The 62,537-nt window shown below is 31.6% G+C and overlaps 1 protein-coding gene across 1 annotated transcript; it reads left to right on the plus strand.

Moving 5' to 3' along the window:
- The first annotated feature begins 2,829 nt into the window (after nucleotides 1-2,829).
- LOC127735283 (uncharacterized) lies at nucleotides 2,830-37,897 on the plus strand. Its single transcript, XM_052245409.1, has 10 exons — nucleotides 2,830-2,968; nucleotides 13,560-13,676; nucleotides 14,807-14,924; nucleotides 16,815-16,862; nucleotides 18,208-19,200; nucleotides 20,637-21,042; nucleotides 24,729-25,513; nucleotides 26,746-26,844; nucleotides 29,405-29,494; nucleotides 33,136-37,897. Exons 3-10 carry the CDS (start codon nucleotides 14,852-14,854, stop codon nucleotides 33,303-33,305), a joined length of 2,664 nt encoding a protein of 887 aa, XP_052101369.1. The 5' UTR covers nucleotides 2,830-2,968; nucleotides 13,560-13,676; nucleotides 14,807-14,851; the 3' UTR covers nucleotides 33,306-37,897.
- Nucleotides 37,898-62,537: the final 24,640 nt, after the last annotated feature.

Raw genomic sequence — 62,537 nt, forward strand, 5'->3', positions numbered from 1 at the left:
GGGAGCTGGAGCGCCAGGACAGATTCACATAATTTCGCCAACTGGCAATCCGAGTCAATTAAGATCGGATCGAGTCAAACAGGTTTCGTACCCACCGTGGCAACCTCAGTATTGACAAGCTAGTGATCACTCTAGATATTGGCCACCAAGCCCCCCCCCCCTCCCCCCTCCCCCCCCCCCCCCATTGATTTAAGATACCACATATTGAAACCTGAAGACCAAAATGTGAGCATACAATGCAGGGGCGGATCCAGGATTTTGGAAAGAGGGGGCGAAGCATGTAAAGATCGCCGAGCGGAGCGAGGCGAGAAATTTTTTGGACCTTTCTTTGGCTAAAAAACATAAAATAAGTGTAAAATGCACTTTTTTAACGGTTCCTGACGTGGGGCATGTATATTTTATAGTTAAAGTGTAAGGGTTGGACATTTTTGATGCCGTATTCTCCCCATTAATGGATGGATCCAAAGCTATGTACTAATATATTTGATGTGGGACTTGTCAGTAAAAAATTGACATGGAAAATTCTCGTTTGCTGTATGTTTAGTTAGCATAACCTCACGGATTTTTTGTTGTAAACAAGATATACGCCGGGCTATTCAATGAAATTTACAATTCGACCGACACGAGTTAAGAAAGACAAACAAGCAATTTTTATCCAAATGATTGGTTGAAATGTTTCACCCAACAAGGGAAGTGAGGGGTTCCAAATCAACCAAAGGCTACGAATGAGTCTGAAATGACAACGAATTTATGAATTACGGTCGACAAAAGGCCACACCCCGCAGGCAGGTTGCAGTCGGGCCTTGAAAAAAGTATTCATTTTATCAGTTCGACGAAACAGTCATTCCGGTCAGATATGGGATTTACATGCAAACCCCCGGCCCCAAATAAATTACGTCCGTTTTTTTATTCATTATGTTCATTTAATGCTAAATAATTCTGTTGGAAATTTTTGTTTCTAATAGCAAAATAGTGGACAAGATCATTGTTTTCAATCCAGATACGGCCAGAATTTTTGTTTAAGGCAAAAATCAGGGTCAGAATTTTTTCTCTCAAATATCTCAGACTGCCCTCTCAAATCAAATGGTCCGTACCTTAGACTTTAAATCTATTTAGAGCTTATTGACTGGGGATCATTATTCAGCTATGTTATTAATAGGCTGGGGCGTGTGGGGTTAAACATGTTTTCGTAGGTAAATAATATTGCTGTGGATCTTTTTTTTCATGAGAGTGTGATAGAGTATTACTTTCTGTTTGGTGGAGTTGTGAAATAGAAGTCAATAAATACGTTCTTGCTCAATCCTTTGTCGCTTTGAAGATGTCATGCTTGTCATCCTCAGCCTAAGCAATGTGTTACTGTAATTTGAATTTCAAAATGACTGAGTGACGTTTTTTCGACGCACTGGTCAACTCCACCGTAGCGAATCACATGATTTTGACATAATCAATAATATATTACAGTAAATACGAGCGAAACATATCTTTATAAGTAAAGAATTGTCGCATAAAAATTAAATACGCGGGAAATGGCAAAGTTCACGAAGTCTAGTCTGATTAATCATTTTACATAAAAAAAAGGGCAAGCAAAGGGGGGGGGGGGGGGGGGGGCGTACGCCCTCTACGCCCCCCTCTGGATTCGCCACTGCAATGGAACTGTTATTAAAATTACGAATCTGAAAGTTTTCACGTTTGGTGGTGTTGACTTTTTTGTTACTCTTCAACTAATATCCCTTGACTCATCTAAGTCCTTGTAGATTACCCGAAGATCTGAGAACTTACAGATTGTTGATATCTGTTCGATAACCTTAATATCATACTTATATTCAATCCATCTTTAAATTAAGCTCTATATGGAGAGAAAAAAATTAAGCGTATATTAACAGTAACGCACCTTGTATATCTTTACTGCATATATATGCTGAATATATTACATATTGTGTAGGTCTCAGTCTGGAAACTTATTCGTTCCGAGACCTCATTCAAAATGTATGGAGTAAACTCTCCATCATGCAGGGTACATAGTAAACATGGTAAATGAACTCTGTATCAACTAGTCTAAAAACTTTGGAATAATATATGGATGCATTTTAAAATACGTAAAAATTGATCTAAAGAAGAAATCAAAAAGTAATTGAAAGATTTAACAGATGTTGTATGCGTTGTATAAAAACATGCAATTTTTATATTAAAACTGTTTATATCTTTGATTGGGGCCGTTCGAAAGATAAACCGTATTGTTGATAACCGTTCTACCCTCTTACCGTTACCTACTTACTTATCAACACAGCATATAGTGATCGTTTTGTCCGTTCGCTCGTCCTGGTATCCTAATCTAATAAACCAGCGACTGAATTTTAATAAATCTTTCGTAGAATCTATTTTGGATACTTGAGTCGGAACCATGATAGCAATGTGCACCTCCTATTTCTGGTATATATGAACATATCATATTTCATTTTAATGGGAAATTGTGTTATAAAATCATAGTGTAATGTTTTTTTTGTGTGTGTGAATTTCACTGATGTTGCCCATTAAGGACCCTTAACTTTGTTTGAACAATACATATTCTTAGTATTATTCTTATTGTACACCCGACCGTCTTTCTATGGACCTAAATTTATAAGGGAGCAAAATCCATAAATTGTCATTGACAAAATTAAAAAAAAAATGATGGATCAAATGAAAAGCTCTGCTTGAATCTGGGACATAATATATTGACTGTTAGTATAATAGTCCCAGCTCAAGTTGAATCGTTACCAAGATTTATTTTTCGGAAAATGATAGACTGTCCGTTGTTGTTCTCGATTTTATACTTTGCGGAAGTCCCCGAAATAGCAAAAATAGTCACAGGAGTTTTGAGGAACAACCAAAACATTTCATTACACAAAATAATGGATTTGTACCACTAAAACAACTGTTTCTGAACGGAAGATCGACGTGAAAGTACTGTTTGATAGTCAAACTCAAGGTAAAAAAGACTGGCAAGTTAGAAAATCTGATACATCATTGAAACTTTTACTGTAGTTTATAATTTTTAGAACTTTCTTTTTGTCATGCGAATCCGTCTTAAACAAAAATGACGTTGGGTCATCTTCTAGCCAATTTGTTGTTAATAAAACGGTAATTCTATCAGTTTTACAAAATGTGGTTGGAATTGGCAAGACTCATTTAATCTGATTATCATAGTTTTGCACTATAAATTTAAATGACAGCTTTCAACAGGTTTGGGAAGATGCTCATAAAAGAGTACTATCCTAAATTATGGGTATTATACCAAAAATCGGGTATCAATTTACTAAATAAAAAGATTAATTTTGTATTTCATCATAATGGCTGTCATGGCACAAACATATATAAACATGATAAATAGCCACATTTTCCTCTTTAAGACCATAGTTCAAATGAGAACTGAATACAAAGATAATGGCCTTCAAAATCCTACTTTTTGAAGGCTTGTAACCTTTCTCCAGATGGTAGTTATGTCATGGTGTCTTTGGGTAAAAAGTGATATCTAGTCGCCCTGGTGTTCACAATAGTCGCTTGCAGTAGTTTTCATCATCGGCAATTTCCCATTTTTACCAAGTCAATGAAACAGCATATTTTTCATTTAAAAGTAAAGAAATTCAAATACATGAACGATTTATTTCTTTAGAAAAGATGTGAAAGAATTGACTTTACAGATTGATCGTATTTTCTTTCACTTCCGGAACTTGTTATTCGAGATCGTACATCAAAACATTCTGATTTTCGGCAAAATAAGTTTGTTACTTCAAAGTGATCAAAATTGCCATTAGTTGATGTTTGATCCATTTATTGCATTAAAAGCGTCATATTCCTTTCCGAATCGCTTGTCAAAAATTGTTTATTATCAGCCAGTCAAGGTCGTTAAAAACCCCCATAAGAAGAAATTTTCGTAATTTTTCTTCATCCGCCATTGAAATATTTGTACGAACCACGGATCGTAGGCAGGATTCATCGGAAGTGGAGTAGCTATGACCGTAATCCGTATTCTTAATATAACAGGGCTCACGCTACCAGGCCACTGGGACGAAGAAGTCCCTTTCACGTCAGTCATTTCGCTTTGCCTGACCCTCAAAAGCAAAAACAAGTTGTTTCTCGCTTTCAGTCGCTTTCGTCATCGGCAATATTCAATTTTTACCAAGTCGATGAAACAGCAATTTTTCATTTTAAAGTAAAGAAATTCAAGGCATAAATGATTTATTTTCTTCAGAAAAGAGGTGAAAGCATTGATTTTAAAGTTGGTGGCATGTTATTTCATAAAAACAATTGCTTATCACTTCCGGTACTTGTTAGTGACAGTTACTCTGAAAGCGTACATCAAATCATTCTAACTTTCGGCAAAATAAGTTGTTACTTCATTAGAACTTGATGAAATTTGCCTAAAGTAAATTTGTTATCCATGTAGTGCATTAAAAACGTCATATTCCTTTCCAAATAGCGTGTCAAACATCTTTAATTTTGGAAATTTTTCTTCGTCCGCCATTTAAATTATTGGGCATATTATGCCATACAACTATGAATCGGAGTCAGGATTTCATCGGAAACGGACAGGCTATGACCGAAATCTGGATTCTTATGATAATGACTAGGGACGCATGAATGTCACTGCTGACAGACAAAAATTGATCCCAAAAGGAAAAATTACGCATTCCGCATGCATTAACATACTTTTGGTTAGATCTTCTTGATTAATGTATATATTTCCATGTATATGCATTGTTTCAATTTATAAGTTAAAGTTGCTCAACCCTGGGACTATTACACTAATATAATTATATTATGTCCAAGCTTAACTGTTAAATTTATATATCTTTTTAATGAGAAATACTTTGTATCATGAACATGATAACAGAGTAGGTTTTTAATTGAATTTTAATTGATATACAGTAGACTCCACTTAATTGCATACCGCTTAATAGCATAACTAGGTTAATTGAATAGTTTTCTCCTGCACAAAACCATTTCCCATTCATCTAATGTTAAATTGTCCGGTTATATGCATAGCTCTACAAGTGGCATTTCGGTTTATTGCATAGAAAATAATCGCCATCTAGATATGCTTAGTTAAAACTAACGAGATTTTTGACTGGAAACGGCAATTTGGTGAGTATATTTTTCTTGAATGCATTATTATTTCATATTTACTTTTGTGTTATTTAAATAAAGTTTTAAAACAGTTTCTTTCGTGTTGATATGATAAAATTAAACAACTTTAAATTTGAACAATTACTTTAATTGTATACCCAGGTACAAATTGAACAATATAAAAAAAAATAAGAAACATATGACCCTTAATGTATTATAGTAAAAACCACACATTGTAGCACCGCGAGCGAACAAGCACTTCTCTTTCAAATCTCACCACTTCTCCCTCTCAATTTCAAAAAGAGAAGTCACTTCTCCCTATGATTCTAAAGTAGTGTGAGCCTTGTATAATAACTACAGACACCTGAATTGAACAGCTGACACGAGAATAATGATCCCAAAAGTGAAAATTACGGATTCCACACGCAATTTGGTTAGATCTCCTTGCTAAATGTATATATTTCCATGTAAATGCATTGTTTCAATTTATTGATTAAAGTTGCTTAACTTTGTTAAATTTATATATTTTTTTAATAAGAAACAATGAATTTCATTAACATGATAAATAGAATAGTTTTTTAATTGCATTTTGATTGATATATGATACTTTCTTTTCCTTTTTGTCGAGCCTTCGACTTTTGTCGAAAAAGCGAGACATAGCGATCCTACATTCCGTCGGCGTCGGCGGCGTCCACAAATATTCACTCTGTGGTTAAAGTTTTTGAAATTTTAATAACTTTCTTAAACTATCCTGGATTTATACCAAACTTGGAAAGAAGCTTGTTTATGATCATAAGATTATATTCAAAAGTAAATTTTGTAAAAAAAAAATTCCATTTTTTCCGTATTTTACTTATAAGTGGACTTAGTTTTTCTGCCAGTTAACATTACATTCACTCTGTGGTTAAAGTTTTTAAAATTTTAATAACTTTCTTCAACTATCCTGGATTTCTACCAAACTTGGAAAGAAGCTTGTTTATGATCGTAAGATAGTATCCAGATGTAAATTTTGTAAAAAAAAAATTCATTTTTCCGTATTTTACTTATAAATGGACTTAGTTTTTCTGCCAGGAAAAATTACATTCACTCTGTGGTTAAAGTTTTTGAAATTTTAATAACTTTCTTAAACTATCCTGGATTTATACCAAACTTGGAAAGAAGCTTGTTTATGATCATAAGATAGTATCCAGAAGTAAATTTTGTTAAAAAAAAATTCCATTTTTCCGTACTTTACTTATAAATGGACTTAGTTTTTCTGCCAGGAAACATTACATTCACTCTGTGGTTAAAGTTTTTAAAATTTTAATAACTTTCTTAAACTATCCTGGATTTCTACCACACTTGGACAGAAGCTTGTTTATGATCAAAAGCTAGTATCTAGAAGGAAATTTTGATAAAATTTTGTTCCATTTTTTCCGTATTTTACTTATAAATGGACTTAGTTTTTCTTCCAGTCAACATTACATACATTCTGCAGTTTAAGTTTTTAAAACATTTATTAGATTCATAAATTATCCTGGATTTTTACCAAACTTGGACAGAAGCTACTTACAATCAAAACATAGTATAGAGGGGAATATTTTTATTAATTTTTTTCCTCATTTTTGTTGAGCCTGCGATTAACACCAAAAGTAGGCGAGACACTGGGTTCCGCGGAACCCTTACGAATTTTTGATATAAAAAAACTTCTTTTTAGTGCCTTCTTTTTAGTGCTAGCTATATAGTTTGTAGATTCTGATAAGAGGACTAATATAATTGTGCAACTATAAATGACTATTTAAGACATAAACTGAAACAACTGTTACTTTAATTGACTCAAGTATGAATTGAACACCTATAAAAAAAAAGATACAGATGAACCTTTATATTATAGTAAAAACCAAACATTGTAGCGCCGCAAGGGAATGAACACTCTTTCAAATCTCACCACTTCTCCCAGTGTTCTCCTTTTTTCACTAAGGTAAGGTGGGTGTTTTGAAAAAACCACTTGCAACCGGGTTGCGGGTATTTTGTTTTTTTTAAACATTTGCAACCAGGTTTTTTTTTTACTGTGGGTGGGGGTCACAAAAAGAAGGATTAGTATTGTATTCATATTTAATGGAATTGAACAAAAATAAACAGATGTAGTCACATAAACTGTCAAATAGTCTTCTATGATTTGATTTTTTTCAATAATTTATTCCTTTTTTCCCTTAGCATCTCGGATAGCAGATGGCTTTTGCAGGACTCCCTCCTCCTGCGAATGCATGGCCTATTGATCTGAGTTTCTGTTCTGTTCTGCTTTAGTGCTGTATTTTTGGCACACAGAACAGTAATATCCTTCCTCTGTGACGATTAGCCATTTAAAGTCCTGTTCATATTTATCTTCGCTTGCGTGCCTTTTCCGTTGTTTTGATGTTTTTTTTCAATTTCAACAATTTCAATACAACTATCCATTTTAGTTGACTTATTTGGCCTAGAATTTTCCTTATCACCATTGTCATCTGCCTTTCTCTTCCCCCGATTAATAAAAGAAAACAATGAAATTTGATGATCAGCCATTTTTATATTGGTATGACGTTGGCGTCGTCGTCCAAAGACATTTGGTTTTCGCACTATAACTTTAGTATAAGTTAATAGAAATCTATGAAATTTAAACACAAGGTTTATGACCACAAAAGGAAGGCTGGGATTGATTTTGGGAGTTTTGGTCCCAACAGTTTAAGAATAAGGGGCCAAAAAAGGACCAAATAAGCATTTTTCTTGGTTTTCGCACAATAACTCTAGTATAAGTATTAAAATAGAAATCTATGAAATTTTAACACAAGGTTTATGACCACAAAAGGAAGGTTGGGATTGATTTTGGGAGTTTTGGTCCCAACAGTTTAGGAATTAGGGGCTAAAAAAGGGCCCAAATAAGCATTTTTCTTGGTTTTTGCACAATTACTTTAGTATAAGTAAATAGAAATCTATGAAATTTAAACACAAGGTTTATGACCACAAAAGGAAGGTTGGGATTGATTTTGGGAGTTTTGGTCCCAACAGTTTAGGAATTAGGGGCCAAAAGGGTCCAAAATTAAACTTTGTTTGATTTCATCAAAAATTGAACTATTGGGGTTCTTGATATGCCGAATCTAACCGTGTATTTAGATTCTTAATTTTTGGTCCCGTTTTCAAATTGGTCTACATTAAGGTCCAAAGGGTCCAAAAGTAAACTTAGTTTGATTTTAACAAAAATTGAATTCTTGGGGTTCTTTGATATGCTGAATCTAAACATGTACTTAGTTTTTTTATTATGGGCCCAGTTTTCAAGTTGGTCCAAATCAGGGTCCAAAATTAAACTTTGTTTGATTTCAACAAAAATTGAATATATGGGGTTCTTCGATATGCTGAATCTAACCATGTATTTAGATTTTTGATATTTGGGCCCGGTTATCAAATTGGTCCACATTGAGGTTTAAAGGGTTCAAAATTGAACTTTATTCAATTTCATCAAAAATTGAATTCTTGGGGTTCTTTGATATGCTGAATCTAACCATGTATTTAGATTTTGGATATTGGAATACCACAAAGGGATGGTAAGAATTGTCTTTGGGAGTTATGGCTCAAACCGTTAAGGAATAAGGTGCAAAAAAGGGGGGAAAAGGGTTTCCAGGTTAATGGACAATTAAGTACAAAACATAATTTAAAAGGCAGTGTAAAGTTGGTAATTGAAATTATGTATATTGGAAATTGCCAAAAACTTTATTATTAATAAATTCCATTGGAAATTTGCCAATAACTTTAGTTTAATGAACTTCATTGGAAATTTGCCAATATAAAATGTTGCTGATGAAGCTTTTTTGTTTATCTCACCTAAACTGCTTTTAAATTATGTATATTGGAAATTTGCCAAAACTTTTATTATTAATAAATTCCATTGGAAATTTGCCAATAACTTTAGTTTAATGAACTTCATTGGAAATTTGCCAATATAAAATGTTGCTGATGAAGCTTTTTTGTTTATCTCACCTAGGAAGGTTGGGGTTGTTTTTGGGGGTGATGGTCCCAACCGTTTAGGAATTAGGGGCCAAAAAGGGGCCCTAAACAAGCATTTTTCTAGTTTCAGGACAATAACTTGTGTATAAGTATTTTGATTGCTCTGAAATTGTACCACAAGGTTCAATACCACAAGTAGAAGGTTGGGATTCATTTTGGGGGTAATTGCCCAAACTGTTCAGGAATTAGGGGCCAAAAAGGGGCCAAAACAAACATTTTTCTAGTTTTCAGACAATAACTTGTGTTTAAGTGTATGGATGTCTCTTAAATTGTACCACATTTTACAAAAAGAAAATTTCTTCAAATATTATTTTGTTTGGAAGGGGGGGTAACAAAAAACTTTTTTGGGGGGGGTCGGGGGTCAATTTTTTTCCTCCAGATTTAAGAAATTATCAATTTTCCACAAAAAAAATTGGGGGTCGCAATTTATTTTGCTAATTCTTTGTATATAGTCTGAAAACAGATTTACTAAGTATTGCACAACAGAACAGTGTATTGCACAACAGCAAGAAAATCTTCAATTGAATATAAATTCAAATCATATAACCAATTTCAAGTTCTTTGACTACATTTATTCTGTGTCAGAAACCTATAATGTGTCAAATAATTAATTACAATCCAAATTCAGACCTGTATCAAGCTTGAATATTGTGTCCATTTTTGCCCAGCTGTTCAGGGTTGGACCTCTGCGGTTGTATCCAGCTGCGCTCGGCGAAGCACTTTATTGTCAATGAAAACAAATCAGCGAGGCGCGATTAGTATTTAAAATTATTATGGTGCGGAACCAAAAAAAATTCGGAATTTGAAAAAAAGCCAACCACCACCTTAAATGGAAAGGTGGTAGGCTTTCAAAAGAAGGTGGTTGGCACACCCGGCTTAAATGCCGAATGGAAAACTCTGTCTCCCTACCAGTTTCAAAAAGAAATGCTTTAGTTTGGGGCCAAAAAAGGCTCTTACCGGGCCTACTCCTTTGCATGTTTCATGGGTTCTCTCCCTTTATTTTAAAACAAAATATGATTTCAACAAGTCAATTTATGATAAGCAAAAAATATTTGACCTGTAAACAAAATATTGTAATTTCAATTAATTACCAATTTTCAATGTTAAGTTTTCTGGTTAATATAAAATAAGGAGATGTGGTATGATTGCCAATGAGACAACTATCCACCAAAATTCAAATGAAGTGGATGTAAGCAATTATAGGCAACTGTACAACCTTCAACCAATAACCAAAAAAAATTCGGAATTTGAAAAAAAGCCAACCACCACCTTAAATGGAAAGGTGGTCGGCTTTCAAAAGAAGGTGGTTGGCACACCCGGCTTAAATGCCGAATGGAAAACTCTGTCTCCCTACCAGTTTCAAAAAGAAATGCTTTAGTTTGGGGCCAAAAAAGGCTCTTACCGGGCCTACTCCTTTGCATGTTTCATGGGTTCTCTCCCTTTATTTTAAAACAAAATATGATTTCAACAAGTCAATTTATGATAAGCAAAAAGTATTTGACCTGTAAACAAAATATAGTAATTTCAATTAATTACCAATTTTCAATGTTAAGTTTTCTGGTTAATATAAAATAAGGAGATGTGGTATGATTGCCAATGAGACAACTATCCACCAAAATTCAAATGAAGTGGATGTAAGCAATTATAGGCAACTGTACAACCTTCAACAATGAGAAAAACCCATACCGTATACTATATTCAAAATTACTACCTATCACCTCTAGCATGACAATTCCAATAAAATTTGTATACAACTTGTTAGACTGATTTTTCATAATATCATTGAAGTGGAATTAAAGTCTTATAGGATTGTAAGTATGCTTTATTTTATCACCTTGCACTTTCACGACTTGACTGTGGTTTTCTACAGCAGTTTGTTCAAATTTCTTAACAGTTGAACAGTTTGGTTTAAAAAAAAACAAATTGCAATTTGGTCAGAATTTTGAATAAGTTGTAATAGGTGGAGAGCAACACTAACAGTCAAGTCACAGTAAAAGGAGATGTGGGGTAAACAATCAATCGACAAAAAATCAAAACGGTCTATCGATAGTAAAAAAGCAAGTCTCCATTTCAATGTTGTCGTTCTATTGATTTTTTTTTTACCTTATCTAGTTTACTCACCTTTTTACACTCAAATTTTGTTAATGGACACATGTCCCAATTAATTTTCATAGATGGGCAAGTGTAAGGTAAAAATAAATATTGAACTGTAACATAAAAGTGCAAGCCGCATCGTATCTCTGCAGATAATTGCTTTAAACTATGAAAACTAAACTGAGTAGAATTCACTGTAGATTCAGACTTTGACAGAAAATGAAAAAATATATAATATAAAATATGAAAATAACACGTTATTAATTTCATGCGTTCAAAGCGCTTTTCTGGATTTACCTTCATCAGGAATGCTCAAAGCCGAATATTTTAAAGCCAAGGATGTATAAGAACTGAAACAGTTACAGAGCTTACATGTACATGACCTAAAAGTACCTAAAAAATGATACCATTTGATTAAAAAGTATATTTCGTCACTTTGTCTTTTATCTCCAATTACAAGTCATTGAAGAAAAAATTACAAGGCTCATGTGCTTTTAATCAATTCTTATAATTTATTTGGGTTGAAATATTTTTTTCTTCAAAATTTATGTGCAGGCTCGTGCATTTTGACGTAAACGTAGCTACGCACATGATATGCATTAGCAGAAATGAAAATAAGTTACATTTTCAGTATATTTAGTATTGAAAATTCAAGTGCATAAATAATTAAAATATAATTTGTAAATATTTTGATTTGGTTACTCCCTTCTCCACCTCCCCCTTTTACTTCTTTCCTAAGAAAAACTTATACTTCCTTATTCCTTGTCCTGTTAAAAGGTCCCTTCTTATATCAGGGCAGTTGAAATCTCCTGTTAAGATGATGTTTGTAATGTTCTATCTTCAAAGATTTCAAATGACTTTTTGAGGTCCTCCAGATGTTTCTGTTCATAATATGGCATGTAAAATGATCCTGGGGAGTTACCTAGTCTTTGTTTGTTTTTCATCTTTACTTTTACCCATTCTTTTTCACCATCAGCAATGAAAGATGTTCGTTCCACTTCTATGACTTAAGTGAGCCATTTTTCAACCAGTTAAAAGACTCTACCTTCAAGTGTTTCTCTGCCATTTCTAAATATGTTATAATTTCATGAATTTGGTTGTACATTTGACTTGTAGAACTTTAACAATAAATTGTTTAGTAAGTAGACACAACAGTTAACATAGATATAAGAAGACGTGGTATGAGTGCCAATGAGACAACTCTCCATCCAAGTCACAATTTGTAAAAGTAAACCATTATAGGTCAAAGTACAGCCTTCAACACGGAGCCTTGGCTCATACCGAACAGCAAGCTATAAAGGGCCCCAAAAATGACAAGTATGAAACCATTCAAACAGGAAAACCAACGGTCTAATCTATCTGAAAAACAAGAAACGAGAAACACTTATGAACCACACTAACAAACGACAACCACAGAACATCAGGTTCCTGTCTTAGGACAGGTGCAAACAAATGCAGAGTGTTTAAACCTTTTAAGAGCCTTTCTTCACCCTACCTGAAACAATAGTGTTACATCACAACATAGAAAGACAAACTATAAAATATCAATTGAAATGGCTTAACTCAATCAAAAGACATATTAACAAAAACAAGTGAACATACACTGAACGAATAAATTTGATCTATGACACAATGTAAATACAAAATTAATAAAACAAGGGGGTTAGATATAAAACAATATCAGAAAGACAACCATAACCTTGGACAAAATGCCGCCAAATAAAATAACGTACACAGGTAAATTAAAATAATTTTGTAGTAAGGTATACATGGAGTACGGAAATAATTTATACAAAATAAATAATTTTGTTGTTCCTAGTACGAGAACAAAAGTGAAAATTTATCGTCATACTTAACACTTATCAAAGGTGGTATATATTCAAAATAGTGATACTAGATATAACACTGAATAAGTAAACATTAAATAACAAAAATACATTACAAACATGGCTACTAATTTGAAATTTTTATAATTTTGGTTATTTCATGACCTATTTTTCTGGTTTAAATTATTATTCTTTCAATATAACCCTAAACTTATGAAAATTCACATGCATTTCATCTATTACATCAGTTTCAAGATTTCAGTATCATGAGTATTGTTACTTCTATTAATATGAAATCATGGAGATTTAAATGTATCTTAAGCTACAAATTACAGAAAAAATAGGGACTGAATATCATTACTTCATCTTTGTTCATACTAAACATACTAAACATGCCATTCACATAGAGTTTGATAGAGTTTTTGCAAAGTTGCTAGAAAAACGGGTGATGCATTACCATGATTACAGAGTGTCCATTCTTAGTATTCTTATTATATAATTTCTTATATTTTTCAGATATTGAATATTTCACCACAGAAACTTTGAAGATAAAGATGTAGTGGAAATTTATTCTGTTATCATTTGAACCAACCCGGTGAAAAACTACAATTACTGCATTAAGGTTTAATTTTGGTAAGGTATACTACTTAGAAACAGCCTTCAATTCGAAGAGGAGCAAGTAAACTTCTAATTTTACAATACATTATGAACATGATGAATGCTAACAAATTCAACTTCAGAATTCATTTATTGTCTTGCCTGCAAATGAGTCACAGAACTGAATCAAGACTTAGGGGTGCTGATGTCCTTTGACAATGATATCTGCTGCATCATCAGTTTGTTATATTTTGTGATAAGCTTCTAGATTAAGTGGAACCACTTACATTGTAGGGCAAATCAATGATGTGGTTGTATTAGCATTGGTACATCTTATTTCCATGCAGGTTATTTGGCCCTGCCCCCTTAGTCATGGTCTATTGACTTTGAAAGTTTTGCATACATGTAGCATACATATTCAGGTGTTGTCATTTAATTTTAATTTTGCATTATACAATCAACATTACATAAGGGTGGGAAATATATCATTTTAAATGTTATTTCTCCAAGCAATTTAAAATTTTATTAGCATAGCATTAAAAATAAAAATTGTTTTTCATATTAACAAGATTACTTAAATTGCAGGGATAAAACAGTGTTTCAGCCATATACATATATATATGTAGATTGTAAGAAAATTTATTTGTAGTTGCTTTTAAACATGCAAGAAAACCTCAGAAAGTCTTACATTTCCTCCTGTTTCTAAAGATCTTTGATTGTATACTTACTAGACAGTACTGTGGATTTATTATTATTTATGAGGTACACATTTTTGTGCATTTTGTGGATATAGGTGAATAATGTGAACAACGAAATTCTTTATACATTGTTATATGCTTAAATAAACTTAACTTTCAATCGGATTCAACTTGTCAGTTACACAAAAATTTCCCATAGGCTTATATGCAGAATTTGTCAAAGTGATGAAATCAAGTATCTATGAAAATAAATCTCTTCTCAATTCAAATTCACGAAAATGTTTACTTGTCTATGAAATCACAGTACATGTATATATAATACTGATGATATTATTTTAGAGATATTAGTAGTTTAAAATGTAAAAAAGTTAACCTGCTAATTATGTTATTGTATCTGCTTTACCCTGTCATTTTCAAAAGCTTTCCAAAAATGTTCATAGTTAACACATTCTTATCTTTAACTTCCAGAGCAATAACGTTTATTATCATATTTGGATCAGAGAAACATGAATCATGGATAGTGATAGATTCACGTCACAAATATCAACTGATGCAGAAGCCTGGACAGAAAACTCACAGGAGTCAGGTTTGTATTATATTGTAAAATAGATAACCTATTGATCTTCCCTGGGCAGATGTTTGTAAAATACCATTTCTCAAATTTTCAAGCTATTTTCACATTTCTCTATCGGTGTGAGAAAAATATTTCTCGTCTCTAGAGAAAAATTTGTTATCGACAAATGATTGGTCGAAATTCAATTATGACGTCAATTTTTTGTTATTTTTCTTGAATTTCGTATTATGACGTCATTAAAAAAGGCAATCCTGCCTGCTCACGTCACATTTAAAGAACACAACTTTCTGCAAATCTTTTAAAAGGAAGGAAGAACTTTGTTTAGATATGATATCATCTAAAAAATGATTAAAGAAACAGATTCCACCACTATATCTCGAGGATTACGATATTTCTCCATTCTCAACAGTTAAATTTTAAATATTTAGAAAGATCAGCAAGCTTCACGTTTTGAATTTTAAAATTTGACTGTCTCAAGTGGAGAAATATTGTAACGCACTTGATGCAGTAGTGGAACCTATATATCACTGCCCTGTAATGTCTTATGTGTCTAACCTGGCTTAAATAACTTTGGCCCAGACTTATCACTGATGTCAAAATGTTTGAGCAGACGTTGATTAATTTGATCTGAGCATATCATGTCTTCTGGTTAGCTTGTGAAACAAAGAAAAACTATTGTTTTAATCATTAAAATTACAGAAATACGATAAGATGAACCAATTATCAGATTTTTTTCTAATATAGATATTGTAAATTATCAGCTGCTCCACTCAATATGAAGCTTTCAAGTGTGTTTACTGTCAGAACACACTCACCAAAAAAAAGTGATGCATATATATTGTGAGACAGTTTTTATTTTACAATATTAATTTACATAAACATAATAAAACCTGATAATCAGTACAGGTTACAGGTATAACACATCTATATCAGTGTAATATGCTTATATATACAAATGTACTCTCTTTAAAGAGCATGAATTAGATGTTGAACCTCCTTGTGTTGCGAACTCAGTTGTGTTGAAAACTTGGATAAGTAGAGGCAATTTGTCTGTCTGCGTAAAAATTCCTGTTTGTTCCATGTATTTCTAACTCTGATGAGTTGAACTGGGATGAAAAATCGTTATCTTAGTTAAAAAGTAAACATGAATTAACCCAAATAAGTCCAAGTTTCAAAGTGCAAGAAAATTTGAAAGGAAAAGAGAACAATTTAAGTTCCAAGTACTGATTGAAATCGTATGTTTTTATTGTAATTGGAAATGTGTTTCCTTAATAAATGCTAATATAAAAAGAAGATGTGGTATGATTGCCTCAGACAACTCTCCACAAGAGACCAAATGACACGGAAATTAACAACTGTAGGTCACCGTACGGCCTTCAACAATGAGCAAAGCCGATACCACATAGTCCGCTATAAAAAAGACCCGAAATGACAAATGTAAAACAATTCAAATGAGAAAACTAATGGCCTAATTTATGTGCAAAGTAAAGATAAAAAAAACAAATATGTTACACAGCAACAAACGACATGATTGCAGGATATATATATATATAAAGGGGGGGGGGTAAATTTTTTTTTTTTTTGGGGGGGGGTCAATATGCAACAGCATAGTGTATTGCACAAAAGCAAAAAAAAGGGGGTAATTTTTTTTTGGGGGGGGGGGGGTCAATTTGCAACAGCATAGTGTATTGCACAAAAGCAAAAAATTGAATATAAATTCAAATCATATAACCAATTCTAAGTTCCTCGACTACAGTTATTCTGTGTCAGAAACCTATTATGTGTCAAATATTTAATTACAATCCAAATTCAAACCTGTATCAAGCACGAATATTGTATCCTTTTTTGCCCCAACTGTTCATGGTTGTGGCTGCGAAGCATTTTATTTTCTTACTGTTTCAGATCAAAGATCAAGAAGAAATGATCCTAGTGGAGCTATACCAAGAACAAGTAATGATATTTTTTCAAATTTATATAACATTTAAGAAGAAGAATGTCTTTCCTGCTAATATGAAGATCCTCTTTTTGACTAATGAAATCTTACAATTTTCTGTGCTGGAATCTTACAGTGATGAATGCTTTTCATGTTTACAAATTCATTAATAGATAAAAACAGCCCCAAATATGATTTTCCTGAAATCTGAAGATTAAAAAAGACTGTTTTAATCAATTTTCCTAAACATAAAAACCATCCAGTTTAGAGAGCATGTAGGCCCTTATATACGGTTGCCTTCAAATAACAGGTATATGTCTAGAATTGTCTCACAATTATATGTGTGGATTTTTTATCAATAAAAAAGAGTAGCCATTGTAGAGATGTCATGCTGTCATGATGGATCTTGAAAACTGTTAATTTTATACACATTTCTTCATTTCGATCCCTACTCAGAAGTTATATTTTGAAAGAAAAATGTTTTTTACCCAATTAGCAGAAAAACTTAGATTATTCTACTGTATTAAACTTTTGATGACCATAGGAATAGTTGTAAACAATCCAAAATATGCCAACTCAGACTTTGTTTAACAACTATAATGAAAAGTCTCATTTTAACTGGATATCAGCTTGATAGCTACCTTTAACTTTTATATTTTTATACCATTGCTAGCAGTAGCATGTGTGAAATAGTAGTGAGATTGTTCATACTTCAGTAGTTGAGAGGAAGATTGCCAATTTTTAACAACTATAATCTTGTCATTTCTAAACCAGTTTTGATTCTGTTATTTTTCTTAGACTTAATGAAGAAAGTAAAATTACCTTTTCCTTATTGTATAACTTTTTTTTAATTGATATGACAATTTTTTAATTGAAATATGAAATTAAGCACTTAAACATAATAAAAAATAATAATAAAAGGACAGTATTTCCATTAGTATTATGATAAAACATTTTTTTGAATCTTTTGATATGAATAGAAATTTCTTTAAATTATCCAGTGCATAAAGACATTTAAATCATCTACTGTAAATTCAGAAATTCTTGTGTGCATTTATTTTTGCGATTTTAAAGACTCAACAAAAATACAAGATTAACTATAGTGATTTCAGTAAATTCTGCATACCAAAATGCAATAATGCTATCAAAATTTAAAATGTGAAAATTTATTTTTGCGATACCTTTTCTGTTGCAATTTTTTGCAATAAGAAAAACATCCCTAACATTTTTGAATTAACAGTATAAGGACAATAACCGAACAGAAGAAGGTATTTATAGCTAGCTAAATAATCCCTACCAACTACACTAGATGTATTGTGATTTCTTTTCTACTTTACATTGAATTATTCTGTTTGTAATTAGGTGCTGTTAGACAGCCTTCGTCATCTGTACCCTCCTCTGAACAGTTTTACACTGGTAGACAAGAGAGACCAGACAGTTTCAGCAAACCTCCTCCCGACAGTACTAGTTCATCCTCTCTACCTAAATTATCAAGAGAAGAATTTATTCAGCAACATTATGAAAAACTTCCAAAGGACCTTAAAGTAGGATATTATGATGTTATGGTCTTATATAGTGAAGCAGATTATCATAAAGCTGAAGAGTTTCGAGCTCATTTAGAAAAGGACATTTTCCCAAATGAACCAGGTAAAATAAAAGCTGTGTTATATGATGGACCAGAATTGGAAGGCTTATCTGCTTCGAAGCTACAGCATTTAGACCACGGGTTTCAGCGTTGTACATTTACATTTGTTTACTTAACAAAACAGTTTGTAGAATGTGACTGGTGCAGTTTGTCAAGTGAGACATGTTTAATGGAAGCAATTTATAATAAGGAAAAAAAGTGGTGTGTTGTTCCTGTGTATACTGTGCAAAGAAACAAAGCCGATTTTCGAGTTCCAATGGGTCTCAATTCCTTGAAAGGAATTAACTTTTACAATGCTGATGAATTTTACTGTAAAGGTGTAAGACGCTTAATAGGTGACAAAATATACAAGCGGGTAGAAAATGATAAAAAGCACCAAGAAGAATGCTATAACTACTTAGTAAGAAAAGTTCAAGAGGACATGGAATATGATCTAAAGTTGTCAGCCAAACATGAATATGAACAGCGTATGATGGAAATGAAACGTATAGAGTCTGAGAGAGAATTGAAAGAATATTACCGATCACAGTCCATGAAGGAACAAAGTGAAAGAAATGTTGTATATGCATCAGGTGGTGGCTATCCTAAAACTGCAGGAAGTATGATGCACCCTCCATCATTTCCTGAAAAGTATAGATTTAAAGCTCCAACAGAAGGCGATGACATGTCAAGTTTGAAATCACAGTCAGAAAAACAAAAAATAGGTGAAGGTAAGATGATTCCTTGAACTTTTTATGTCTTTTAATTTTTATTCTATCATTTAATCTACTACTCTTGCTTAACAGCATAAAGTATACCAAACAAAGGCAAAAATTGTTCCAAATAAAAGTGTACTATGATCTTAATGTTCCTTGAAATATCCTATGCACACACTAAATAATTGGAAGGCTAATTAATATTGAAGAATACTAATTAAGCAATGAAAATACATATACTGTTAATACAATGATAATTACAGACTTCTGTCTTTTTTTACCATTTCTCACCATCTTCAGTGCTTTGTATTTGAAAACTTCATGATTTTAGGGTCATTTTGGTCAGGGCTGGGAGGCACTTAAATCAGTTAATTGTGGGTGGTTTCATTTTACATAGAATTTTGTAAGAGTTGTAAGGGAAATGAAAATTTTATATTATGGTAGGTTATAATTAGGGTTCGAAAAAAGTGCCTCCTATGTCCCCCATGTTTTTAATTCTGGAAAAGTCCTTAGAGACTTAAGCTGCTTATATATTAGTTACTGCTGCTTTAATACTGTTCAAATTTGAAAAAAAAAGTTACCTTTGAACATTATAACATAAATTACTTCAGATAAGTTGTGTGTTTTCATTTATCCCCTATAAAAGCAATGAAAAGTTTTGCAAAATCACATGTGAATCAATCTTATTATTGGAATTATTGGAAAGCATGATAGCAATGCTATTTGAAAATTTAGGACACATACAATCATGACAATGTAATGTTTATTTTTCAACAACTAAACTGATTTGACTGTTTAAAAAGCAAAATTTATTGACACAAAACTGGTACATTACATTGTTTACATTCTGTTACTTAGGTCATTGCCAGCTCTTGTTGAATTGCAGGTACAAAATTAATGTGTGGTAGATGAAACTGGAAAAAAAATATTAATCCACCATTGCTTTCTAGAAAGGTTCTCACAAGGATATTTTTAAGATGAGATTTGGGACTTTTTTGCAGAGATGAATCCTAGCTGATTCTAAAATGTTCAAAGAACATTAACTCAAATTGTTTTGATATGAGTTCTCTAAGTTGGTCTAAAGTTTTACTTAAAGAGAATAATTATAATAAAAACAGAATTTTAAATACAGGATTATTCAGAAGATTCAGAATAATAGTACATGTACATAATCATGATAAAAGACAAATGATTGTCTATTATTTTAACTTATAAAAAAATGCACTTACATACATCAAGCACATGTTTGTAAATAGAAATGAAAGGATATTTGCTTTTTCCCTGGTTAGATTTGTTCATCTATCAATTTGAAGATTTGTTTATGCTGAGGATCTCTACATGAATTAAGTAAGATAAAAAATGCATGATTTTGAATTAAGAAAAAAAAAACCTCTTCCAAGCTTGTGGCAGTGTACTTGTAATTTTGAAAAAAGTTGTGATTTTCTTTTCAGAACTGAACCTGAAACCAGATATTCATAGCAGCCAATCTACAGATTACCAACAAAAGTATGGACCTTCAGAATCTGGGCCTTCCTCTAGAAAAAGTGGACCAACTTCAATGGATGCTGGGGATCTCACAGGAGACTATCAGTCTGCCCCACCACAACCCCATGCTCAATCAAGACCTGGTCATTTGCCAAAATCTGAAGTAAATTGTTCTCCAAGTAATCAACCGTCTGGAATTCATATACATTATCATCAATATTACAATCCTGCAAAACAAGAACAAGAACAGTCCGCCAAAACTTACAATATAACTGCTGACAATGTAATAATTGGAGACAAGGCAAAAATACTTGTTGGTGGACAACAGGTTGATATGGAAGAGTTCAGAGGTGAAGCTGGCAGTAAAGATAGGTAAGTAAGTGGTCTCTGGTAGCTTTTCAGGTCTTACAAAAAGGTAATCATACTGAAATTTACATTATAATATAAAATTCTTGTGACAGTTGTGTTTTAGAGCAAAAGTCAAAATTCAGAAACTTAATGCTCAATCTACATTTAAAGTCATATGAAACTTCAAATTTAAAAAAAGTTGAAGATGGTTAATATACTTGAATGGCTATGTTTTACCATAAAACAAGTGTACACAAACTTTCTTGTAAAAGAAAATCCTTTATATTATCAAAATATTCATAAATGTACTGCTATTGAATAATTGACTTCACATATGATACACTTATTCACCAACATTTTCCCTAATGCAATGACCTTAACTACGATACCTCTCATTAGAACTTAGGCCACCTATATCAAGTCTCTATCAATTCTCTTATTTTCCACATGCTCTGTGTTGATTGTTTATCAATGTCACGATCTGGTAAACTTCGGCAACAAACTCAAAAGTTATTTAGCTTGCGATCAACAATCACTGATTGAAATATTATTTGTCGATAATACGTTATAGATTTGTAGTAAGTTTTAAAAAACATGTATATAGGACTTAGTTTAGCATATATGCATGCATTGGTTCAATAATTTTGATAACATTATAATTACAAGAAACTTGTTTCATATGACTTTAAAGTTCCAAATTTTTAAATTTCTGTGATTTGTGTTTATCCTGATTAGGGGCACTGGGGAGACCGAGTAGTCGAAGTAATTTATCTACTATATATATTACTAGCCTGTCAACACTGAGGTTGCGAACCCCACACGTGGCAGGTGCTTGCAACTCCAAATTTAATTGAATAGGACTGCCAGTTTTCCATCAGAAGGTTAGTGGTTCACTCCAGACGTTCTGGATTCATCCACCAGTAAAAACTGGCCACCGCGAAATAGCCAATAGTGCTAAAAGTAGTGTTAAGCACCAAAAATCAATCAATCCTATTCAGTGTGTACAAACAAATGTATGGTTGTATGAGGAAGAGCAAAACATTACTCGTGACGCTTTGTTGAGGACATTTATAATGAAGAATAAGTGAACTGATGGTCACCAAACTATACAGATACATTTTATGTTGCTTTGAAGGTCCTTAACAAATGTTACTACTTTAGTGCCAATTATTGTCATAAAGATTCTGACCCTTATGCACAAATTTGATCTTTTGTCTAGACCAATTTAGTGATAGCTATATGTGTGCAAATAAGTATTCCCTGTAAGAAAAATTCTAGCAGAGTTTGTTTTCATAATATTAAAACAATTCTTGAAAAGAAAAATCAAAAATATAATATCATATAAGTTTTCAGTGTAGACTTTGACCTCCTCTGGTGTATAATAATTCATATTATGCTTGAACGATATTTCCACTAATTTTGTTAGTATGATATTTGAATGTTGAAGAAAATGTTATTGGTGAAGCCTGCAATGTGACTAATTTTTTTTTATACCAAAATTGTATAGTACAGTGGACTTTAATGGTTTTTATCAATGTATAGGTATAGTAGTCCTATAGGTGTAATACCACCAAATCATAGAATTTCACATCCAGTTTCATACGAAAAAGGGTTGAAAAAATATATTCCCTTGAATTTGACAGTTGTAGGAAATTAACCCTGTATTTCATTGCAGAAAAAAATTGTGAACCATAAATATATCTTGGGTGTCTCAAAGAATCATTCTTTTTTTGTTTGGTGTTTCTATTAAATATTTTGGAAACTTGAGGAGGTGACATGGTTACTAAAGCTTGTAAACAGGAAAAAAAGTGGTGAAATTTTGATTGGTTAACTTACGGTGATGTTTATTATCTTATACTACTGTAATGAAATGTAATGTGAAATTTTTATTGTAGTACTGGACAGGATAAGACTTTACTCATGCCAAGTATTTCGTTATTCTGCACAACTTTTTTAAAAGTCCCAATTTAACAAAGACTAATAGTGGAAAACAATGGTGGTATTACTCCATAACAAATGACCTAGGGACAATATTTTCCATTTAAGACTCTTTTCTGATGTATTCTTTTCACTTTTTTTGCTATTGGTTATAATACAATTTATTTCTGCAATGTGCTGTCACAAAAAGCATAACAAATTAGAAATTAAACCATCAGCAAGAAAATGCTTAAAGAGGAATATGAATGTGAAGTCTATGTTATAGGACTAGGTTCCAAGGTTCTTTTCACAAACACTCCAACTTCCTCTGTCATTAAAAACTGACCACCACGAAATAGCACAATAGTGCTGAAAGTGGCATTAAACACCAATCAATCAATCTTTTCATTAAAATATCTTAAGATAAAAATTCATCATTGGTCTCCCTAATATATTGCAATGGTATATTATTTTTTTTGAATGAGACACAGAACTTAACTGTTGTGCACAGAAAAAAATTTATGATTTTACCTCTGAACATTTCTTATTCTTTCAAAAGAAAATTTTTGATGTGATTATATAAATCATATTTAAAACAAATTCCTTTAAACTTTTATGCAAAAAACAATTATTTTATAAATGGAAATGTGTATACGTAGAAGTTATATGCATTCCAACTGAAAGGCCCTTGCATACTGTAACTAGGTGAAATCTTTGATAGCCAGTGACACACACAATTAAGTTTAATATTTCGTAATAGCAACAACATACCTTGTATCCATATTGAAACTGTTATGAACAACATTCTTTCAAGTATTCTAATATGACATTTTTCTTTTGCTTTGAAACATTGCCATGTTCGAATTCCAATAAAACATGGGCTGCATGTGATTGATATCACAATTGAAATTGCAATGTCAGCTGAATTTTTAACAACACTAGGGATAAAAAATTGACATTTTTATTGGTGTTGCTAGGAAGTTAAATACAATCATTCTAAAAGTAGTTAAGTTTAAATGTATCTGTTCATTTTTATCGTTAAACTGTCGATTTTCTATAACATTTTTGGTTCATCATATCAAAATGGCTGCCTTTCGAACGTGTATTATAAGTCCGCTTTAAAGTACAAAAGTTCAAAATTTTCCTATTAGAATCGAAATAATTCAATCATGCCATGCTCTATGCTCATTTTAACATGGGTAGGCATTGTATTTGTCAACATTTTACACCTTGCTAACGCTTGGTATAAAGATATTGACAAATACAATGCCTTCCCATGTTAAAATGAGCATAGAGCATGGCATGATAGAATTATTTCTCAATTGTTCTTGCATTATAAAGTACGAATTTGGTTCTAAGCCGCTAAAAAAGGGTCTTAAAGAAGTTAACTATTATAGAATTTTAATTTGAAATTATCATCAAGTTGTAATAATTTTATGCAAGTGACCAATTTCACAAAAAATCTTACAAGAAAAAATTTTTGTAAATCATGAACATTTCAGTACAACTTACAACAATATTTTTTTTTAACTTAGATTTTTTGTGAAAAGGGCTTCTAATGGATAAATTTGTTCACCAGACAAGAACTTTTAGTAATAAACCTTGTTAGTGATGCAGACTCATGTGAGCCTCTAGTTGAATTGATGACTTTGAAAAACACTACAGCTGTTAACATCAGAGTTAAGGTAGCTGTTAATATTAGAATTACGATAGCTGTTAACATCAGTTATTGGTAAGGTAGATGGACACAATAATTACTTGTTTTTAAAATTTCAAAAATGCCTATATTTCAGCGTACCTAGCATGGGCAGTATGCAAAGAAGAAGAAGTGACCAAGGAATGCCTTCATCTGTCTCTGCTGATGCTGGTTTTCCAACAAATCAGAGTTCAGATACCAGTGCAGGGAGACTGCAAGGCAATTCCAATCCAACAGAACATGAAGAAGAAGAAATAACATGTGTTCATAATGTTCCTACTGTGTTAAAAGAGACAGAAGCTAAGTTGGGGTCAGCAGATTCTGGGAGTACTTGCTTAATAACCAGTGATAATGAAAGTACTAATTTGAAAGAACAAAACCAAAAACCAGAAAACAAGAAGAAAATATCAGCAAAAGAAGAAAACTTTTCATATAATATTCCACCAAAAGAAAGCAATATTAGTAAATCAAGTAATAGAATTCCAGCTTCTGGTAAATTTCCTTCATCTAGACCAATAAAACCATTCACAGCTAATCCTGCTTCTTCGCCACTTATTGCTCTAGTTCCTCCTGTAAAAAGTTCGTACCCGGTTGTTAAACAAAAACGAGAAAGTTCTGAAAATGAAAGTGATAGTGAAAGCACTGTACTCAAACAACCAGTTGCATCAGAGCAAACTGTATCTAAAGTTACTTCATCTAGAGGTAGTGAGCAGACATTAGTTAAAACACCGTTAGGAGGTTCTCCGTTAGGACAAACCTCAGGAAGTAATGTTGATCCAGATGACACTGAAGTACTTAAACCAGTCAGAAGGCCAAACGATTCTGTTTCTAGTCTTGAAACAGATGGTAGCACAGAAGAATCTGGTACTGTTCTGACAAAAGGTTTGTTGTAAATACGTTTTTATTCATAGGGTATTATTTTTTATGCATTGTGTGGACATAAGTGAACCACCATAATTAAGTTTTTTTTCACTCCTGAAATTGTCCTTCATACTACTCAAATCAAAGTTTTCATGTATATATATAAATGGCTTAGAATGTAACTTTAACAAGCTAATAAGTGTTATAAGAATAGTTGTTATATTTTATATATTCACGCAACATTTCGCTAAACAAATCAGGTAAAATCGGATGCTGTTAAGAAATTTTTGCAGCTTATTGTACATGTCCTTTAAATATATTTTTGCACCTTATTGTACATTGCATTTAATAGATCAAAACAAAAAAATTGTGTTAGTTACATAGTATTAAGTTCAAGATTTATTCCGTTGGTTTTTGATAAAACTGATTTTCATCTCTCTAATTCAGTCCATCAGGATCAAGAGTACATAGCTGATGCTTCCGAAATCTCTCTCTCTGTTTTCTAGTTTGAGTGTCCCAATTTTGGTTGACCTTTATATATAATTTGCAAATCTAACATTGTTGGGCTAAATTTTAGACGAAGTATATATAAACTATGGTGTTAGCCCTGTATAATCACAGGATATCTGATGGAGAACATCTGTCGTGAAGTTGTCACATATTTAGACGTATATATATATATTAAGGCTCTATTTTATGCTGATCAAAACATGCCTTTAATTTTTTTTATGGTTTTCTATAAACTCCTTAGTTTTAATAAGAAATTCAACCTTTCATCTAATAAACTAAAAAAAAATCTTCTGTGCACAGATATAAAAAAACTGTGCAAGTCCTTCAAAAAGTGCTTACCTCTGGACATTATGCAGCCGACAATCAATCAATCGATGAAAAACTGATCCTGGGAGTCTTGTAAAAAGGCAGTATTTTGAAAATAACAGACAATTGAGATTTTCATAGTCAATGAAATTATACTTTTGTGAATATTAAAGACATATATTATAGACAAGCGATCAATAACTGCATCAGAGCAATTTAATCAAGAGAAATTCAAGATAAGAAAAAATATGATATTCCTTATATTTATATAAGTTTTTTAAGCATTTTGCATTACCAAGGGAGATAACTCTACCTCCAAAATTATTTTCCTGTACAATATACCAGTGTAGATAAAAGACACATGTATAAGTATTACCCCTAGCTGTATGCTGTATTGAATCTCTGAAGATCTTAATTAAGATTTTATACTTGGACAGATGATTTAGAAATACAAGCTGTACAACAATCTCTTGAGATGGGATATACACAGGAGCAAGTAAGAGATGCCCTGACACTTCTGAGACAAAGAAGACCAGGTTTGTATACATGCTAATTAGATGGTTTTACAAATCATGGAAATTTATTTCAAGAGGACATGTTTTAATTCTGTCACCTGGTTTCAGCTTGTTCAAAAACATCCCCAATAACAAAATGTTATAAATTATTGATCTATATAAAATAAAGCACCAATATAAAGCAAAAAGTTGCATTAATATAAAATATAAAATAAGGCAGTGGAAAGATTGCCAATGAAACAACAATCAACCAGAGACTAAAGGACATGGATATTAGATAACTAATAGATTTTAGTAGAGATATGTTTGCAGTTTGAGCAATTGCTCCCATCTAAAAAAAGTGGTGATTTCTATTTGACTGTGTTATTAATTTTTGTCCATTGTAATTCATAAGCTTTCATTTCACCATTAATTTTTACTTTGCCCATCCAATTTATGATACTGTGGATTCATTTATTTTTTGTGGATTGAGGAAAAATTATGTTTTCATGGATATTTGATTTCCTGGTTTTGCCAAAGTCTACATACAAGCTTATAAAAATTTGCACTTCATAGAATTTTTAAATTTATGGTTTACCTGTACTCCTGAATCAAAGAATTGTGGTAAACTACTTATAATAATGAATCCACAGTAATAAGAACGTTTATAAAGTAATTAATAAAATGTTTTTTTTCTAAACTGAAATTTTGGTAGCTGCCTTCTGATAATTTGGAGATAACTATTATATTTTAAGCTTGGCCTTCGTAAATGTAGATTTTACTGTCTCAAATTGAGTTTACCTAGCGACACATAGCATTTAATGGCAAGATTAAGGACAAAACAATAAACGGAAAAAAAAAAAATATGACAGACAACAACCGATGACAAAAACTGAATAACAAGCTCAGGACTTTGGTACACTTAAAATATGGCGGGGTTAAACATGTTTATGTACACTTAACAATCTTCTTACCTTGGACAGTGGTGTACCAGCACAACATGAGAACAAAATAAGAATTACTGTAAATTCAGAAATTATTGCAAGGTTTTTATTAATGGGAATAATGCAACTTGGAGATTTCGCAATAATAAGAACTCGCATTCGAATATCTGATTCTTATATCTGTAAGCAGATTTTTAGTGAAATCTCAATAATTAACTTTCGCATTTTTGTCCATTTTTAAAAAATAGTGTTCCAGCTAGGTCGTTTTCACAGGGCGGTCCGCCCGCCCTTTCCCGAGTGCCGCTGTGTGGCTTTTTTACAGTTTGCAGGGCGCCCTTCCTTTTTTGAAGATCGATTGGTATATTATTTTGTTCGTATTGATATGATCAGCCAATTACGAAAATTTACCTGGCGACAAGTATATGACTTTGTTTACGACCCCAAGCTAATCAACGGTTACAACAGGTGTCATAATCTGTTGTTATAGGAAATCCGTTTATCGGATGGGTCATTTAATGATCATCAACATTAATTCATTCAAATAGAATCGGTCAGTCAGCATTTGTCTTTGAACTTGAAGAAATGTTCATACAACTTGGGCACAATTAGCAATGTTTACCGTAGTTTCATGGAGAAAACGTAATTGACAGAAAGTCGAAAACCATAATCAACTCGTTAAAAACATTGCTCTTATTGTTTTCCGTGAAATAAATAGCAAATTAAGACGTATTTTTCATTGACTGCCTTCATTTTTTATACGAAAATAACAAAATCGGCCGCCATATTGTTGATCGTATTTACATCTTCGACGTACTGTTTATTATTCTCCAAAGAAGGAGCACACCCACTAAAGAAAGATAACTCAATCTTATTTTTTCCTAGCATTGAGTAACCTACTAAGATATTATAAAATATGCCTTCATACTTCTGGCTTTAGAATTTATATGTTTAGGTGTTTTGAGTTATGGGAAAAGTTAAAGAGGGTCTTAGTAGCAGGGTTGGTAGGGTGCCATGGTCATCTTTTTCTGTATTTTTTATTTTCAATCCAAATTTTCACTGTTCACTATATCCTAACATTGTGCATTTACAGCTGTTTTGTGCTGTATTGTCATAAAGCACAGAAAAGGTAGAAAGGTGAAACTTGTAAAGTGTGTCAGACCATAGAAACAGAATGAAGCAGGACATTTTTCAAAAAATACTGCATATAAAGCTTAACTGTGCCAAGCAATGATTTAAAACTTGTGTGACAAGCTGCTTGATAAGTTTTCAGCCTAAAAAGTAGAAAGATAGTTTTTCTCTGGGCTAATGATGTTGTTCTTGTATATACATAACCAGTGATTCAATGAACAAACAATGTTTGAATATAATCTTTATTAAAACATGACCTTTTCATATTATAATATCACGCGTTAAATGCCCTTTTTCAGGATTGGCACCCTGCCCTTTTGAAATCCTAGCTGGAACACTGAAATAGCAATAATAAATGCACACCATTATTTCTGAATTTACTGTAGTTTGAAATGGCTTGACTCAGCTATTAATTGCTTGATGTATACATGACAGTTTTCATTTAATAGTTAGAGCAAGATTATTTTATAAGAAGCTAGAATTACAAAATGTTAGTGAGGAATTTAAGAAGTATTTATTGATAATTTCAGACCATCATCACTTTAGTATAAATGAAATACTGGATGCTTTAACAGGAAGGACAACAAGAGAAGCTGTCAAACAGAATGATAGAAGTTCAGGTTAGTAATAAATTATAAATATTTTGATATTTTAAAACATAGTTATTAAAAAGTTTTTAGACTACATTTTTGTACATGAATTATTATGTATGTGTTAAGACAATTATAACTGAAGCTTACTGTAAAGTCCATTTTCTATTCTCAAGAAGGCTCCCTTAGATCAAATATAAAAAACTTTATTGCAATTTTCTCAAATTTTGCTGTAATCTTTTTTTTGTCCCCCGCGTAAAGCGTTGTGGGGGACATGGAAAAACCGGGTGTGTGTCCGTCCGTCCGTCCGGTCTTGTTAGCGCTCTCACAGGTACAATTCTTGCCAGATTTTTATAAAACTCATACTATAGGTTAATGTCAGCAATATCTCGGACAAGTTCAATAATGGTGGCCGATTAACTTTTTATGCCCCGCCTAAGTGGTGGGGGCATTACGTTTTACCCTTGTCTGTCTGTACGTACGTACGTACGTCCCAAAATTGGTTTCCGTTCTCTAACTTGAGTTTGCCTCAACCAAATGTTATGAAACTTATACACAATGCTTATTATTACAAAACACAGATCAAGTTTGAATTTTGGTGTCGTCACTTTAACTGTTCTAGAGTTATGCCCTTTATAAATGGAAAAATTGCAAAATTTTTAGTTTCCGTTTCTCTAACTTAAGTTTGCCTCAATCAAATGTTATGAAACTTATACACAATGCTTATTACCACAAAACACAGATCAAGTTTGAATTTTGGTGGCGTCACTTTAACTGTTCTAGAGTTATGGCCCTTTATAAATGGAAAAATTGCAAAATTTTTATTTTCTTCTAAATGTCAAGTAATTTTAAAATTGGAGTTATCTTCCTTTGTCCATGATTATAGTTGAATCAACTACAATCAATGCTTTATACAATGCAATGTTTAATTTTGACTTCCAGTGATAAAACACAGATCAAGTTGAATTTGGGTAGTGTCACTTTAACCATTATTGAGTTATGCCCCTTTATAATTCGAAAGATTGCAAAATGTTTAGTTTCCATTCTGTAACTTAAGTTTGCCCCAACCAAACATTATGAAACCTATACACAATATTCATTTCCACAAAACTAAGATCAAGTACAAATTTTTTCTTTCCGTTTTCTAACTTTAGTTTGCCTCAACCAAATGTTATGAAACTTATACACAATGCTTATTACTACATAATACAGATTAAGTACGAAATTTGGTGGCGACACTTTTACCATTCTTGAATTATGACCCTTTATAAACATAAAAATTGCTGAATTTTTTAGTTTGTCTCAACCAAATGTTATAAAACTTACACACAACTGTTCTAGAGTTATGCGTGTTTACAAATAGAAAAATTGCTGAATTTTTAGTTTCTGTTCTCTACTTAAGTTAGCCTCAACCAAATGTTATGAGACTTACACACAATGCTTATTACCACAAAACTCAGATCATGTTCAAATTTGGGTAGCGTCACTTTTATTGTTCTTCAGTTATGTCCCTTTATAACTATATGATATGCAAGCGGGGGCATCATCTGGACACTATCCACATTTATTTTTTTAAAAGAGTTGTGCCCTTGGAAATATTAAATTTATGGAAAATGGCCTCGTTAGCGCTCTCACAGGTACAATTCTTGCCAGATTTTTATAAAATTTATACTATAGGTTAATATCAGCAATATCTCAGACAAGTTCAATAATTGTGGCTGATCGACTTTTTTTAAACGAGTTATGCCCCTTGGAAATATTAAATTTATGGAAAATGGCCTCGTTAGCACTCTCACTGGTACAATTCTTGCCAGATTTTTATAAAACTTTTACTATAGGTTAATATCAGCAATATCCCGGACAAGTTCTATAATGGTGGATGATCGACTTTTTATTTTAAAAAAGTTATGCCCCTTGGAAATATAAAATATGTGCAACGTGGGGGACATTGGAACTCTGTTCTTTTATTTAGATAATCTTCCATATCACGCTACTTAAGTCATGAACCTATGTTAATGATGTTGCCTAGGAAAACAGCAATACACAGATTATCAAAGGTCTTTTGAACTAGAGAATGTTTCTTGGCTACTTCTCATCTCAGGGTTGTCACCCTTCGATGAAATTGTAGCTGAGAAAAACCCTCTTTGTTTGAAATTCCATTGATAATCAAAAATTGAAAGAAGGACATGCATCTCCAAAACCAGAGACAAGATTTCCTGTTTGAATGGTTTTACACTAGTCATTTTTGGGGCCCTTTATAGCTTTCTGTTCGGTGTGAGCCAAGGCTCCGTGTTGAAGGCCGTACTTTGACCTATAATGGTTTACTTTTACAAATTGTGACTTGGATGGAGAGTTGTCTCATTGTCACTCATACCACATCTTCTTGTATCTATATAATAAAGTACCAGTGCAATATATCAACTTATATCTGGCTTTGAACAACACATATAAATACGCTATACAGAGACAACATAAATATAGAACAAAGACAAAAAAAACTAATAAAAATGAATGATATTTTACAGAGTTTTGAAAATAAACTTTGACATATAATTCAAAATACATGGATGACAATTTCCAAATAGTGGAAGATTCTGCCCAGGAGATAGGCACATGGCTGAATATCTTTATGTCTTAACAACACTTCAATAACAACTAACAAAATGAATGCATTTAGTCATGCAGACTGACTGAGCTGGCTTTTAATATATATTCTATATGTCAATACAAGTACAAGTATATTCCAAAATGGGAACATATATATATATATATAGAATTAATAAACATATGAATAATGGCAACCATGAAGCACAAAATTCCCTTATCTCTATAAATGTATGTATATATCTATCTTTAACATAACCTAGCCGCCCAGGAAAAACCTCAAAAACTTGACTAAAGAAAATTGATATGGAAACCTGTGTAATGGGGCAAGTGCAAGGCACATCTCAGGACATTGATGCTGAACCTCATCAAACTGTTTAACTACAGACAAACCGCCAAAACACATACTGTTTTTAACTACATTCCTTTTAGACAACATTTTCCCCCTATTCTCTAAAACGCAGAAAAATAGATATATGTTTGAGTGTGGATTGATTATCACATAGTTTAATACAATTACACATAAAAATTGAAGTTTGCCTAACCATGTATTTTAACACTATCTGGTTTGTAAATATATATGAAATATTTACAATGAGAAGACAAACTAGCTTCATCAGGTATGCAACTCTCCTGCTGATAAAAGGATGGTGATATAAAACCTGTCCAGCTTGTTTCACAGTTTTAACCATACTAGCAGATCTAATTTTGCTATGTTCAATTATATGACTCTCAAGAATTATTCCTTTAAGTTATGATAAAAATATTAGTTTGCAATGTCCAGTGGTCAATATTACAAAGATATTTAGGATACTGGCACACTATAAACTTAATTTTTCCTGTACCTATAAGATATATATTGTATAGTATATGAAAAAGTTTGTTGTTATTTTCAGCAAGTAATTATATATTAAGAAAAGACTGATGAAAATGCTCTAGAATTGCACTCATATAAATAAATGCATCACAAAAAATCACTTCCACTATATATCAAGAAATAAACTGTTGGAGAAATATATGTATGTGAAATTTTTATCAGTTTTTAATTAAAAGAATTTTTTTTGCAGGTGAAGAAAATTGGGTAACTGTTGAAAAAGATAAATCTGGAGAATGCCATGAAATGGAACCTCCCACTCACAATAACCATGTCTCCCAACCAAAGTCAATCAGGACTTCTAGTAGTAATCCAGAACTAAGCAAATCCAAACAAGACAAAAATAAATGTAAAATGTCTTGATATATGTTTAATGAATAGCATTGTGAGCGATGCACTTCAATGCCAGTTCCAAAGAGGATGCCATCAATCTTTTATCATATACAAATGTAAATAACATAGGTAGGTTAATACACCAAAGTTTTTGTTGTTGTAAAAACGGACCTTTTCAAAATTCAACGAGAAAGGTTATGATTGAAACAGTTTTATGCTATGAAGACACAATTATCTCCGTTTGAATTTTGTTGTCTGCAAGTGAAGTATCTAGTATATATAATGAACAATTTTACATCACCTCAAAGAAGAAGAGGAGCTATTGGAATACCCTTAGCATAAATGTTGGCATTGACATACACGTATAAGTTCACATTTGCAGCTAGTTCAAAGGAACCCAAAGAAATACAGTCAAATAGTCATGCAGATGCATCTTTGTGAGACAGACCCAAGATCAAATATTCCATATTTCATGGACAGGGCTGTGACTAAGTTTTGAAATTCATCACTAATATTAAATTATGTGTCTTAAGTTCAAATCGCAGAAAGTAGGTGACTTGTCTGCACATAAATTGGTATATGGATGCTTCTAGGGGAGTGTAGTAGCATCTAACAGAAATTAGGTCACTCTGACTTAAGATTTATTAAGCCTCTTTGGAGATTAGTTTGAATTTAGTAATCATAGGTTAAATTTTGATTTGTATTTTGATTTGTTGTTATAAAGATTTGCTAATTCCTCAACTATTGTGTTGTGAGTCCTGATAGAGATGATTTTTATTTTAAGTTTGGTATTTGAGGAAATGGAGATTGATAATCATAAGATACATTTCTGACTTGATATTCAGTAAATAAAATTATGAATATTATATTAATTGAAAGATAGTTTTTGAGTAATCAGATTAATCTAATTTTTGTCTTTATTATATAAATAATGTAATGGTCATCGAAATAAGATGACCGTGTGGTAGATTAATAAAATCAGTTGTAGATTTCATTTTTTGTAAATGTCATTTTATTTTCTGGTTATTTTGAATTTCATGATATACACAACTGATTGAATCAGTGAATGACATCAACTAGAATGCAGATACAGTTACACCTCAAGATAATCCTATGGATTAAAAATGTATTTATTATGATAGTGTGCGAGTCAAAAAAGTTCCTCAATTGGAGAAATATATTTTCGTGGATTTCCTGGGCATAGGTTAATCACAAATTTAAACGTCCAATGATGTCAAATTTTCTAAAAGGTTTTTATGCAGACTCTGGCAAAAATGATGAAATCAAATATCCACGAAAATGCAATTTTTCCTCGATCCATGAAAATTCGTATCTAAGAAATAAACGAATCCACAAATATGTAAGATTTGATTCATGTATTTGCTACATGGTTGGGTCATATTTAGTTGAGTATTTATAGGATATATAAAACTTATAAAACATCTGCAACAGATCGCAAGTTAAACATTAGTTTATACAAGGACTTTATATGTACAGATAAATTTGTAAATTATATATGATTGAACTGTAATTTTTCTTTCTTAAGTGCTTTCTATAGAAATAGTTTAACATATGAGGTTTTGAATGTTTTAATCTTTATGACAGCTTATTTCCATTATTGCTCAACTTGGTTTACTTGCTTGTGCTATTAATTACGATTTGAAATTCTTAATATCACTGAGATTAAAAAAATGTATTGAAATGAAAGGCTTCTATAAATTTTTATGAATATATGATGTACATAATTCATTTCTTGGTGCTCAAGACATTGTACAAAGTGCATGTGTGACTGTACATGCACTTACATGTTAAACATGCTTGATTCTCTTTTGTGTTAAAATATGTAAAAAGTCAGTAAAAGGTATAATCAGAATCAAAATATTTTTGAAAATAGGATTTTTTCATGATATTAAATTTGAGGGGCATTAATGCTTTCATACAATAATTTTGAAAAATAGCTTTACTATTAAATAAACAGGTTTTTCATTCACTTACAAACGTTAACCAGCAAACAATAAAAATTGTAAATGATGCCTCAGTTACCATTCAGGAAAATAGAATTTAATCAGTATTTTAATATGTGAATAATATTTATGAAATATTTTGAAGACTTACATTGTCATATTAGTTTTGTTGTATTAATCTTTTGTTTTTCTTCATTAAAAAACCTATATTTTCTGATTGGTCTTTTTGTTCAACCATAAGCTGAATAGAATTGTCAAAGATACAAAACAAAGTGCTTTAGTAATCATTTTCTTTTTAATCATTGTCTATTTTCTTAATTACATATTGATTAGTTTTTGTCTCCCCTGGACGTAGTCAAAAAGCGAGACATAGGTATGCTGTTTCCGGCTTCGGCGTCGACGGCGATGGCGTCAACAATGTATTAGTTTGTGATTAGGTCTAGTTTATGGTGAACCACTAGTGGTAGGTCAATGATATTTGGTATGCAGTTGTATTAGCATTGGCACATCTCATTTCCATTGAGATTATTTGGCACTGCCCCCTCAGTCATGGTCTATTGACTTTGAAACTTTTGCTTAGTTTACATGTATTAGTTTGTGATTAGGTCAGTTCAAGATGAACCATTAGTGGTAGGCCAATGTTAATTGGTATGTAGTTGTATAAGCATTAGCACATCTCATTTCCATGGAGAATATTTGGCCCCACCCCCTCAGTCATGGTCTATTGACTTTGAAACTTTTGCTTAGTTTACATGTATTAGTTTGTGATTAGATCAGTTTAAGATGAACCGCTAATGTTAAGTCACTGGTATTTGGTATGCAGTTGTATTAGCATTGGTACATCTCATTTCCATGGAGATTGTTTAGCCATGTACCTTCAGTCATGGTTCATTGACTTTGAATATTTGCATAACTTACATGTTAAAGTATTGCAATTTTAATTTCAACATTTGCATTATCAAAATTACAAAAAGGCGAGACATTTCTCTGTATTAACAGTTTATTTTCAGAAGCAATTTCACTATTTAAAATCTTGTTGCTAAATGAGATGAATATTTGGTCAATTTGGTGTTGAATGAATTTTTTGTCAATGATGATTATTATGCTTATCTTAAACAAATTCCATAGGGCATAATGTCTCTGGCCCATAAGTTTACTTGTTTGTCCACCTTTTATTACTTTTTGTTGTCTGGACAGGGAATTCTTTTATATAGTAGATCCAATTCAGATCTGAACAAAGGACTTTATTAGAAAATTGGATTAAGTTTTATTTTTAATGAAAATTAAATTTTTTTAGTGAGAAGGGGAAAGGTTGGCACTTGTACAGATGTCACTCTATCCTTCATGTTGCTGGATAATAGGTTGTTTTCTCATTTCTTCATTATTCTTCTATTTACACTTTAAGGTGGTACCTAACACTACAGGGAGATAACTCTGTAAAAATCAGCTAAACGTTTTAATTACGTTGTATTGTTAAGGAAATATTAAGCTTCTCAATGATCAAAATTAGTGTTTGTCAAACTGCTATATAACCAACGAAATTTTTCTGATAAAGTGGTTGGTTCAAATTTTTTGAAATTTTTATATTTTTGTCAAAGGGTCAAAGTAAACATTTTGTCAAAATTTTATGAAAATTAAACGAGCCAAATTAATATTAGTCAAGGTGTTGGGTACCACCTTAATTTTATTTATTTATAATTGCAAATAGATTGCCATGCATATAACCAGTCTCTTAAAGTATTGCCTTTAGTAAAGTTAGTTGTGAAAATGTTTTTTTTCTGTAAAAAAATAGCAAAGGACTATTATTGAATACCAAATACTGATTTAATTGTTTTATATGTTTTTAAAATGTTGTTTAAAGACAGTTTGTCAACACACAGAAATCTTACCTATAATATTAAAAAAAAAATTAAAAAAAAAAAAATCAATAAATATTTCAGATGACAAACATCTTCATTAGTATGAGTAGCCTGGTGTAAAGTGGCATCATATTGTATTCTTATTTTTAAAAAATCTTTAACATCATAGAAATTTCATCGATCCCATTTGAGTGCTAACAGTTTATCTTCAAAAATTTTCCAAGTGATTCTCACCTCCCTGGACCAAGCTGTGATGTGGTCAATGATGGTAATAGATAGTCGAGTCATAATTGCCTAAATTAACTTCTACAGTATAGATAGAAAAAAAAAATCTATATATGCAATAACAGTTTCCATATACCATTTTTTAACACTTGTATACTTAAAAAATCATCTACAATTGTAATGATTCTATGGTTGTTTCTTTTATCAAGATTCAGTATCACATTAATTCAATCTAATTGAAATAAATATAACTACACCTCATATTCATTTGCTTATTTTTATGTCAAGGGTGAAAATGAGGAGCAGGTGAAATGAGCAATTTTAATTAAACTGACCCTTATTTAGCCAGCAGTTTTTATATTTCTTGTTAAATTATGTGTTTGTTGCAATAGTGCTATTAATGCAAGTATATATGATTTTTATTGGTTTTCTGTTGTTTAAAATAATATAATATATTTTGAATAAAAGTGCTTATTTATAAAGTAAGTGTTTTAAATGACATAGATCATGGAACACTAATCATGTTTAAAATGTAAATGCAGGAGTGTATTGTTAATAAATATTTTCAATATTGCTTTTGATTTAAATATTTATTTGATGTATTCAATATAGGCTCTTCTTTTGCCTTTCTCCTTTTGAATACTGAATTGGGAGGAGTATAGAGACCATTGTTTATCTAAGTCCAGACCTTGATATCAATTTGGAAATTTAGGGAAATGAAGGCTTTGTGAACATTTTATTTTATTTGTCAACCAGACTTTGGCATGATTTTCCAAAACCACTAGAAAGTGTATCACAAGGGTTTAATATACATTGAAAATTGTGGTGAAAAAGTAAGTTTGTTCTTATGTTGTGCTGTTTTACCCCTTTCCCAGGTAAGGGGGGATGATTGAGCACTCACAAACATGTTTAACCACACCACTTTCTTTATGTCTCTGTCCAAAGTCAGGAGCCTATAATTTAGTGGTTGCTGTCTGCCATATTTGGGTTTTCTTTATTGTTTAAGCATAAACCAGGTGATGAATGGTTTACGTTTTGTCATGCCTTTTATTTTTATGCCCCCGCTGTAGCGGAGGGGGCATTAAGTTTTACCCTTGTCCGTCTGTACGTACGTACGTCCCAAAGTTGGTTTCCGTTCTCTAACTTTAGTTTGCCTCAACCAAATATTATGAAACTTATGCAAAATGCTTATTACCACAAAACACAGATCAAGTTTGAATTTTAGTTGCGTCACTTTAACCATTCTAGAGTTATGCCCCTTTACAAATGGAAAAAATGTTGAATTTTTCGTTTCCGTTCTCTTACTTTAGTTTGCCTCAACGAAATGTTACGAAACTTACACACGATGCTTATTACCACTAAACACAGATCAAGTTTTAATTTTGGTGGCGTCACTTCAACCGTTCTAGAGTTATGCCCCTTTACAAATGGAAAAATTGCTGAATGTTTCGTTTCTGTTCTCTTACTTTAGTTTGCCTCAACCAAATGTTATGAAACTTATACACAATGCTTATTACCACAAAATACAGATCAAGTTTGAATTTTGGTGGTGTCACTTTAACCATTCTAGAGTTATGCCCCTTTACAAATGGAAAAATTGCTGAATTTTTCGTTTCCATTCTCTTACTTATGTTAGCCTCAACCAAATGTTATGAAACTTATACACAATGCTTATTAACACAAAATACAGAATAAGTTTGAATTTTTGTGGCGTCACTTCAACCGTTCTAGAGTTATGCCCCTTTACAAATGGAAAAATTGCTGAATGTTTCGTTTCCATTCTCTTACTTTAGTTTGCCTCAAATAAATGTTATGAAACTTATGCACAATGCTTATTACCACAAAATACAGATCAAGTTTGAATTTTGGTGGTGTCACTTTAACCATTCTAGAGTTATGCCCCTTTACAAATGGAAAAATTGCTGTTTTTTTCGTTTCCATTCTCTTACTTATGTTAGCCTCAACCAAATGTTATGAAACTTATACATAATACTTATTACCACAAAACTCAGATCAAGTACAAATTTGGGTAGCATCACTTTTACTGTTCTTCAGTTATGTCCCTTTATAAACTTGTATGGTATGCAAGCGGGGCATCATCTGTGTCCCATGTACACATTCCCATTTATTAGTCCCCTACCAACAAAGTCGAAGGGGACTTTAGGTTTGCACTCCGTCCGTCTGTCCGTCTGTCTGTCTGTCTGTCCATCTGTCCGTCTGTCCATCCGTCAGTCTGGCAAATCAGCTTTCCACCCTTTTTTTCTTCGTTCTTGAAGATATTGATTGATTTGATATTTGGTATATAGTTTTATCATGACAAGTTATAGATCAAGTTCAAATTTTCCGGTCTGATGATTTAGTCCAGAGTTATGGACCATAACTCTGGACCATATCTAATGTTAGAGTACTATGTTAAACCATATTTCTTTACAAAGGGAGATAACTCATTTTTTAAAAGACATTCTTTGTTAAATTATTTGAAGAATTTTTTGACAGGCTTGTTTGTTATTTAGTATAAACTAATTTTCTGAATGCTATATATATAAAAAAAAATTATGGAGAGAAATCCTTTAATTAGATAATAATCTATTTTTATTAATGTATATATTTTAATACATTACATTGTGTAGATAAAGGTTGTTGGCATTTTATAGATAAGTTACAAATCTATATTAGTTTGTGACAAATGAAAAAAAAAAATATTTGGAACTATTAATTATATCTGATTATAATTTGAAATAGATATACACTGTATTACATCATATCTAATTCTAGAGAATTATTAATCATATCTAATGTTTTTTTTCATCATGCTTATAAGATATTGATTGATAATTGGTATATAGTTTTATCATGACAAGTAACAGATCATGTTCAAATTTTTGTTTTGGTCTAATAATTTTGTGCAGAGTTATGGTCCTTGGACTTGAAAAATTCACTCATATAATCAGTTTTCAATACTGTTTTTAGTCATGCTTGAAGATATTGACATGATATTTACTTATGTTTACACCATGACAAGTTATAGAACAAGTTAGCATTTTGTTCCAGTATAATGAATTTTTACCCAGTAGGGGACTATGTATTGCTATGCAATACTCTCAAAATGCTTGTTTAATTTAGGTATGAGTTTTGCTCATGTTCTATGATCTCAGGTGGTGGATAGTTGAGTCATTGGCAATCATGATATCTCTCCTTTTTAGCTCACCTGGCCCTATGGGCCAAGTGAGCTTTTCTTATCACTTGGCGTCCGGTGTCCGTCGTCGTCATCTGTTAACTTTTACAAAAATCTTCTCCTCTGAAACTACTTGGCCAAATTTAACCAAACTTGGCCACAATCATTATTTGGGTATCTAGTTTTAAAAATGTGTCCGACAACCCTGCCTACCAACCAACATGGCCCCCATGTCTAAAAATAGAAAAATAGTTTTAAAATGCAGTTTTTGGCTTATATCTCTGAAACTAAAGCATTTGGAGTAATTCTGACATGGGGTAAAAATGTTCATCAGGTATAGATCTATCTGCCCTGGAATTTTCAGACGAATCAGACAACCCGTTGTTGGGTTGCTGCCCCTGAATTAGTTATTTTAAGGAAATTACCGTAATGCAGTTTTTAACCGGATTTTATAAAAAAAAATCGGTTATTAATTTGGTGATGTACGGGGGCGGGCAGGCAGGCGGCTGCCAAACAGTGTCAGTGCATTTACTCATGAACCTTTCAACCAAAGCTTTTCAAATCTTAATATGTTGTTACTGATGACAAAATGGAGGTCAAGTTCAATATTGACCATTTTCACTCTCACCGTTCAGAAGTTATGGTTCTTGAAAGATTGAAAAATTGTGTTTCCAGTTGTGTCCGTGCTTAAACTCATGAACCATTCAACCAAAGCTTTTCAAATTTTAATATGTTGTTACTGATGACAAAATGGAGGTCAAGATTGATATTGATGATTTTCACTTTTACCATCCATATTAATGTTCAAAGGGTTTGATTTCTTCAAAAATTTGAATTATTGGTGTTCTTTGTTATGATGAATCTAATCATGTATTTATATTTTTAATTTTGGGGCCTGTTTTCAAATTGGTCCACATTAAGGTCCAAAGGGTCCAAAATTAAACTATGTTTGAATTTTTAAAAAAAATGAATAGTTTTGGTTCTTTGATGTGCTGAATCTAAGCAGATATTTAATTGATTATAATTTGAAAGTAAATATATAACATCATATATAATTTTAGAGAACTATTTTTATATCATTTATTCAGTTGAGTTATTTCCCTTTGAACAGAAAATTAATAAGTATATGGATAAAATGAAACTGTTTCATTTCAACATAAATTAAATATAAATAGGGTTCTTTCTAATGCTGAATCTAAATCTGTGTATTTAAATATTGGATTTTTGGGCCCAGTTTTCAAGTTAGTCCAAATCAGGGTCCAAAGTTAAACTTTGTTTGATTTTAACGAAAATTGAATTTATGGGGTTCTTTGAAATGCTGAATCTAACCATGTATTTAGAGATTTTGGGCTTCTTTATCAAATTGGTCCACATTGAGGTCCAAAGAGTTCTAAATTAAACTTTTGTTTGATTTCATAAAAAACTGAATTCTTGGGTTCTTTAATATGCTAATTCTAACAATGTACTTAGATTTAGGATATTGGACCATAATACTAGTAGGTAAATGTCCAATTTCAAATTTTTCAGTTCTTTGACCACATTCATTTTGTGTCACCAACCTATGCTGTGTCAAATATTCAGTCGCAAACCAAATTCAGATCTGTTTTAAGCTTAAATGTAGTGTCCATACTTGCTCAACTGTTTAGGGTTCGACCTCTGCAGGATATCCGGTTTGCTGTCACTCTGACAGCCTCTTGTTGGGTATTATCTTGAATATTATTATAGATAGAGATACACTGTAAAGAGCAATAATGTTCAGCAAAGTAAGATCTACAAATAAGTCAACATGACCAAAATAATTGACCCCTTAAGGAGTTATTGACCTTAATAGTCAAATTTTCGTAAATTTTTGTAATCTTTTACAAAAATGTTCTCCTCTGAAACAACATAGACAAATTCAACCAAACTTGGCCACACTCATCATTAGGGTATCTACTTAAAAAAAAGTGTCCTATGACTCCGCCTGCCAACCAATATGGCCGACATGGCTAAAAATAGAACATAGGGGTAAAATGCAGTTTTCGGCTGATATCTCTGAAACTAAAGCATTTAGAGCAAATACAACACGAATAAAGATGTTCATCAGGTTTAGATCGATCTGCCCTGAAATTTTCAGACGAATCAGACAACCCGTTGTTGGGTTGCTGCCCCTGAATAAGTAATTTTAAGGAAATTTTGCAGTTTTTGGTTATTATCTTTAACATTATTATAGATAGAGATAAACTGTAAACAGCAATAACGTTCAGCAAAGTAAGATCTACAAATAAGTCAAACATGACCAAAATTTTCAATTGACCCCTTAAGGAGTTATTGCCCTTTATAATCAAATTTTAACAATTTTTCGTAATTTTTGTAATCTTTTACAATAATCTTCTCCTCTGAAACTACTTTCCCAAATTTAATCACACTTGGCCAAAATCATCATTGGGGTATCTAGTTTAAAAATGTGTCCGATGACACCGCTTGCCAACCAAGATGGCCAACATGGCTAAACATAGAACATAGGGGGTAAAATGCAAGTTCTGTCTATTATTTTGAAAACCATTATAAAGAGAGAAAATCTGACCAGAGCAAAAATGTTCAGATTGTTGAGCTCTACCAATTGTCCATACTTGTCTAAACTGTCAGATGACTTTTTATAGGAGTTATTGCCCTTAAATGACAAATTTACCATTTTTTTTCATTTTTGCCTACTAAATTGAAAACTATTAAAGATACAGAGGAACTTTAAAATGATCAGCAAGACAAGTTCTACAAATAGGTCAACATGGTCGAAATCGTCAATTGACTCCTTATTAGAACTATTGCCCTTTGATGATGATTTTGACCATTTTTTTGCGTTTTTTGATGAAGTTGAAGTCCAATCAACTTGAAACTTTGTACACATGTTCCCTATGATATGATCTTTCTAATTTTAGTGCCAAATGAGAGTTTTGACCCCAATTTCACGCTCCATTGAACATAGAAAATGATAGTGCCCGCTTCAGGTTAAAGTTTTTGGTCAAGGTAGTTTTTGATGAAGTTGAAGTCCAATCAACTTGAAACTTAGTACATACATGTTCCCTATGATATGGTTTTTCTAATTTTAATGCCAAATTAGAGTTTTGACCCAATTTCACGGTCCACTGGACATAGAAAATGATAGTGCCCGCTGCAGGTTAAAGTTTTTGGTCAATGTAGTCCACTACTAAATTGTCTATTCTACTTACTAGTACACTTGGTACAATCAAAAACCTGATAATAGTGAAATTATTTGAAAATAGTGGAATTTATTACTTTTGGAGTGTCAAAAACTCATTGGAAATACTTGATAAATTACATGCACATATTGGTGATTTTGAATCTGTTCAAAGTTTTGATTTTTCTACCCTATATACCACTTTGCCTCATATTCTTATTAAGAAAAAATTCACACACCTAATTAAATGGGCATTTAAAAAGTCGGAATGCGAATACATATGTTCAAACTCTTTTAGGTCATTTTTTAGTAGCAACAAACAAAAGAACTATGTCAATTGGACATGCTTTGATACTATATCTGCCCTTGAATTTTTACTTGATAACATTTTTGTTCGCTTTGGAGATTCCGTATATCGTCAAGTTATCGGAATTCCAATGGGGACTAACTGTGCACCACTTATTGCGGACCTGTTTTTGTATTGTTATGAGTTACAATTTATGACTAAAATCAGCAAAGACCCATCGAAACAACATCTGATACAAAAATTTAACAATACTTTTAGATATTTGGATGATATATTGGCTCTCAATAATGACGACTTCAGTATGTATACTAAAGAAATTTATCCTGTTGAACTTACTTTAAATAAAGCTAATACTAACAATGACCACTGTCCATTCCTCGATCTTGATATCTATATCATTAACGGGAAGCTTAATACAAAAATTTATGATAAAAGAGATGATTTTTCATTTCCTATCGTTAATTATCCATTTTTAGATGGTCACGTTCCCTTGTCACCATCTTATGGTGTTTATATATCTCAACTTGTACGATTCGCTCGTGTATGTAACAACTTATTAGATTTTAGCGAGAGAAATTTATGTATTACTGAAAAATTATTACACCAGGGTTTTCGATATCATAAACTAGTCAAAACATTTACTAAATTTTATCATCGGTACAAGGACATCATTCGTAAATATAACTCAACATGCAGACATCTTATACGTTCGGGTATTTCACATCCAATCTTTTATGGTAATATTCTTTACAAAGCACAAAAATGTCAGTATTCACCTCAAAAGCTAACAAAACCTTTAAACAGACTTATTCAGAAGGGATATAGTTACGATACTGTTGTCAGGTCATTAAAGATTGCATATTTTGGCTTTAATATTGATTCACTTATAGGGTCTTTGCATCGGAATTAAACACATTTATTCTAAAACCAGTTGTTGGCATGACACGGGTTATGTTCTTCTCATATATTTTATGACAGTATAATACTAAACCCCTAACAGGAGGGATTGTGCCTGATATTCATATGATGAAGACATAATCTTTCAATCCGTTTAATTGAGGTCTGGAGCTGGCATGTCAGTAACTTTTAGTAGTCTGTTGTTATTTATGTATTATTGTCATTTTGTTTATTTTCTTTTGTTTCCTATTCTGACATCGGACTCGGACTTCTCTTCTACTGAGTTTTACTGTGCGTACTGTTGTGCGTTTGTTTTTACTACATTGGCTAGATGTATAGGGGGAGGGTTGAGATCTCATAAAACATGTTTAACCCCGCCGCATTTTTGCGCCTGTCCCAAGTCAGGAGCCTCTGGCCTTTATTAGTCTTGTATCATTTTTAATTTTAGTTTCCTGTGTATAATTTGGAGTTTAGTATGACGTCCATTATCACTGAACTAGTATACATATTTGTTTAGGGGCCAGCTGAAGGACGCCTCCGGGTGCGGGAGTTTCTCGCTGCATTGAAGACCCATTTGTGGCCTTCGGCTGTTGTCTGCTCTATGGTCGGGTCGTTGTCTCTTTGACACATTCCCTATTTCCATTCTCAATTTTATTTGATGAAGTTGAAGTCCAATCAACTTGAAACTTAGTACACATGTTCCCTATGATATGATCTTTCTAATTTTAATGTCAAATTTCACGGTCCATTGAACATAGAAAATGATAGTGCGAGTGGGGCATCCGTGTACTATTGGCACATTCTTGTTGCCTTATATCTTAAAATTATAATAGACAGATAGAAACTTAGCTAGGCAAAAATGATCATCAAAACAAAATCTACAATGAAGACAATATGAAGGAAATTGTCAGACGACTCCTCATTGGAGTTATTGCCCTTTGAAGACGATTTTCACCTTTTTTTTGCATTTTGCCATATTTGATAGAAAATTATAATAAATAAAGATACATTTTAAATCACAAAAATGATCAGCAAGTCAAAATTACTAACAAGACAAATTTTGCCGTTTAGTAGACTGTCACTCTTTATAGGAGTGATTGCCCTAAAATGAGGATTTTTTTTATCCTCTTTTGTGTTTTGAGCCAAAGAAGATAGAGAGAAACTAAACAGGATAAATGATCAACAAAACAAATTTTTGTCATGAATTCTATTCTTGTCTACAATGTTGGAGAGTGTCCTTTGTTGAATATGCACATTGACCAAGGTGAGCGACTTTAGAGCCTCTAGTTTTTTATTAGTTCAACTTAGCCACCCCTTGGCATATGTACAGAAATCGTTGCCACTCTTTAACTTTAACTAAAAAACCTTGGAGTTGGGTAATGCAACTTTGCATGTATACCACTTCACCACTACCAAAACGTGTATCAGGTACAAGATGGAAAACTGTAAATTGAAGGTCATGATCAAAAACTTATTTCAAACTAGCTATGCCTGTGCATATTTACAAAAATCGTTTCTGCTTTCTTTGTTTAGAACCCCTTGGAATTTTAAGGTGAATGTGTGTCAGATAACAAATTTTCTTCTTTGAAAAATCTATTATAGTAGAATAACTCTGATTTGTTCTAAAATTTCATCAATTTATTTATATACTTAAGCAGATACACTTTGAATGTAATTTTGGATTTTTGGTTCTGAAACATGGTTTTATGATGCAGTATAAGACAATAGTTACCTTGGTCAATGCAACACATTTTGCTGTGTGTGTGTGACGTAAGTGAGTTGTCCAAAGACAATTTAAATTTTTCATTAAGAAGCCTTATCCCTTGGGTTTCTGACATGTGTATATCAGAATACTTCCGAATATCTAATCGTATATTTTGTCGGTAGAAAAATTGTCAGTTGAACATGCTCATCTGACTGAAAATTGAAATAATTCTGTGATTCATGTAATGTTTTGGGGATTCTTTTTTCTTTTGTAAATGGTTACATCTCTGGTTATTGTAAGTATTCCGTGTTGCTCTGTCTTTCGGTTTCTATGTAGTGTTTTTCGGATTTGTTTGGTTTAATTCTTCGTTTTTCGTATTTTCCATTCTCTTCGACGTAAGAGATTTGAATGTCCCATTGGTATATTCATTCTACTGTTTAGCGCACCTGACCCTTTTTGTGCTTTGTGCAAACACTAAAGAAGATATAGGGAAACTGTACACAGAAAAAAATTATCAGCAATGCACGATCAACAAACGTTGATTTTTGTCTTGAATTCAATTCTAGTCTACAATATTTGAGAGCGTCCATTTTTGAAGATGCACATAGACATAGGTGACCTACACATGTTCTTTAGAGTCTCTAGTTGATACTGTTTGACCTGTAATCTTTTTGTAAAGTGTGCTTGCCCTTCTATCAGGGGTCATCTACCAAAGACCTCAATTTTATGGTTCAGTGTTTCATATCACGTTTTTGATTTGAAATAGTTCCATGTTTGTACAAAATTTCTGATGTTTGATATTTTAATATAATTTCCAAAGACATGTTCAGTTCTGATGATTGAAGCAGTAATTTGTCTGTGATTGGATAGCGCATTAAGGCACAATTGATTTACCATGAAGAAATTGTTTTGCAAGTCAAAATTTAATTAATTTTTTTACCATATAACTTGTGGCTTAAATGACTTGTTAACAAGCAGACATTCTATTTAAGAAAGGACAGAGACATCCAAAAACGTGTTTGTTCAGTTACGATTTGTTAAAAAAATACCAATTTCATTGAATGCATAACAAAAGGATGCATAAATTGTAATCTGGTAAAACATTTATATACATATATTAATTGTAGTGCATGTGAAGATTTTGTGAAGGAAAGGAGGAAGATACCAAAGGGATATTCAAACTCATAAGTCGAAGATAAACTGAAAACGCCATGTCAATAAAAAAAAACAAAATGAAAAACAACGAATAGACATAGACAAACAGTCTAGAAAATTAGAGATCGAGCAACATGAACTCCATCAAAAATAGGGTTGGAAATCTGGTGCTCCGAAAGGGGTAAGTAGACCCACATGTGGTATCCGTCGAGTTGTTCATGTAAAAACAAATTAGGCGATAAGTCTCATTCGGTGATGACATATTCAAGGAAAAGAGGACTGATTGTGGTTAATGGCAAGTGGAACATGTCCATCGACATCTGTGAAACAGACATTCTATACCGGTCAACCAACTCGTGATGTCGTTCGTAAAATTTTTGAAGGGATGACTTCAACGTTTCCAATTGGAACCCTTGGTTTGATTTTTTTTTAAGCAGCGTCCCTTTATTAAGGAAATAATCATAAATGGAAACGATAGCTCTGGAATATCGAGTTAGACAAATCAGGTTTTTAAATGATAAGATTGTCTTGTAAAGTTTTAGAATAAGCTCATCATTTATGTTTTTTACATCAATGTTTTCTAGACGCTTTTATTTGACTGTAGTTGAAATGATAACCTGCAAATAATAAGACTGAAATGACAAACCAGTGATATATATAAAACGTCTAGATATTAGTCAACGATCTTTCTTACGAGGGCGCTGGATCGTTACGAGTAACGATACCTGTACAGTCAGGATTCTACTTCGTCAAAATTATCTCCCCATTACGCCAGTTCATTTTTATAATTGTAAAAAGGGAAGCCATTGTAGGGATGACGCGCTGCCAATTTAGCTCTTGAAAACCGATAAATTTATCCACATAGCACCATTACGATCCTTATATGCCAGTTGCATTTTAAAAGACAAATGTATCTACTAGCTAATGAGCATCAGTTAATGTACTTGTCGGCATGCAGTCAACTTAAAACTATTATCTGATCGGTTGTCAGGTGGAATTTTCGAAAATTTATAAACATTTAAAAAAAATTCTAATTAAATATTTCGTGGAAGGGCAGACTAAAAATTTTCAGTGGTTGAAGACTATAAACCCTTATTATCACACACAAAAAATGAAGTTTTTTCGAAGATATGCATTTTTAAGATCCAACTTAAAAGTCTGTCGTCAAGTACTTTAAGTAAAAATTTGCTATTCGAACACACCTACTCTGTTTTTATGATTCATCAGAAAGGTATTTGCTTGACCCATATATTGCATTTTTTAGTACTGTGAATTTTTGATGTTATAAAGTCAACCTGTAGCCTTGATATATAAAAATGATAGAATCTGAAGCGATATGATGTATCAAATACTCTTGCTTTATACGTTTTCAAGACAAAATATACAACTCAAACACGCCCTAACATTATAAGGTGCACTCAATTTTCTCTTTTCGATGCAAGTGTTACCCATTTTTTGGAATTTTTTCTTGAGTCACATAATGGAAGGGCAGAAACGAAAATTAAGGAACAAATAGATTGATATGTTCTACGTCCGTGATAATTTTTTTTTAAGAATCGGAGGTTATGCATTTTTTAGATCCAACTGAATAGACACCCATGTCGTCGACTTGATATCTAATTGTTCTGCTTAATTATGTAATAGATAAATTGAAAACTTTTGCAGATGGTGTTTTATGATAAAATACTTCGTAATTTAGTCGAAAACTGTCATTTTAGTTGTTTCTATTAACTTTTAAATTTTTTGTTACTATAGCAAACATTACAGTAAGCATTTATCGCCTTCTCTAACAAAGAGCTTCGATTCTTTTGTTCTATTTCAACTGGGTTTCCGCCTGCTGTACACAATAACTAAATTATATAAACGCCTAAAAACTATACAAAACATCACCAATATTAAAAAAAGGAAACATTAAATGTAAGTATCTATAAATATTTCGGATTATATATATATGCTTTTCTTGAAAAATAATATCTTCAACTTTTTTTAAAAAACTCCAGGAAATGCTCTATTGGGAAATTAGTTATAAAGTCCGAGGTTCGAAAATTTTGTGAACAATCTAAGAAACTGCATTCATAAAACACACACTTTTGACTCGTCCAGTGTCTGTTTGAAAAAGCAATCTAGGTTAAGTGAATTGTTTCTGTGTATTCTATGTAAATAATTATCGACATTCAAAATGTTAAAGTGTTTTCCTGTATCATAGTCAGCCTAAGTGACCAACGTTTTTTTAAACATACTTGAACAAAATAATGACACAGTTTCTGAAAGATTTCATACAATTGAAGATGTGTGTTTTTTTTTTAATCATACGAATTTCATTGGGCAAGCGTTAGAGCATATCAGAATATTTAGATTTGAAGTAACTCATCTATAACTTTTAAATATGTTCTATTAAAACAATGATTACAAAGGAGTAACACACAGCACCTTTTAAGCCATGTTATTTTTTTCTCAGTAAATGAATGACACTAGTCTTAGCAGTTTCTGTGCGATGAGATTCCTATATTTTTACTTTTCTCATCCGTGTGACCGTAAAAAACTATTCGGCAATGAGCTATTGGCTGATAGCTTAAATTCATACAGTTTGGCAGAATTCTCAGTACAACGTTTGGATCCTGGTAGCTGTGTAAATTACACACAGAAATAACAAAATAGCAACTTTAATATAAAATAATGATAATAATAATATTAACAGTAATACAAATGATAAAATTGATAATGATAATATTATTTATAATACTAATGATAATAATCAATCAATCAAGTTAAATTGTTTTTTTCATGTTTTTATACTATAATAAGATTTCAAAAATACAAAAAATAAAAAGATTAGAATACAAATAATTGAATATTTTTATTAAACACAATATGTACTTATCGCAACAGGGCAAGTCCGTTTCAAGTGAAATGGACGTGAAAGTCCATTTGATATAAGTTGATTTTTTAAAAGTTATATGGCAAGCTCACTTTTTGACATGTGCATTTCATGCTATTTATTCTTAGCAAATGTGGATAAAACATTTCCTGCAGTATATACAAATAATACTCAAGTGAACGTAGCAACTGATAAATATCCACATATATATAATATTACATTAAATAACATAAAGAACAAAGCATATGTTCGAGAAACAAAGTGATTCTATATTGTAAAAGGGTAACCGTATATTAAATCATAATTTATTTTTATACATGTCGGTTGAATAATTATTTTACCTTGGAATCGGTAGATATAAACGAATTAACCGTGGGCACGTAAGTTAATCTCGAGGCGACATTATTTTAAAGATTTGATTTACTAAAATTTCTTAAATGAACAAATTGTAAATTTTGGAGGCCATAAGGTGACCTATAGTTGTTTACTTCTATGTCATTTGGTCTCTGGTGGAGAGTAGTCTCACTGGCAATCATACCACATATTCTTATTTTTATAAACGATACTTGATGCCTTAACATTGAGCAATTCCAATCTTGTTACGTACAACAATCAGAAGGATAAATAATCTAACATTTTTTTTTAGTGTAATAATAAATATAGATTCTACCACTGCATCGAGTGTGATACGATATTTATCCACTCGAGACAGTTAAATTTTCAAATTTAAAACGCGAGGCTCGCCGAGCGTTTTAAATATTTAAAATTTAACTGTCGAGAGTGGATAAATATCGTATTACACGAGATTTGGTGGTGGAATCTGTTTCTCTAATGATTTTCAAACTATATGCAGGCAAACTTATTCCTTCTTTTTGAATGATCTTCAAAAAGATGTGTTCTTTCTATGTGACGTCATCAGGCATGATCGCCTTTTTTCATGCCGTCACAATAGAAAATTAAGAGGAAAGCAAGAAAATTCGACTTCATAATCAGATTTTAACCAATGAAGAACTGAGATCAAACGAACAACACGTTGATTAAATTTTTTTTATACAATAGGTGCAGAAAGGGATAAATTGACGAAGAATTAGAGAATAATAATTACAAAATCGAAAGTAAACTTTTTTAAGATATTCTAATATGTGTACAAAACGAATAATTACTAGTATTTACAATATATAATGTACCCTACCACACATCATTCGGTTCCTTATACATTTTACTACATGAATATGTAACTTTTACTCAAGAACCAACCCCCTGTAGCACAAAATAAAACCCCAAAGCTTTATTTTCACTCATTTGCCTTACATAAGTGCTTAAGCAACCTTATTCTAAAATATTAAGGGAAAACCCGGATCTAAATAAAGCACATATGATATTCTCGTAATTAAAGTTGATTGCAATTTTTAAGATCATTTTGAAATAGATTTGATAGAAATTTATTTTTATTCTAGTTTTAGAGGTAGTAACATAAGACATTTTGCATTTTTAAAAGAAGCAACAGCTACTAATAGGTTTGATAGTGTCAATGAATTGTCCTGAATTATATTCTGGTTATTTTTTTCTATATATGAGTAAAATTAGAAAGATTGATGTCAAGGAGGGAGCAGTCAAACCACTCATCAAATATTGATCATTTGCCTTTCATGGTTTATCCATGCAGTAACGCACTTCACGATCCATTGATCTTTCAATTTAACAAAGGATTTACGTTAGGGTTAACATTTTGTACGGTTTTTTTTTTAAATCTTTGAAATTCAAGACATTATCGACCACATTTGCTCCATTTTTGAGTATATATAATAAAACTGACCACTGATAATACTCATTGATATATATATATATATATATATATAGTCTTCTATGCATCTTGGGTACTGTTCACCTATCAATGGCAATTAATACGATGAAAACAACTAGAAGAGCAGAAACTTCGTACCCTTCCAGAGCACAGTATTTAATCTTCATTTTCTTTGTATCAGAAATGTTTGGTCACTTCATCTTTGTTCTTTCTTGACCTTCCTTGCATCTACCAGGTATCTCTGGGCATACTGCAATATGGAAGTACAATCATAATGTCATAATTAATTTCATGATTAATACAGTACGATTCTTCAGTAATATTAGTTGTAAAGACAAATTAAGGATTCATGTTAAAAGGAAATGGACAAATAAATGTATCTGTTTTAATACAACATCTCGTATTCTTGGCCAGTTAGTTGTTATGCACGCAGTTACTAAACAAGTGTATTGATATAGAAAGAATATGTTCTTCCAATTCAACCAATTCAACAATCTTATCGAATAAAATAATCATAAAAACATTCCAGTTCACGACTAATTATATAAAAAAATGTTTTTCAGACGTTTGCTTGTCTTTATGTCGTTTTTCGTTTGTTGTCACAGTATTGTCTTTTTCTTCGATTTATGACTACTCATTTTCACTTACCTTCTGTCTGTCTCTTAATTATCAAAACACCATTCAACTTACTGATTAATGTACATATCTTACTAAATTAATTTGTTAAAAATCGTCAAGGTTGTTTTTAGCCACGTAAGTATTCATCTTACAAAATTTTAATCCTTGTATCTATGATGGGTTTTTTTTTAACCAAGCACAAGGACATGAACTTAAATATTATAAATTACTTTAAAATAAATCTACAATATAAAAGTGTTTCAGCGTTTTATAAAATTTATTTAATCAGAATAAATCTTTAAAAAATCCACAAGAATCAGTTACGTTTTATAAAATTTATCTAATCAGGATAATTCTTTATAAAATCCACAAGAATTAGTTTAATAAATCAGAAGAATGACTATTTGACAAAAAAGATGGGTTTATCGTTTCATGAATCAAATCATTTTATTGGTGTAAAATCCAAATATTGGATTGTTATCAAGACAAACATGACAATAACTACAAACATACAATATAAATTTAAGTAACATTCATATCCTATAAGTATATATTTAGATATTTTGGAGGAGGTGATACTTTTGCAAATTTGAAAGTAAAAGTGTAATATTCCTAATTTTAAAGCAATTGTTATAAAATATAACATAACAAATATATAAGAAAAATATAGAATAATCATAAATTTGTATTACATAATTAGTTTTTCTTTACAGCTAGGCTATTTCTTAATACATATAAATCATTAACTCCCTTAACAATAATTTTAGTTGTGTCATACTCATAAAATGTAAACATAAACGTAATTTTTTTTCTCATCAGCCATTTTGTTGAAAGATGGAACTATACTCTCTACTTCATGAAAAAGTTTTTGCCTACATTTTTCTAAAATTTTACATTTTAAATCAAAATGATATTCATCTTCTACCTCCTTTTTACAGAGGGGACATAATCTTTTTTCCAAAGGTAATTTACGGTGTCTACCCTGTTCAATATTTAGATTACTATTACTAATTCTTATTTTAATAAAATTAGATATCGTGTATCGGTCTTAATCTATCAATAAAACATATTTGTAATCATTTTTTTAATTTTCTGTGTGAATATCGAGTGAATTATGGCGACGGTAGTTAACCGATGTTCAAATCTTGTAAACCAACTAAGAGACAAATCAAGGTAACAATCAAAAACTGAGAGACTTGACCTTTGGTTTTTTTATATATATATCTTTATTCTCAATAAACCATATACATAGGTATAGAGAAGACATTTATGTACAATATTTACAATAAGACAGAACAAACAAAACAATTGCTAAGACAATATATGAAGGACATTTTAGCCAGGAGCACATATACCTGTGATGATAATCTTTATAAATTTACAAAGTTTAATCAGTTCTGATTTGTGTTTTGAAGACATAATCTGCTTGTATTTAACAGTATTTGCATTTTTAAAATAATAATGTGACATACAATGTTTCCTGTTTTCTTTAAAGTATTTGCATTCTAATATGTAATGAAATTCATCACCAATGTCATTTTTACTACATAGAAGACACAGTCTATTATTTCTAACTATATTATTCCATCTACCCTGTTCAATAGGGAGCTTGTGATTTGTGGTCCTAAATCTACAAAAATCAATAGACAGTTTGTTCCCAAGAATTTCAAAATAATCTTCTTTTCCAAAAAATCTTTAAAAAGTTTATAATTAAGTGCTTTTGGTGAGTTTTCAAGCAAAGAATGCCAGACTTGTACAAACTGATCTTTAAGTCTGAGCTTGATGAATGAAACTAACCATTTACAATTCATAAAAGATTGCGTTTCCCACACATTGGGGATACCACATTCATTTAAAATAGTCTTTACTCTGTTTAACCATGAAAAATGCACATTGTCATTAATAGACATGTGATAACACAAGTTATATAAAGTATATGATAGTTTTGTCTCTTTACCAGAATTTAATTTCCCCCAAAATGAGATCAATCTAGTTTTTATGTCCAAGTCTATAGGATATCTTCCAAGCTCCCCATAAATCATGTAAGAGGGTGTTGATGTTTTCAGACCTAATAATAATTTACAAAATTTTAGTTGTACCCTTTCAATTATCTCATTATTTCCAATACCCCATACTTCACAACCGTACAGTAATATTGGTTTCACCATTTTATCAAATAAGTCCAACTGACTACATATAGAAAGATTATGTAGACGACCTAGTCTTAACACTTCGTAAAGAGCCTTAGTAGCCTTTTCTACATTAAATTGCTTCGTTTTATTAAAATTACCTGTTCTTGTTAGAATTATGCCCAAATAGTTAAATTCATCAACGATATCCAGTTTTTTTTTCATTAAAGAAAAATTGAAAATTACATGATGGTCGTCTCCTTGAAAAAACCACGACCTTTGTTTTATCAACATTTACTTTTAGCATCCATACATTTGTGTAATCTAGAAAACAATCTAATAGTTTTTGGAGTTCAGTTGCGGATTCGGCCATCAACACAGTATCATCAGCATACAGAATAATAAAAGTTTTAAAAATATGTCAAGTTTTTCTTCTAGCTCTGTTGAGACTGATTTTAGACCCTCTATATTACAGGTTTGCAAAAATGAATCAAGATCATTCAAAAATAGAGAAAAAAGAAAAGGCGATAAATTTTCGCCTTGTCTAACCCCGTTATTACATGGGAAAAAATCAAAAATGGAATTGTTATATGAAATACATGACTTAGTTCCTTGATACATATTTACAATAACATTATACATACATCCATTCATATTATTCAAAAGCATTTTATACCACAGTGCGTCTCGCCAAATCGTGTCAAACGCTTTTTCAAAGTCGACAAATGCACAAAATAAACTTTTCTTTTTAAATTTTAAAATTTCAAACAATGAATGAATTACAAATAAATTATCAATTGTTGAATAACCCTTTCTAAAACCACATTGGTTTTCGTTTAAAATCACAAATTCTTCAGAGAAAAGATTTAGTCGCTCGCATAAAATTGCGGTAAAAAGTTTCCCCATACAACTCAAAATGGTAATAGGTCTAAAATTTTTGGGGTCCAACTTGCTACCTTTATTTTTATAAACAGGCTTAATATAACCAATTAACCAGCTATCAGGAATAATACCAGTGCGAAATATAACGTTAAATAATTTTTCGTATAAATCAATGAATAAGCCAGATGTCGACTTGATATATTCATTTATTATATGATCATCCCCAAATGCTTTATCAATTTAGTAATGGGGATGTCGGGTTGGTCTCTTTTTTTTCTACTGCTTAATAGTTTCCAATACTCTTTTGAATTATTGGATCTCAATATGTTTATTTTTTTAGCCATTTTTTTTCTATGTGCAGTAATTGCTTTATCTAAAGTCTTTTTATATAATTTCTCCGAAGATTTCATAATTTGGCAGTTTTGTTCTGATCTATTGTTCTTAAATTTTCTTTTGAGCTTGCGATAATTTTGGCGAGCAAATTTACAGTCACTGTCAAACCATTCTTTATCTAATTTTACTGGCTTGTTTTTAGATTCCAAAAATAAGTCACACATGTTATTTACAATCATGTTTAGTTCATTTTTATTCATATTTGCTTCAACTTTATCAATTTCTTCAATTAGAGCATAAACCCCTTCCACATCTATCCCATTTTGAAAATCCAAAGTTTTATCATTATCCCACTTTTTGATATTTTCTGGACGGTTACATGTATCTGTTCCAGCATTTAAACACTGATGTCTTTCAACATCTTGTTTAGTGCTCGCCAAAGTTATCTCTAATGGGGGATGAACATCAGAATATAAAGTAGAAAATTCAAGTACATGAAAATTAGTAAAATATTTTAACAACTCAGCACTACTAATACAATAATCTACAATACTGCTATTTCTACATGTTAATTTACCATACTGTCTATCATCACCAATTCGACCATTTACAATAAATAAATTGTTTCCTTTGCATAAATCTAGCAATCGTTTCCCGTATCCATTTTTTACCCTGTCCAAAGAGTTTCTTTTCTTTGGAATATTAAATTCATCAAGCATATACACTTTATTTTCTATAAAATTTGTTAGATTATTTGTATGTTTATCATTATGTATAATAATAAAATCGTCGTCGTCTGCTGTTCGTCCGTTAAAATTTCCTAGTAATGACACATATTTATAAGTATTAGAAAAAATAATGTATTCATTTTCTAACTGACTGTAAGCATCTTGAGATGAGTAATTTGTGTATTCCGGAGGAATATATACTATGCCAAAAACTATGTCATCGTCAATACTAAGTAAATCTGACGAAACTTTGAACCAAAGAACAAATTGACTGTCAGTTGTTAACACTTTTATTTTATTTGCTAGTTCTAAATTGTATCCTAAAGTTATCCCCCTGACCTATTTCTTGACACTTTCTTTCTATTTTTCATTTTGAATTCATAACCTGGTAAATCAATAATATCTATATCGTCAGTTTTTGTTTCAACTAAACAAATTATATCTTTATTATTTAACAATGACTGAAATTCAGGGTAGTTCAATCTTTTTTTAACACCACAACAATTTAGACACAAAATATTGATATCACTTCTAATATGAACTTTTTTGGAAGTTTTTAAAGAATCATTACAGTTCAAATTTACATCTGTTTAATTTTGGTTATGCTCTCCGTAGCATTCCTATAGGTGAGTTGATTCACTACTTGGGCTTGACCCAGATCTTTGTCGTTTGTAAGGTCGACCGTTAGTATTTGCTGGGGTCATCATTACGTCTCTAAACCCTCCATTCGGATGCCGTCAATAAATAGTTTGTCCCGTACCAATGACACCTGGTTACCTTCTCGCTTCGCCTGTTTCATAACAGGATAGAGTTTCCTTCGGCGAGCTTCAATTTCTGCTGGGAATTGTTCATTGATACCACAAGGCTTTCCCTTGAGGCAAAATGCGTTTTGGAGAACGCATTCTATGTCGCGTCGGTAAATAAAACGCGCCACAATTGGTTTGGCTCTATTCCACCCAATTTTCCCAAATCTATGGACGTTACCAAATTCTATATGTTGTTCAATTTGCAACTCCTCATAGATGAAATTTCTTAGTTTTGCTTCACAATTTTCATTCTTATTGTAAGCTAATCCAGAAAAAAATAAATTGTTTTTCATGGATCTGCACTGAAGGTCTAGGATGTTTGATTTAAGTTTTTCTATCTATTCATTTTCTACCCTAAGTTTGCCGATTTCAGTTTTTGTTGCGTTTTCTAGTTGATTAAATTTTGTGGAAATGTTTTGTAGTTTGGCTTTGTATTCTTTATTTATGTTTTTAACTTCGTCAAATACATTGCTGATGCCCTCAATACTACTTTCCATCTCAGAATTCTTTAATTTTATGTCATGAACAGTTTTTTCCAAATCCCCTATTCTCGATACTATAGATGTGATAATAGTTTTTAATTCATCAATTTTATTTACACCTTTCTCTATTGTTTGCATCCTATTATCCATGGTCGTAACGACTTGTAGGATCATGTTTAAGAACACATACGAATCATCTTCTTTTGATTGATTGACAATTTTCCGACTCTCGGCGAGAAGTGCTGCCGTTTCTTTCAGCGACATGTTTATACTTCAGGCAAATTCTAAGTTCAAAGGCTAACAAACAACATCATTTCTAATTTACATGTCATACACTTAAGGTCCAAAGTCCAACTTTGTCTGCTCGATCGAGACTTCTCCTTTGTTTAGTAATCAACTATCGGAAAATTTAGTGTGAGCGATGTTTAGGTTGTGTTGTGTATATAGCTTTATGCCCGTTTCGGAAATAAATAATCAATAATTGTGCAAAAGTTAAATTTCCCTTCAAAAAATTCGTCGGTAACACTCACGCATCTGCATTCCTAAAAAAACTTCATCTCCAAAAATCAGCTAATAAGATGTAACTTAAAACGACATTTTCGTTATTCGTCAGAGCAAAAAATTTCCGTTCCATATTTCAAGGAGACATAATTCATCCTGTCAAGTAGTCTTTACAAATCTTGTAAATGAAGGTACATCTGTTAACTTGATAATACGGGAATATACCAAGAGGGCAAAAGAAAAAAAACCCACATAAACACCTTGGTCAACAGAAAAAAATTTCTGATAACAGTAAAACAAAAGAATAAAATGCCAACTGGTCCGTTTGTATCCTTATCGGATGAATACAATAAACAAGTGTCGGAGTTATTGATATGACTATTTGATGATATGTTGAATTTTTTTGGTTATAATCATGAAAACATTAAAAAGCTAAAATGATCATCAAAACAAGATCTACAAATAAGCCAACATGGCCAAAGTTGAAAGTCTACTCCGTATAGAAGTTGTTGCCCTTAAATTATTTTTTACTTCCTTTTCACCCATTCTTAGTGTTTGTGTAGCAAACAAATAATTCATTGATGAAGACCTATTGACTGTATGTAACATCATAAGCACTTCTGTAAAGTTCAGGATTTTGAGACACAGACACTTTAGCTCGCCCAGTAAATAATAAAAGGAGTACATTCCAAGTTGATATTGCTTTGCATTTTCGTTAAAGCTAACACATCTTAATGTCTTTTGGATATTAGTGTTATTTGGTTGCTGTCTTAATGGCGTAACTTACACACTTCCTTTTATTTATATCAAACAAATCCATTCGTTTATTTTATTTAAAGAAAACAATCGATTTGGATTTACCAATAGGCTATTTTTAAATATAATTACAAGGAACGCAGGAATCAACCAAATATATACAAAACATCCCTTACGGTATAGCAAAAAAGAATAAAATTAAATTCGTTTTAATTTTAAAGTTTTTAATATCAAATATAAAAATGTTTATTAAATTATTTTTTGATGACCTATTCATATAGCTTTCTAAGCACTACTTGGCTTAGTTGAACATTTTTATATACATGAAGACCGGTAAGTAAATAGAACTATTTACCCTTTCTTTACATGTAAGTTAAACGCGACACGCCATTGTTTCAAAGTTTTGAATTACAAGCTGTATTTTGAACAAATAGCTCTACGTGCAATATTATTATAAAATTCATATTCTGTTTCTTAGAAAAATGTATGCAAAAAAATATTCAATATTCTTTTTTTTTTTGGATAATGTCATAATGAACCAATTAGAAACTGAAAGTACAAAATTACCATAACCTTTTTAGAATCATAATCAATGTAAGTTATTTGTAAAATCTAAGTTTCTTACTTGACAGTCATCAAACGATTTCATTCTTTACAGAACAACTTGAAGTACACTTTAACTCTTTATATTATGTTGAGGAGGGATGGCATAAGGCAAATAAATGACACAGGACATACATTTCTTATTTTTTTTACCCATCCTTTTTATCTCCAGTAGGACATAAAACTGCACCAAACTGTCTCCTCTTTTATCTGTCTTTAGCAATGTATTGAGCTCAAGTCCAGATGCAAAGAACTTGTTCTAATGTTTCTGTTACTCTACTTGGCCAAGTGATTCGTGGTCACTCGGATTTTTTTTCCTAGATGGTAGTGTTTTAAGGTGACTGATGTTGTGGGGCATTCTCAGTACATGGCCGCACCATCTCAAACTTCCCTTCGTTGCTTGATTTGTATTGCAATGCTCTCAGTATTACATTTCTTCAAAAGGGTCTTGTTGTTTACCTTGTTTAGCCAGAATATTCTATAACTTCTTTTGAGACAGTTTTTGTAGAATTTCATCTACCTTTTGAAGATCACTTACTATAAATACAAGCCCAACATTTTCAACTACACATTTACCCACGTGCATTTACCATGTCAATTATGCTTGAAATCTAAATGAAAATTTAACAATAGATGATTATTTGGTATTTATTAAATAATGTTTTTTATCGTTATGTGCACTACCGTATGGTAGAAAATAACGTTGAACTTCTATCAGCTGATTGGGTCGGTTCAAATTTTTCTCATTAAAATGATTGCAGTATTGATTTTTTTTTATTTTGTACTGATTTTTTATAATGTATTCCACATTATAGTTCTGTTACTTTATATAAGTAGCTTGAACTTACTAATTTAAAAAAAAGGGTAATTTAGTTGTCAGGAGCGGATTTAGGGAGGGGGAGGGGCGTCCCCCTTTTTCAAATTCTGTTGTCTGGTTAGCAGTCATTAGTAAGTGATATTCTCTAAATGTTATATTATCTTGATGTTTCATCATGACCTTCCATATTCTTTGTTTTGAAGCTGTTGCAACTGATTTTAGTAAACATTTTTCACTAATTTTAGTAAACATTTTTCACTAACTTCTGCTTTGAGAAAACCCTGAGTAAAACATAGAAAAAAATATATTGTAATTTAAATTGAACCTTCGTGTACAGAATGAAATCATACCTATTCAGATTGTCACTGATTTTTAAACTGCTAATCCTTAAAAATAAATCTTTTAAAGGCACACTAAGCCAAACTTGTTTATTTACATGTGCATGTGCTATTATAAATGAACGGAATGGCGTAAAAAAAGGGAGAAAAAAGAGAGAAAATTCTTTCTTCCAATTTATTTGACTGCAACTACAAATTTTGTATTTAACCTTTTAATAAGGATTTTTACTCTATATTATGAATAAATGTATAATTGCTGTTACAGAATTATTTGTGAATGAAAAAACATAATAATATAGAGGAAACATGTCTCAATTCTTTTAATGCCTTCATAACTGACATATCCAACTAAGTCAGACATCACGTGACTTTTGTGACGTATACTAGCCGCCATTTTGTATTATATTGCCCCATATCAAATGCATAGGTGCTTCAATAAAGTTTAGTTTTCTCATGAACCTGACCCGTTTTCGAACTTTTGCAAATCAATCCTTGATATTCAAACATATTTCTATCAAACAATGTTGGTCCTAACAGTTTAATTTTTGATTAAATTCTGTCACTGAGAATCGTAAAAACATGTACTTTTTCTCGTTATTTCTCCGTTGACTTAATGCTAAATGTACCGATACCCATGTCTACTTGTATAACAAATAAAGAAATTCCGTTAATAAAAATTAAACTTTGCAAATCGATTAAGTATATTCAAACATATATCTGGCGAAAAATACTATTTAAAACAGTTTAATTTCTGGGCAATTTCGGTCAAAAATCGATTTAAAAAAGTGAATATTTCGGGATTTTTCAAAATGGCGGATGATGTATATGGAAATGTTGCATCAAATCGAGGATTTGTATAGTAAGACTTAAAGTTTCCTTGATTTAATTTAATTTTCATGTTGAATCTCTGATGTTTCTGTTATTTTCTTTGGTGATATTTCGAAATGATTGATTTCAAAATTTATTGATTAAAAAAATATTATTTTAAGTGTGACACGGGAACATTTTATTTTGACAGATATCCAGGATATACTGTTACCAGAAAATAGTAAACAATCAAATTTATAATAAAAATTTTTCTCTTCTTTTTTTAAAAGGTTTTTTTGCTGTTTTCTGTATAAT

The sequence above is a fragment of the Mytilus californianus genome, unplaced genomic scaffold (genome assembly GCF_021869535.1).
Source record: "Mytilus californianus isolate M0D057914Y unplaced genomic scaffold, xbMytCali1.0.p SCAF_3, whole genome shotgun sequence".
Taxonomy (NCBI): domain Eukaryota; kingdom Metazoa; phylum Mollusca; class Bivalvia; order Mytilida; family Mytilidae; genus Mytilus; species Mytilus californianus.

Bases quoted from the DNA above. Each gene is read 5' to 3' on its own strand.
- LOC127735283 (XM_052245409.1), top strand. From the start codon at position 14,852: ATGGATAGTGATAGATTCACGTCACAAATATCAACTGATGCAGAAGCC. The intron at 21,043-24,728 runs GTAAGTAAGTGG...CCTATATTTCAG, and splicing joins GAAGCTGGCAGTAAAGATAG to CGTACCTAGCATGGGCAGTA. The intron at 29,495-33,135 runs GTTAGTAATAAA...TTTTTTTTGCAG, and splicing joins ACAGAATGATAGAAGTTCAG to GTGAAGAAAATTGGGTAACT.